Source organism: Malania oleifera, chromosome 7 (genome assembly GCF_029873635.1).
Source record: "Malania oleifera isolate guangnan ecotype guangnan chromosome 7, ASM2987363v1, whole genome shotgun sequence".
Taxonomy (NCBI): Eukaryota; Viridiplantae; Streptophyta; class Magnoliopsida; order Santalales; family Ximeniaceae; genus Malania; species Malania oleifera.
In genome coordinates this window covers 240,517-312,605 of record NC_080423.1, presented here as the reverse complement: position 1 = coordinate 312,605, position 72,089 = coordinate 240,517, and the positions used below count along the sequence as shown (strand labels likewise).

Genomic DNA, 72,089 nt, shown 5'->3' with positions numbered 1-72,089 from the left:
AATACTTAATTAATTGATTGTTTAATAATAAATAATTTTAACTTAATTTTTTTCTTTTATTTATTTATTTAATTAATTAATTTAATAATGTTTAATTAACTAATTAATCAATAATTACTCTTAATTTTAAAATTTTTAATTAATTAATTTATTTTTTTTAATATATTTTTTTTCGGGTTATTACATACACAGTTTCAGACCCCTATGTATATTACAGAGAGAGATATACAGCAGAGCATGGTACCGTTGCTATTTCAGACACGTGCAACCACATGACTTAGATGGTATGTGGATTCCGTCTAACCGTGTGAGGAGAGATTGCAGTCTCCCCAGCATGCTGGGTTGAGGTTGCCGGTTAGACGATGATAGAGGTCCAGAGTGATTACAATGGGCTAGATTTACACAGATTGGCGGATGTTAGAGATTCAAATTGACTTGCCTGGTAGGCCAACAAGAGTAAGTCCAGCCTATGGGCCACACAACCCTATCATGAGGGGATATATCATGATATATAGATCTCAGGGTATAGCAGAAGTTCATATGTACAGATATATCACACAAAAGTAGTTTATACTATTATATTAGCAGTACCTTCAGATAGCAAACTCAGATATACAACTATGCTTTAAATTATATTCCATATATTTCGTACAGTTTATCAGCTTACTCAGATTACAGTATTAGTATTATTTTAGTATTTCAAATGTGTAACTCAGCCAGCACACACTAGTAATAACATATTTCCTCTTACTGATTCGACTCATCCCAGTGACTTATTATTTTTCAGGAGATCCAGTTAGGCTCGCGGATAGAGATTAGCTTGTACTAGCATACATGAGTGGTAGGTATTTTTGAGATACCAGTGTTTTGGGATAGTTTTCAGATTATAGTGATGTCACTGGGTATTTTTGTATTGTAAATCTATATATATTTCAGAACAGAGTAGCTTTCTGGTATTGTACATAGTACCTCCCAATTTTTATATACCGCTGCTTAGATATGTATGGTGCCTAGAGTTTCTTCAGTGCTCCTTTGAGCTTGAGAAATTATCAGTAGTATTATAGAAAGAGGATACTTGTGTATATGAATGCTTGAACCAAGTGCTATTGCGGTTCAAGTGCTATTGCAAGATTATAGCCAAATTATGTTGTCCCTAATTTGTGGAGGGATAATGAATATGATAGAAGGAGACTTCAATCTCTATATTGAAAGAATTCATAGATCATCGTTTTAGCTATGCTATATCATACAAAAATGTATGGTTTTGAAAATAGAAGGTCATTTCTCAAGTCTTGACAATTGGGAGATCTCGTATCAAACCTTGTCGAAGTAGGTGGAAATGATGTGCACGTACAATCCTAGTATCGTTGTTAAGTGGGGGTGGAGTACTATTTCGGAATAGAAAAATTTAGCGATGTTAGTATCTATATTTTAGTCATTCGTAGCATCAATAGAGGGTTTCCATTAGTACCTACTCGTTATATGTATAGATGGGACACACTTGTACAAAAAGTATAAATGTAAACTTGTTATTGCTATGGCTCCAAACGCAAATAGGAAGATATTTTGTAACGACCCCGACCCGCCACGTGGGCTCGGAGACCTGCTAGGGTGACATCTGTGTAACTAATACCTTGTTCATCATATATTAAACACATATATGCAGCGAAAAAAAAAAATGCAAAATTCTCAAATTACATTACCAGAGTTCTAACTATCTTTATACAAAAATATATCAATTCTCACATAATTAAATTTCATAAAACTTAAAAAAAATAAAATCTCTATCTACACACTACCTACATGAATTAACACCTTTTGCCCGCTAGACCCGATCTCTAGGATTACCTAAAAAGATAGTTTGTAAAGTAGGGGTGAGACACAACTCAGTAAGGGAAAGACAAAGTTAATGCTAGTGTGTCGCCAACATGCATCTAGCGTACAGAAAATAACCAGTTCACTAAGCAGATAAACACATTTATGAAAATATTTTTATTCTACACTCACACACACAATTAGCCGAGGATAGAGAGATTACCCGCCCATTCAAGTAGCTTCCCTATGCTCTAATACCATTACTGCTACTAGGGCACTCGCCTTTCTCAACAAGCCCTCGAAATTATCTTATTAATTATTCGTATTCACATAAATTAACAAATATGCATATAAGACACTTCATGTGACAAACACGCCATTTACTTCCCCCATGGCACGGGTTGTGTGGTCCAAAGGCTGGACTAATGTCCTGGGGGATCCATCCAGATAATAGTTTTCTGTACTCTCTGCTAACATACTCCGCGGGTATATGCAGCTCCAACTGCTGGTTTGATTGCCCTCGTCCAAGGGGGTGCATTCACCTCACGTAGCCAAATAGGACAAGGCCACCCTACACCTCTCAGCACAGGTGTGGGCGCATATGGCCACATAACAAATTTCTAACAACGGTACTGTGCTCGCAATACACTGGTCCCCAGGGTTCCTAAAGGATATCATGCAATTTAGATAATAGAAAATACCATTTAAAACATCATTTCACATATATTTAATATTTCTTATTATTCCAAAAACACGGCCCCTGGCCACAAAATACAACCTGGCTCAAAGCCGTTTAAACAAAACCCCAGCCCTTGGCCATCAAATCAAAGTCCTACATTTTTCACAAGCAGTTCCAGTATTTTTCACAGCCATTCTAGTATTTCTCTAACAATTCAACATTTCAGAATCCCCAAATCCACAGATACAATAATCCATACAAATTAAATCATCTACCACACAATTTTCCACATTTTAACATATCCATACAAACAACCAAACTTTCCACCGTTCGTTTCTATTCAAAAACCATACCATATATCGTAAGTTTGTAAAATCAATTTTGAACGGTTGGTTTTCAAAATAACCTTTAAATTACCAAATAAATAATTAAATATATTACTGACTTAACTTAATCCCCTTACTTGATTCCTAAAAAAGCGTGCTAACACGCCGGCCTACGCTCCACGACGTTCCAAAATCCTGAAACCCTAAAATTCAAATTTCACTATATTACTCATCACAATCCCTAGAGTAACTTTCCCTAAAATTTCCCTAGGCTCTGAATACCCTAAATAGCCTAATAAAACCTAAATTATTAAACTTACACTCGATTTAGGGTTGGTACCCCAAAGCTCTAATTCGAAAACCCACTCCGGCTAGATTGTAAAGAATCTCCTAGAAATTTCCGTTCGTTGATTGGACTTATAGTTTAAGAAAAATTGAGGTAAGTTTGAGAATTGGCCTTACCCCAGGAGATATGCCTATGCCGTTCCCACAATAGAACAGCTTTAGTAGAAGTGTCGGTGGCAGTGAACGGAGTCCAACAGTATTTTCGAATTTTTGATCGGCCAAATATCGGAGACGAAATTGAGGAGAGTGGGAGAGAGAGGACGGAGGAGACGAAGGGGGGGCCTCTGTGTTTTCTTTCGCCTGAAGGATCCTAAGATCCTTCAGGATATATAATATATATATATATATATATAATTATAATATTATAATATTATATTATTTAATTAATAATTAATAATTAATTAATTATTTTAAAATTTTAATTTAGTTTTTTTAATAATAATTTTTTTTAAGATATCTTTTTTGGATCACTACATATTTCACCTCACATTTGGCATTCTTCAAGACGAGAGCTTCAACACATGGAATTGGTTTCTCTATTGCCTTAGTTTTGTTACCAACAGAGATGACCTTTGCCTGATACTAGATAGACATGTAGGTATAATAGTTGCCATGCAATGAATCTTGATTGGCAACCATCATGTGTCCACCACCGATTTTTCTTTTTTCATGTTGTTAGAAACTTTAACAATAAAGTTGAAAATGTCAATTTAAAGCATATGGCGAAGCGACAAGGGGGGGGTGAATATTAGATAATAAAATTTGACTAGTGGATGGAGAAGATAATTGTCGAAATGTGGACAGCTGGCAAAGTAATTTTTTGACCAAATCCTTCCTCATATGTGGACTCAGTGCCACGAAGGTTGATAAAGGTATGGGACCATGACCACTAACCTTGTGGATTGTTTCAACTCCATGCTTAAAGAAGCACGTAGTTTGCCAATAATGGGTATTGTGCAGTTGAAATTTTATCGCATCACATATTATTTCAATCTCCGATGGGAGGCAACTCATAAAGCAACTACAATAGGGAATGCATTTACTCCACAGATTATTTTATGCATGGAAAGTGGAAAGATCATCGGGTGATGTCCAACCAATCGAGAGGTACCTTAAATATAATAACTACTATACCCCACTAAATAGGTGTGGGTATTTCTGTTTGATTTCCTCCTCAAGCTCCCAAGAAGCTTCTTTTATCGCGTGATTCCTCCACAGGACTTTTACTAGTGGTATTTTGCTACTGCGCAATTCATGTTCCTTTTTGTCTAAGATTTGTACTGGAGTTCCTTCATATGCTAGAGCATTACTGAATTCTAATTCTACATAATTGATGACATAGGAAGGATCTAGGATGTATTTCCTTAACATAGAAAAATGAAATACGTCATGTATTCTGAATAGAGCAGGTGGTAAAGTTAGCCGATAGGCAACTAACCCAACCCTTTCAAGTATCTCAAACGGACCAATAAACCTAGGGCTCAACCTACCCTTCTTCCCAAACCTCATGACTCCCTTCAGTGGTGCTATTTTCAAAAACACATGGTCGCCCACTTTAAATTTCAATTCCTGGCGGCGAGTATTTTGCGTAGATTTTCTACTAGCTCTGAGCTGCACTGATCCTATCCTAAATAAGTCAGACTTTATCGTACACTTGCTGCACTATCTCTGGCCCCTAAAATCGCCTCTCACCTAACTCATCCTAGTATAAAGGAGAACGACACCTCCTACCATAAAGTGCCTCGTAAGGTGCCATGCCGATGCTGGCCTGATAGTTGCTATTGTAGGAAAATTCAACTAGCGGGAAATACTGAGTCCAGCTACCCCCAAAATCCAATACACATGCTCGCAGCATATCCTTAAGTACCTGAATTGTCCTCTCTATCTAACCATCTTTCTGAGGATGAAAAGCGGTACTAAATGCTAAATGAGACCCCAAAGCCTCCTATAAGTTCTTCCAAAACCGTGATGTAATGCATGGGTCAAGGTCCAAGATTATAGATACCAGCACTCCATGGGGTCGAACAATCTCCTGAATCTCCGCCAAATGGTTCATAGGATAGTTAACTTTAATAGGTAGAAAGAAGCTGTTTTTTTCAGTTGATCAACAACTACCCAGATGACATTCTGACCATGCGGCACCGGCGGTAGCCTAGTGACGAAATTTATGGATATGTGGTCCCACTTCTACTCAGGGATGTAAAGTGGCTTAAACCTCTATCGTCAGATCAGCCGCCTCAACCTGAACTATCGAGGAGTCTGCAAGCTCTTACAAGGCATGATCGATTACTGATAAAATTCACACACTATCTGAGATATATGGTTACACTCTATACTGAATTAGTTACGGTACCGTGCTCTGTAATCTGATCTGTCCCATAAGGGTCTGATACTATATAATACTATTATATATCCTACTGATTTACCATGATTTTGTTCAACTATAATAACCATGATTTTGCAAAACTGTGTTAACCATAACGCTATAATAAACTAATTTTTATGAATTGTATTATCTGTATTTTATCCTCCCCTTGCCAAAAATCCATTTTTTTAAATTTCTTTTACTACAAATTCCTCAAATTTTAGCAAAACACCCTTACAATACTTCCTAAGCTCCAAATAACAATATTTTCTAAAGAAATTCCAAAATAATTCACTTACCTTGATTTTGGGATGTTTCCCAAACTACTCAAATCAAAGATCTGCTCCACTTATATTGTAGAGAATCTTCCCAGGAGTCTCGTGGTAGCTTCTGATCGTCGAACTGAGCTAAATTTGGTCCGAAATCGAAGAGAGAAGGTGGAATGGCCGAAGGTTGTAGAGAGAAAAGGAGAACATGCAAAAATTTCACACTGGAATGAAAAGAATTCACTATTTATACACACGAATTCGTCAACGAGACACGTCAATTCGTCGATGAGTCCTAATACACAGTTTGTCGACAAATTTTAGTCATGCGAAGAACCCCTCTCGGTAACTCCTCGTCAATGAGACACGTACCCTCATCGACGAGCTAAGAAGAACATTCATCGAGGAGACTAGTCTATTCGTCAACGAATGTTTGCTGCCACCCTTTTCGAATTTATTCTTTCTTCCCTTTCTATCTTCTTTATTATAGTAAATTATTTAAAATTTTTCCGGGTTGTTACACTTTAAGTGCTATGGATTTCTTTTTTTTGCTTATGTAATAACCCCAAAAAGAGATATAGAAGATTAGTGGAGTGATTCCAAAAAAAAATAAAAATAAAAATAATTTTTTATTTTTATTAATAAAATATATTATTGTTAATATTAATTAAATATATTATTATTATTATTATTACATATAAACTTTCTTCCTTCAGGATCATTCTTGAAGGAAAGAAAGATGAAATTTTTTTTTTATTTTGTTAGGAAGCTGTGTAGGAGCCCCAGCTTCTCTCTCTCTCTCTCTCTCTCTCTCTCTCTCTCTCTCTCTCTCTCTCTCTCTCTCTTCATTCTCTCTCCCTTTCTCATCAGTTACGTGACAGATTTTTGCCCGATCGAAAATCGAAAGATATTGCTGGACTCTATTCTCCGCTGCCGTCATTTCTACCAAAGCGGATCGGTGGTAGGAGCGGCGTAAGCATCTCTCCTGGGGTAAGCCAATTTCCTTTTTTTCTTTAATTTCTTGCAAAATATAAGCCCAATTGACGAATAGACACTACCACGAGAATCTAGGGATGATTCTCTACAAGTCTAGCGGGACGAAATTCTCGCGGGATTGTCGGGGGCAAAACCCCAAATTTGGGGTACAGAGCTTATTAAGGGGCTTATTTTTAATTAATTAGGATTAATTTAGAAATGTTAAAATGTTGAGCACCTGGAGTTGAAGTAAGATTTTTGGAATTTAGGGCCCGGGTGAGCGCCACGGGTGTAATTTTGGGACCCGCAGGTAAAATTTAGAAAATTAAGTGGGGTTGTTAAATGTTAGTTTAAATATTAATTTGAGATATATGGAGCCTAGGGAAGGTTAGATGGGTATTATTTTGAAGAAATAGATTAATTAATCTAGAAAAAATGCAAATTGCAGGAGTCAAATTTCAGGCGCCAAGGGCGTGTGATCTGGGTGTTAACGAGACTCTCAGTAAGTCAGGTAAGGGGAATAAATTATAGCAGTATTTTTAAAATTACTGTTTAAATTAATATGTGAAAATGTGTCTATGGTATTTTGTCTGAAATTATTACGATATAATATCAGATAAATTGTGTGGCATTTGAGTAATTTTAAAGTGTGATATTTTGGAGTGTAAAATATAACGATGTGTAATTTTTGAGAAAATATTGAAATGAGAGTTATTGATGTGATTAGTGAGAAATAATGAAATATGGTATTTATATGTGAGGGGAAATGTTTTGCCTGAAAAATGAGATTTTCTGAATTACAGATATTGGAAAATAATGAAATGTGGTATTTATTTGTGAGTGGAAATTATGGGCATGACAAATGAGTTTGTAGAAATTGTTGACATGACTATTTTGGAAAAATTTGAAAATATGTGAAATATGATATATGATATTACGAGATGATGAAATGTGCACAGAAAATGATGAGAATATTTATATTGAACTGAATTGTGATATATTGGAATATGATTGATGAAATGCCAATACCGCATAATGAATGCGGGTACGTAGTGGTAAACCATGTTGGATGGTTATGATATTGAGCACGGTACTGTTGCTAGTGGTGTTAGTGCAACCACACGGACTCTTGGAGCGTGTGGCGTGACAGTCAACTGTGCCATTTTGTAGGGTTGTGGACCCCCTGAGTCCGGATCAAGGTTATAGGCTGGCCAGTCGTACTACAGATGCGATATGTGATATGATATTTGATCTAACCGGATCGGTCAACCGTGGTTAGATCCAGCCTTTGGGCCGCACAACCTTAACCATGGGGGGAAGCATGGCGTGGATAGAAAGATCCTCAGGATGGCCATGAGTTACAGACACGATGTTGGTATTTGATACCAAGGATACTCATGAGTCGGAAAGTAAAATGAAAATGGAAAGTGAAAGAATCATAAAATTGACTAAAATGAGAAATGAAAGAAAGAACAGAAATTTAGAAATAAAGAATGATAAAATTGAGAAATGGAACCGTATGAGTTGATAATATACATATTTAATGCGAAGTGAAACTCTCCACCTGAGGGCTTGCTGAGTAAGGTTAGAGCCCTGATAGGTATCAGATGTGGTCATACGTGGTTGCATAACATGTTAGGGCAGAGGAAAGCTTCCTGTATGGGCGGGTAATCTTCCTTATTCTCAGGAACTTCATAGTAAATATGTGTTGAAAATTATTGAATTTGAGAAATGATTTTAAAGTTTATAAAAGTTTGTGTTGTATATCTATATGATTATGAGAATGTGTATATCAGTGTATTTTCTCAAATGAAACGTTGATTTGAAAAGTAAAGTGTATTATAATTGAACTCATATGGCCACACACTGTAAATAATTTATTCCTTCTTACTGAGATGTCTCACCCAGTTTATCTAAATTTTTCAGGGAACAGAGACCGACTGGGTGATAGAACTCCGTGATAGTAGGGAGCTGGAACCCTAATATACAGGGTGAGTTTGGACTAGGGAGGTGTGATTCCCTAGGGTTGTATTATTTTTGAGTATGAGATAGTATTGTGTAAATATGTATGTTAATACTCTGGATATTGTATTCTGGATGTTATAAATATATTGTCTTCCACTGTTAGGTTGAATAAATAAAATAACTTTTTACCTGGTACCCAATGCGGATTGGGTTGTCTGAATGATAGTAGGATTGTTGACGTAGCCGATTTGTGAATGTTATGGATGACGTGTGATTATTTATTTATTATTAAGGAAAAAAATTATACGAAAATCGGGGCGTCACAGTTTGGTATTAGAGCCTAGGTTGCTAGGTTCTTTAGACTTTAGTAGACAGCAGAATACAATACCAGAGTATAGGAGTGGATTTTGAGGAAAATAAGTGATAGGTAAATTGAAATGGGGGTTAGTGATTGTTGGAGGATGAGGTGAGAATTTAGTATTCTATCTTGCGGCCTAGAGGCAGGAGTACCGAGGTTGTTTCTGTATTTTTCTTGGGGTGACGATTTCAGGAAAACCATGGATACTACCGCTGAGTCTTGTTTCTGAGTGGTAGGACTGAATCTTAAATAGGGATTAAGGTGTGGATAGAAGAATAATTTATGAGTTATTATAGTGTATGGGTTGTGTGATAGTGATTGTATGCTGAGATTAGTTTTTTCTTTTGCCAGATGGATCCAGGGAACAGTAACACGAATGCGGGAGGTGATGGAACAGGACCTTCCAGTATGGGTGGTGCAGAACCTGACGCGGTATTGCGTAGCATCACTCAGCAGGTGATGGTTGAGATGACTAGGAGCTCGGGGTGCGGAGTTGCACGATCGAGCAGTTCACGCGTATGCAACCCCCATCTTTTGTTGGAGGAGCGGACCCATTGGTAGCAGAGAACTGGGTTCTGGACATAGAGGACATACTGGACATAGAGTGTTATTTACCACATTTAAATTGACCGGGGAGGCAAAGCGTTGGTGGCGGTCAGTGAGAGTACTGGAGGAGCAGAGGCCGAATCCTATAGTTATGACACGGAGTCGCTTTAGGGAGATTTTTTTTCGAGCGGTATTTGCCCTCTACGGTTAGGACTGCGAAGGCGTCAGAGTTTCTTTATCTAACATAGGGGTCTATGAACGGTGCAGCAGTATGTAGCGAGGTTGAGTCGTCCCAGTTCGCCTCGTATATGGTGCCAGATGAGAAGAGAAAGGCGAGGAAGTTTGAGGATGGCCTGAGACATAACTTGTATGAGCAGGTGGTAGGTTTTCAAGCTCAGACCTTCTCGGAGATAGGGGACAGAGCTGCGGTGATTGAGAGTAGCATACAAAGAGGCGCAGCAACCCAGAGCCAGAGGAAGAGGCCCGCACCTTTTGATTCTTAGGTAGGGCCCAATTAAGGGCCATGGAGGAGATGTGATAGCAAAAGGGGACGATGACAGAGAGGAGGAGATCAAACAGTACAGGGCAGATAGATGCCCCCTCCTTGTCCCAGATGTTTGAGGAGGCACCCAGGAGAGTGCCGAGCGAGAGAGGTTGTCTGCTATCAGTGCCACTAGCCTGGGTATATCGCGAGAAACTGTCAGGCACAACCAGTGGTAGCGACTGCTCCTTGACCATACAGAGGAGGCTATCGGGCACCTCAAGGAGGACAACAGAGGAATACTGTGTCAGCATGAGTTTATGCTCTGACGCCGGGAGATGCTGAGGCGGCGGGAGACGTGGTGACAAGTACGGCTTCAATACTGTCATTTAAAGCTACTGTTTTGTTTGATTATGGGGCGACGAATTCGTTTATCGCCCGAGATTATGTTAAATTGTGTGGGTTTGAGCCTCAGTAGTTAGAAATTAGTTTGTCTGTTGCTAGGCCGATTGGGGCTGTAGGGGTATGTAGAAAGGTACTCAAGAACTGTCCAGTTGATATTCAGGGGACGTTTTTGTTGGCTAATCTGGTGGTTTTAGACATGCATAGGTTTGAGGTAATCTTGGTTATGTATTGACTAGCTGCCTACTATGCTAACACTGATTGCCATCAGAGAGTGGTAGTATTCAGACTTCCAGAGGGACAGGAGTACAGATTCTTGGGATTACATGTGCGCACCCCACCTCAGTTACTATCCGCTATTTAGGCACATGGATTGCTATCAAAAGGTTGTCAGGGATATTTAGCCTATGTGAAGGCAGTATCAGAAGGGGAGTTGAGGGTGGAGGATATCCCAGTCGTGAGGTATTTTCCTGATGTATTCCTAGAGGATTTTCTAGGACTACCTCCTGATCGCGAGGTAGAGTTCGTTATTGATCTGGTTCCAGGGAGAGCGCCGATTTCGAAGGTGCCATATAGAATGGCACCGGTAAAGCTGAAAGAATTAAAAGAGCAGTTGCAGGAACTGTTAGATAAAGGGTTCATTCGGCCTAGTGTGTCACCTTGAGGAGCAATGGTTTTATTTTTAAGGAAGAAGGATGGGTCGATGAGGTTGTGCATCAACTACTAGGAAATAAAAAAAGTGACTATCAAGAGTAAATACTCGCTTACGCGTATCGATGATTTGTTTGACCAGTTACAGGGGACACATATCTTTTCAAAGATAGACTTACGCTCTAGGTACGATCAGGTGAAAGTCAGGGCGGAATATGTTTTGAAGACGGCATTTAGAACACGGTATGACCATTATAAATTTCTAGTTATGTCACGACCTGCTCATTTTTCACTTTTTTTTTTTTTTTTTTTATATTATCAACATCATAAGATTAATACTACATAGCCCACAATCCAGCTTAGCAGGTCACCATCCACCTGAACCCATGGGTAGCTACCCATGGATATAACAAAACATACAGTAGAAGCCTACGCAGTAGAAAGTATAAAACTATATACATCTCGTCATAATGTACAATACATCATACCAGAGTACTACAAACAGTATCTCTCAGTATGTATACATCCCAAAAATAAATCTAGGGACAATTCCCACAAAAATCCTAGCTGTCCCTACCAAAACTTACCCTTCCAAAGAGGGCAAACACTGCTCTAAATCAGCGGGGCTTTTCCCGCTCTCCTATCAAGGGCTCCTGAAAAATGTATAAGATTAAGGGGTGAGACACCTCTCAGTAAGGAAAATAAACTAATACTAGTGTGTGGCAACATGAGTAATTCGTGTTCAACATATATCATATATAACACATTTAGTACTATTTCATCAAATCTGGGAAAACATATGTATATATATATATATATATATATATATATATATATAAATCAACATGGCAGAACATACGACATTTTCATAACATATCTCATCTCATATCATAATAATAATAACATAAAACCATTCCTGGTAGGTTAGCTGGATGTTGTCATGTATTACCCCCACATGACTGGGTTATGTGGCCCGAAGGCGGGACCTGACAATGGTTGGCCGACCACTGCCAAGTCAATAGTCTAGTCTGTAGGTCCGATGGGTCTACCCAGATTGGTCCGTACACCAGGGGCGATAACAGCACACTTCTTGAAAATAGCCACATCGACCATCCAATCTCACACCATTTTGTACAGCGGCGTTAACACAGATATCATGATCACGAAGACCATGGACACATAGCAACGGTACCGTGCAAGTGCTAGCCTAGACCAAGCCAACCAGGTTCTGATATCATATGCATATACTAAAACCGTGATATATAAATATCTCATATCATTTATTTTCACATCAATCATATCATTTCACATATATACGTGTATCATGAAAATCATTGGCCCGTACACCGGTATTACACATTTTAGCATAGCATGGCCCGTACGCCGGAAAATCACATAGCTTGGCCCGTATGCCGGCAAATCACATAGCCCCGCCCATACACTAGCAAATCACATAGCTCAGCCCGTACACCGAAAAATCACATAGCCCAGCCCGTACACTGGCAAATCACATAGCTTGGCCCGTACGCCAACAAATCACATAGCACGGCTCGTACGCCAGCAAATCGCATAGCACGGCCCGTACGCCATTTTTCCATCATAAAAATTCATATCATCCACATTTCCAGAAAACAACATTTCACAACATTTTTACTCATGCCACACAGTAGATTTTCCACATATTCAACATACGATCATTTTTCACAGTATTTTGCAAATATAAAACACACATATATAAACATATACATTTTCCATAAATCAAATGATAACTATATATATATATATATATATATAAAAGCAATTTCCAAAACAGTACTAGCTTAGTTCAGTATTTCGAAGCATACAATATTTTCCTTAACTGCCAAAAATCCAAATATTGGGTAGAAAGTTTTCACCCAAAAGCATTCAAGTTTAACACCTGAGGGGTTCCCTGACTAATACTCCGAAACTGAAAACCCTCAGTATTAAATTTCAGTATTTTCATGCGTAGAACACTTTTCTCAATTGTCAAGACTCCAAAAATTGAGTAAAAAGGCTTACCTTGGATTTGGGATGGAATCCAACTTCGTTTCCCTGACGATCCGCCCCGGCAGACTTGTAGAGAACTCTGCCAGGATCGTCACGGTAACTTCGAATTGTCGATCTGACGACTGGTGGGGCTGGAAACATAGAGTGAAGGGAGAGAGAACCGTAGAGAAAGAGAGAGAGAGGAGAGAGAGAGGCTTCGTACAAAATGATATTTCTCCCAAAATTTTCATTCTTATAAAGCAGGATTTCGTCGGTGAGCCTGACCTTTGTCGATGAGTCCTTCAAAAATTTCGTCGACGAGACCCTGTATTCGTCGATGAAATTCAGGCTGCCTCAGAAACTCTCTTGGTATTTTCTCGTCGACGAGGCCATGTGTTCGTCAACGGATTCTCTTAAGCCTTCGTCGACGAATACAGGGGATTCGTCGACGAAGTCTACAGCCTCCTTCTGTTTCCGGTTTCCATTTCCCTTTACTTATTATTTAAATTTCATTTTAAATTCAGGTCATTACAAGTTATGTCATCTGGTTTGATGAATGCTCCTGCAGTGTTTATGGATTTGATGAACAGGGTTTTCCACCAGTATTTGGATCAGTTTGTGGTGGTATTTATTGATGATTTACTAGTGTATTCGAAGAGCCCAAAGGAGCATGAGGAGCATCTGAGTATAGTGGTTCAGGTAGTGTGAGAGAAGGGTTATACTCAAAGCTCAAGAAGTGTGATTCTGGAAGGAACAAGTTACCTTCCTTGGACATGTCATATCCAGGGGTGGTATTTCTGTTGATCCAAGTAAGATTGAGGCGGTAGTAGACTGGGAACGACCAAAGAATGTGCATGAGATTAGGAGTTTCCTAGGATTGGCTGGGTACTACCGCAGGTTTGTTTAGGGCTTCTCTAGATTGTCAGGCGCACTTACCCGATTGACCAGGAAGGGAGTGAAGTTTGAGTGGTTTGATGAATGTGAACAGAGCTTCCAGGAGTTGAAGCAGCGACTCATCACTGCGCCTATGTTGATGATTCCTTTAGGAGAAGAGGGGTTCATAATTTACAGTGAGGCGCCTCATAAAGGACTCGGATATGTGTTGATGCAGCGATGGAGAGTGATAGCCTATGCCTCACGACAGTTGAAAGAATATGAGAAGAACTACCCTACCCATAATCTAGAGTTGGCGGCGGTTGTTTACACACTAAATATTTGGAAGCACTATCTTTATGGGGGCAGGTGTGAGATATTTTCTGACCATTAGAGTTTAAAGTATTTCTTCATGCAGAAGGAATTGAATATGAGGCAGAGGAGATGGTTGGAGCTAATAAAGGATTATGACTGCACTATCAGCTACCACCCAGGAAAGGCTAATGTGGTCGCTGATGCTTTGAACCAGAAATCAGTGGATTCATCTGTATCTGTAGTGGAGATTCAGCATCCGATCTAGATGGATCTAGAGAGGCTCGGTGTGGAGCTAGTAGAGGGCAATCACCAGGCGTTCATTGCTGACTTAGTTTTGCAGCCGACTTTATAGGAGAGGATTAAAGCAGCTCAGAGGAATGATGCAGAACTATTAGAGCTTATAGGAAAGGTACACGATGGTCGAGAACTAGAGTTCAGCATCTCAGATGATGGAGCCTTAAGGTTCCGTACCAGGTTATGCGTTCTTGCCAACTCTGAGATCAAGAAAGTTATTTTGGAGGAAGCACATCGGTCTCTGTATATTGTACATTCAGGTAGCACTAAAATGTATAGGGATCTTCGAGAGTCCTTCTGGTGGAGCAACATGAAGAGGGAGATAGCCCAGTATATGGATCAGTATTTGACGTGCCATCAAGTGAAGGCTGAGCACTAGAGACCGACGGGATCATTGCAGCCACTTCATATTCTGAGTGGAAGTGGGAGCATATAGCGATGGATTTCGTCACAGGATTACTGCCAGCATTGTGTGGACAGGACACTATTTGGGTAGTGATGGATCGACTGACAAAGCCTGCCCACTTTTTTCCAATCAGAGTTAGCTACTCCATGGACAGATTGGTTGAGTTATACATCCAGGAGATAGTTAGACTCCATGGCGTCCCAGTGTCCATAGTTTCAGATAGAGACCCACGGTTCACATCTTGTTTTTGGAAGAGTCTGCAAGGGGCCATGGGTTCTCAGTTGTCGTTCAGCACAACTTTTCATCCTCAGACAGATGGACAGACGGAGAGGACGATACAGATTCTGGAGGATATGCTGCAAGCATGTGTGCTGGACTTTGGAGGTCATTGGATGTAGTATCTACCATTGGTCGAGTTTGCGTATAACAACAGCTACTAGGCCAACATTGGGATGGCACCGTATGAGGCATTGTATGGCAGGAGGTGCCGATCCCCATTGTACTGGGATGAGGTTGGAGAGAGACCGGTATTGGGGACAGAGCTGATACAGCAGACTCAGGATAAAGTTAGACTCATCAGAGACAAGATCAGGAAATACTTTTCTATGCTGAGGAAATAATTTATTCCTTCTTACTGAGAAATGATTCATGGGGCCAGACCCCTCCCATGAATTTGAGAAATGATTTTAAAGCTTATAAAAGCTTGTGTTGTATATCTATATGATTATGAGAATGTGTATATCAATGTATTTTCTCATATGAAACGATGATTTGAAAAGTAAAGTGTATTATAATTGAACTCATACGGCCACACACTGTAAATAATTTATTCCTTCTTACTGAGATGTGTCTCACCCAATTTGTTTAAATTTTTCAGAGAACAGAGACCGATCGGGTGATAGAGTTCCGTGATAGTAGGGAGCTGGAACCCTGATATACAGGGTGAGTTTGGACTAGGGAGGTGTGATTCCCTAGGGTTGTATTATTTTTGAGTATGAGATAGTATTGTGTAAATATGTATGTTAATACTCTAGATATTGTATTCTAGATGTTATAAATATATTGTATTCCGCTGTTAGGTTGAATAAATAAAATAACTTTTTACCCGGTACCCAATGCGGGTCGGGTTGTATGAATGATAGTAGGATTGTTGACGTGGCCGATTTGTGAATGTTATGGATGACATGTGATTATTTATTTATTATTGAGAAAAAAAATTGTACAAAAATCGGGGCGTCACAGCTTACTTCAGTGGTCCTTTCATTTATTGTCATCTCATATGTGAGTAGTGATCCTATGAGTTCATTTAGGGAAGTATTCTTTAAATTTCTGCCTTCAGTTATGGCAGTGGCCTTAGGGTCCCAAATAGAAGGAAGCCCTCTAAGAATTTTCCTGATCATTTCATATCTATTGTAGTTTTTCCCAAGTGCACTTAAAGAGTTAATTATTTGGGTAAACCTAGTATACATACTGGTAATGGACTCCTCTGGGTTCATCCTAAATGCTTCATAATTTCTAGTGAGCATGTCGATTCTACTTGTAGAGACTCGAAGGAATTATAATAATTAAATAATAAGGTAAAGGAGAGAGAAATATAAATTGTAATTTGGAATTCAAACAAGGGTCTCGTCGACGAACACACTTGATGGGATCATCGACGGGGACACATGTCTCATCGATGAGAAGTTACTGAGAGACTATTTTCAACTCTGAATTTCGTCGATGAATTTCCTTTGTGGCCTTGCCGACGAAGTGACGTGACTCGTCGATAAGTGCACGTGTATAAATAGTCTAAACTCGATTTTTTAGTGAAAATTACACGAAGAACCTCTCTCTCTCTCTCTCTCTCATGTTCGTCCCCTCTCCCTTCTCTCTAAGATTTTGTACTGGTCTCTTGCCGGTTCGACGATCCGTGGTCACCACAACACTCTTAGGAAGTTTCTCTTCAAGTCTGTAGGTGGGACTGACTTTTACTCCATCCCAAATTCAGGGTAAGACTTTTTATTTAGTATTTGGCTTTCCTACAGTTGTAGAAAATATTGTACTCGAAGAAATACTGAAGTTTTGTTAAGGGAGATGTTGTTTTTAGGGTGTTGAACGGGGAACCCTGCGGGTGTAGGACTAGTCATTTAGGGACTTTTTAGAAGTCATGTAAGGGGATAAACTAAGTTAGGATTTCATGAAAATGTATTTATTATTTTACAGCATTTAATTTCAGAAAAATTCGTATATTATAGAATTATGTTGGAAATAATGTTGTTGATTAGAAATATGGATTTCATGTGTAATATCAGAAATAAGATTATTATCTCTTTTGTGTGGCATGAGTAATATTTACCATGGAAATTATGATTAGGAAGGGCAGACCCATCATACTTACTGACTTATGTTGATCTAGTGTGGTCGGCCAGCCATTGTTAGGTCCCGCCTTGGGGCTGCACAACCCTGTCATATGGGGATAAGACATGACACCAGCCAGCTATCCATCCAGGGTGTTTTTCCGTATACAGTTATATGAGATGAATTATATGTATAGAAATTCAGTATGTTATATTATGTTATGATAAAATATGTTTTTCCAAATATAATACAGATAGTTCTATCAAGTATGATTTTTGTACTTTTTATATGTATAACATGAAGATACTCATGTTGTCACACACTAGGATTAGTTTATTTCCCTTACTGAGAGGTGTTTCACCCCAGCTATATAAGCATTTCAGGAGCCCCAGAAAGAAGATTGGATAGAGCTCTATAGCGTTAGGATTCAACTGATCTACCCTATTTGAAGGGTAAGTATTTTGCTAGGGTCAAACGGATTTTTGGGTGGTGACCCTAGGACTCTTTTTGGTTATTTTGGGTTGTGTGCATTCATATGACGGTTGTAGTAGCTTTGGTATTGTGTTGACTGGTAATTTGATATGTATATGATTTTACGTTTCCCTCTGTTTAGGTATCTGTGTTGTATTTCAGGTATATCCCTGGTACCCATGGGTCCAAGTTGATTATGATTTTCCATAATTATTATTATGGAAAAAAATTGGTAAAATAAGCAGGTCGTTACACTACTATTCCTGACATCAACGTTTTCCTCATAGGTTACTTCAATTTTATCCCAAATTTCTTTTTCAGATTTACATCCCATTATCTTGTTGAATCCATTGGCATCTAATGCATAGTATAGTGCATTCATTGTATTAGAGTTGATTTGCAGCAATTTCATATCAATGTCATTCAAATCAATTTCTTCTTTTGGGATTTCCTTATTATCTACATTCTTAGTGGGAATAAAGTCATCATGGGTAATTACTTTCCAGACCATCCAATCCATAGTCTGCAAGAAGATTCTTATGCGCTGTTTCCAGGAGGTGTAATTTACACCGTAGAAAATAGGAGGCCTAGATGAAGATTGAGCTTCACCAAAATTGGATACACATAAGTTTGCCATAAAGATCTTTATGTAACCACTTGTTAGGATTTACTACAACCTAGCGCTCTAATACTAATTGAAACTAAAGATGTATTCCCAATAGGGGGTGAATTGGGTATTTAAAACTTATTTAGAGGAACCTAAGTTTCTTTTAAACCTTTTTAAAATAACCAATCACAACCTCACTGCAATTTCAATCACGATATACTAATAAGTGAATGTACTACCAATCAACAACCCTATGTATATAAGAACAATTGAAAATACAATCTAGATATTTATTTTCAGCACTTTAAATATTCAGTTCTAGATTTTAGCAATCAACCAAGGATTTAATCGATATACAAACACTGATTTTGAATTTAATTGATGAATATTGCAAATTCAAACAGTCTCAACAATTTAACAAGCAATTTCTCTTCTTGTATTCAAACAATTAATCAATCAATATGAAATAATCTCAGTCGATTAAATGAATTTAGAACTTGCTATTTCAGCAATGTTTGATTTGCAATGAAGATTAAACCATTCACAATATTCACAAGTGACCTTGAATTAATTCAGTTTTCTCAAGTTAATCTCCACATTCAACACTTCCCAACTTAAATCTAAATCAAGCACAATAGTTAATAATCAATAACTAAATGCAGAAAAAGAAAGAGTTTAAGGGAAAGAAGAGCGAACACCAGATTTTTTACAAGGTTCGCCTAGCAGCATACGTCCTTGCCTCAAGCAACCCGCTTTGAGGATTTTCTTTACCACTTCATTCAATAGGTGAAGCAACTCCCTCTCCATTTGGAGGTGGAGACCCCTCTCCAACGACAACACCCTCTCACTAGGCAACGATTCAACAACTTGAACCGTCAATTGTGCAACTAACAACACAAGTTTGTTTGTACAATAAAAATACTCTCAGCAGAGTAGAATTTGCACAAGTTAAAGTACAATACAATTCAATAAATCAATAAAGAGATGAAGCTCATGAAGATATTAAAGATATTCTGATTTTAGAATGAAGATTTAAAAATCAAACTAGAATTTTCGTGTAGGGTTTTCAACACAAACTCACAGCAGCCATTCAAAAAAATTTTCAAGAGTAGAACAGGATTTTGAATGTATATGTGAGTATATGTCTTACCCTAATCGCATGATAAACATCTTTATATAGGGTAGGAAACCTTCTGGCCATTTTCCCCAAGTTTGGAAAAAAAAATCAGCGCTTTAGGAAGTTTAAACATAAACTTCAGTCACCTAAACCCGAGAGGTCAGTCGCCTGAACTTATTCAAAATAATGCATCAGAATAGGCAATAGCATGTCAGTCGCTTGACCATGATAGCTCAATCACTTGAACCTATTATGTTTTCTTATTAACACTAGCAGTAGCATATCAGTTGCCTGATGGACAATCATTAGTCGTCTGAACACTATACTACTTATTGTTTTTCAAATTTTGATTCCAAAACTTGTTTTTATTGACTTTGAAAAGTATATTAGACCTTTTAAAAGATATTTTCCATGTTTTAAAACAGGTCTCTAAGTCCTGAATAAATCCTCAGAGCTTCAAATACAATATTGAAGTTTGAAGTACTTACATGAGACTCTCAAAGAATAAGTACTAATAAGTTCCTAAGTCTTCATGTCGTATAGCTTCAATGATTTGTCCAAGCTTTAACCAATTCTTTAATATGCTTCATATCCATCATGACTCGTAGCTTTAAGTTTAAAATTCATTCAAGCTCTTTCAAGTAAAATCACTTTACTTTGCACAAAGCTTAATTCCTGAAATTGAACTCGAAGCTTATTTAATAACCTTAATTTGTTATCATCAAAACGAGATTAAGCTTCATTAGGCTAACATATCCTATGAATATAAACTGAGAAAGAAGTCTGTAATAATAGAAAATATTAGACGCTGATAATTTGTACTCCTCCCATCCCCTAACTCCACTTTTTAATCAAAATTTTTCTTTTACTACATTCGATTATTTTATTAAAAAAAAGGAATTACAATCATCATCTTTCACCCATTTAAATTTTGTATTTTATCTCCGACGCCTTATTCCCCTAATGATCACCTCTTCTAACTCATTTTCAATTGAAATTCTCCTAGCATTTTCATTGTCTGACACCATAATGTGCTCCTCCTTTTTATCTAGACTGGTTAACTTGCTCAAAAGACTTGATTTTCTAAGCCTAACATCACCAGACTCTCTCTTATTCCAAACTTCCCATTTTTCCTTCAACCGTTTTCAAATTTCTCATGAATCTAAACCTATCCCAACCCCTCTCCGCATCCTCCTCCTCAGAACTCCCTAACAAAAGGCTTTAAAGTCACATAGTTAAGCCACATGTTCTTAAACTTAAAAGAGTTAGGACCCCACAACACTTTGCTAAACTCCTATAAAATAAGGAAGTGATTAGAAGTTGTCCTGTGAAGAGTTGTATGATATAGATTGAGAAAATCATCCTCACTACTGAACAAAAAATTATCCAATCCATTAGCTACCGCCTCTAATCCCCCGAACTGGACAAGTGAATAAAGCATTTCCCAAAGGAAAATCTCTAAACTCACAATCCCTAATTAAAAAATCGAACTTGAGCATACTTGCGGGAGTTATACTACCCCCTTTCTTCTCTCTAGGAAACCTAACCACATAGAAACCACCTCCCAAGAACCATCAAAGGGAGTGAAAACCAAAAATAGTGCTAAAATCTTCCCAAAATGAGTTCCTTAAGGTAGGCCTAAAAGGTACGTAAACTAAAGAAACCCACCACTGACCCCTCCCTCTAAATTCTAATAAAACCAATATATATAAAATAAAATAAAATAAAAACGCGTCAAGGGATCCACTTTTGAAATAGGCACGAATCCCATAAGACAAGAATGCTCCCTAACACATGTCTTGAAGGCAACAATTCCCAATCCTTACAATGGCCAACCCAAATAGTCTTCACCAATCCCCTTTCTATCATTTCCAATTTAATTTCCTGGATAAGTGCAATATTAGGGGAGCTCTTTTTAAATACCTCCTAAATCAAAATTCTCGTCCTCAAACTCCCTAAAATCCTTTAAGATTCCAATTGACTATCTTCATAACCTAATGCATTTACCACCCTTCCGGACTCCTTTCCTATCCCCATAATTAATTGACAACCCCAAGTTTTTTAATTTATTTTGGACTTTCTTCTTTCTTCTCCTGTACCTCCTAAAAATCAATCCTAACCTGCTTTACCAATTGGGTCAATAAACTCCAAACCTATATCTTGAGGAGTTGTTGCAAGTCAAGGTAGTCTTTCCCACCTCCCTTGGAGCTAAGGTAAAGATCTCTCTGTTAGAAAAATCATCCTTGTGGCAAAAAGTTACCAAAGAAGACATATACTTAATAGGGATAGGAATGATTCCTTACTTCGCTCAGATGTACAAGGGTCCCCTGAAAGAAGATATGTTTTCTAAATAAGATTCCCTCCAAATCATAACAAGGAATGATCAACTTAATTAGAAACAAGGTAGGGACTAAGCTTGTGGCTAGGGTTCAAACGCATGTTTCCCACAACTTTTAAATCATTCACATAGTCACAATTGCACTTAGAAAAGTTCATACCTGCTTGTACAAGATTTGAGTTCGAGTGAAGACTAACACTCTCCATTTTCAATGAACTCGATTTCAAATACTCATCCTTGGTAGTGTAACCCTTTTCTAGCTCTTCATCGATATTTTTAAACAAATGGAACAATCTTTTATCCTTAAATTCAACTCTCACATGATCAAATAGAGGCTCATTCTCGCACTCGCACATGTTGCCCATGTCCTTATCTAATTTGAACATTGAACTCTCTTCTATATCCCCTTCAACATTCAAGTTTGTCGACTCAACATAATTTACCCCTGTTATATCAACTTGCTTGCAAAAGTCTGCATCCTCTTTCTTAGCACAATTTATCAAAGGTTCCTATAAAAGTAAACACTCTTCTAAACCTAACCCAATCACCTCTTCTCGATTCTCAAGTAAACATTCATCCCTTTCTAAATCAGGCCTAGTATGTCATAGTTTTGACGCTAGGCACTCAAAATTTGGGACTTTTTCCTTAATGACCTAAACAACTTCCATCTTTCTCTACTCAATGCAATAGTGATCGAAAAATATACTAGCAATGCTTAAAGCAAGGCACTCCATCTATTTTTCTGATTGGCCTTTGAAATGTAGACAACGGATAGAAACTTGCTAGTGCCTTTCACCAAGAATATGTATCTATACCTACCATTTTTACAAAGCTTCAAACCCACACTAGCCTCAACCTTGCCGAATCTTGTTCCTTGTTGGTTCTTTGTAGTCCCTACATTAGCCTCGTAAATCACTTCCAATGTTGTTATGGTCCAGAATTGTTCTTCCTTCACTAGCATAATGAAAGAGACAAATTTTCTAGCATATTCCATAAAACAATAAGGCACAGAGTTCAGCTGAACCACTAATAAAACATTCCTCCCAATCTATGGGAAATGGACTTTCCTATCCTTGATTCAAGCACTTGTAGAGGCTTTTGTCAATCCATAAAAAATTGAGAGGGATGGATAAGGGAGGAACAGGGTGAACAGTAGAATGATGGAAGGAAATTATCCTAGGCTTTAGCTCACAACTTGTTAGGTGATCAAGAATATTAGAAGCCATCGCAAAGGGTTGGGAAGGAGTAAATGATCGTTAGGGAAAGGACATGAACATCAGGAGGAGTCGGAAAGGGAGTTTCTGTCAAAACAAGTGGTTAAGGATCAAAGTTTAATGTCGGATAATAAAGGGATACTATCGTGACAAGGGCATTTTCTGTTGATGGTATTTGTATCAAACTCAGTAAGGTTGTCCAAGAAAGCTGGTTAACGAAGGTATCTAGAGTCAAAGCTGGGCTTTGCAAACAAGATGGACGATTGATGGTAAGGGGAGGCTTAGAAGGGGGCTAAGAGGAGACACGAGGGAGAAGGCCACCATGCTCAAGTGCTCGAAGGGTAGATACACTCATATCGAGAGGAACGCATTGACTTTTTGTCATCAACTAATTTTTCACAAATTTCAAATTTATGCGTATGTAAATATCTTTTATTTTCAAAAAATAATGATTGAAAATATATATCTAACAAAGACAAAAACTCAAGCCCTTAAAAATATGAGACGGTTTGAATTTTAAATCTCTACCTAAAATACCCTAAAATAACTATCCTAAAATGTCGTATAATTGCTTTTTAAAATAAATTTAAATACTGTTCAATTCCTAATTATTTTCTAAAAAATAAAAAATAAAATTTAAAAAAAAAACATGCACATAGTGCATGTCCATGGCTAGTAAATATCACATTAACTTAGAAAATAAAATACACATGGGTAGTTATAGGGGCATTTTAAAATCGAAGAAAAGGAGATCAGGGGCTGCTAGAGGGGCCCACACACTTGGTTGGCTAGTGCTCTAACGAGAGAGAGAGAGAGAGAGAGAGAGAGAGAGAGAGAGAGAGAGAGAGAGAGAGAGAGAGAGAGAGAGAGAGAGCATTTATGTGAAAATAGGCCAAAAAAATCCCCTTCCCATAGTGCCCTCATTCTATGTAACTATATGCATACAGCATACCTTGTTTACTAAAATATTATCATTATTTTTTGTTGGTTCCATTTTTGTTTTCTAAGGTTGTTAGTAATTGGGGTGTAGAGTTGTTTTTGTTTTGATAATGTTCCACGGTTGTTCTACGTGTAGCCAAGAAGAGTATTAGAAGATACGATAGCTTGGTGCCTGAATAGCGTACCAAATTACATGTCCCCCACAGCTATGCTATGGTAGTTAGATGAAGACAAAAGATGCATTGCTTACATGCTTGTAGTAACCTTGGCAGCCAAAATTTGTAGTTAGATGAAGACAAAAGATAATAAGGTAATGTTTGAATGCATGAGTTTCAGAGTGGATTTGTTTGAATTAGGATGAAACAACAATTTTGTGGTGGGTTTTATCCAAACTCACACATCCAAATCCAAAAATCCAATTCCATGCTCCAAAATGCAGGATAAGATTACTTTTGGGAACATGAATCTAAATTTAATGCGCGTAGTTGAGATTCAACAAGAATTTGAAATACATGCATTTACAAATTCTTATTTTGAGTTCATCATTCATGCTGAGATGGCTCTAAGACTCATCCCAACGGAGGTAAGTCTTTGGAACATGTTGCCATACGTAACTTTGGCACCAAAGAATAAGAAACTGTTATCCTTTTCATAAAACTAAAATCTTAAACATAAATTTCATATAACTATGCATAAAATATTATTGTCTTAATGCAACCATACCATGAAAATAGTGAATTTATTTAAGTTTGGAGCTTTAGCACAAACACACAATAAAATTGATTTTTTGACACAAACATAGAAGAAAATTTTCAGTTTTTGCACAAAATCGAAGATGTTCTAAAACAGTTTACAACTAACATGCTACAAATTTCAAGTAACAATGAAAATATGCAAGAATACATCAGTGAATGACATACCATGTCCCTCTTGGAGATTCAATTATCAAGCAAGCCTCAATGATAAAAAAGAACCAAAGAAAGAATTATTAAGCTTGAATATTCTTCTCTAAACTAAGACCTTCCAATTGAGTATTCCACAAAGAAAGGAATGAAAAAGCTTTTTTTTTTTTTCAATATTTGAACATACCTTTTAATATTCAACGTGTTCTTCCTAAGCAATCCCCAACCCTAGGACTCTAGTTTCCTATGTCTCTAAATGGACATATGCCCCCCTTTTTGGTTCTCCCCTTGTTTCCTTTTTGTAAAGCAAGATAAACAAAGGTGTTGCCCTAAACTTCTACTTCCAAAAGTGTTCTTTAGAGGCAAGGAAAACCCTGGTCCTATAAAAGTGTTTGGAAGCAAACGCCATTCTATCATGAGGAAAAATTCTTAATTTAATTATTGATAACTCCCTATTTAACACAATTAGAGCAATAATACCCTCAAAAAGTGAAATTAAGAGTCCCAAGTTTAAATTACATAAGCAATGACCTAAAGCAGGGTGAAAAGACCTTACATAATTGCTTCATGACCAATTAATATATTTCATCCTTCAATTAATTGATAAATTTTTCACATTGGACAAAATTGGGTGTTTAAAATGTAGATAAAATGTTTACGTACGATGCAAGCAACCAAGTGTCGATAAACAGGGTATGCCTACTATTACATAGATAAGATGTATAAGTTACAATGCAAGCACCCCAAGTACAATATATTGATGCGTAAGACAAAGAATGAAAAATACAGTTACAAACATTTTCCCCACACATGACTTGTATAACCTTGTTCACAGGTACAATTTCATAACATGGATGCATTGACCCAATCCCATTCCAAACACAAAGCACCCACATGTTTATGATTTGTCAAGGTCCAGATAAATAACTTTGTCAAATTGACACATCTCGAAAAGGATCCATGCTAGTATATTCTTTAATCAAATTTTTGGATGAAGGCAGACCAGCAACCACGCCTCCTTCAATACCACACTCATTTGTTCCTCTTCTAATCATAAAGTAACCATCCTGCCATTCAAAATGAAGAGTGACTGAGAATTTTAGAAACACTTTTTTTTTTTTTTTATGCAATTATTCAATGACTAAGAAATTTTGATCAGAACATACGTCGCCCCAGCTTTTGTTCCATTGATTTGCGACTAACTGCAAAATATTGAAAATACATAATAAGATATCTTAGATTTGGGTTTAAAATCCAGAATGTGGCATTGCAACCAAAAAAAAAAAAAAATACCCAATAATCCTCCCCATGTTCAGTAGTACCCCAACCAATAAGCTTAACTGCATGACCTCCCATGATGCTTCCTGTAATGTGTTTGTAAACTCCTGACTTGTAATGAGCAAAATCCTGCAAGTGGCAAATAAAGTACAAAAATTAATTAAATGACATAAAAATTTAACAAAACTAAACTATAGTAGAGACAATAAAAAAGAAACATAGACAGAAACAAGTTGTAAACAAAGACAATGGGAGTAGATGGGGAAAACAGGTGAAGCTGATGCAAGATAAGCAACTCAATAATGCCCCAGTATAGCTTTGTGATGGCATGAAAGCCCCTTGAAATGTTTTGGAGAGGGAAAATTTGTTAGTAATGGCACAAAAATCTCCTAATCATCAGATGGCTTTATGAAGTTGGAGCATGGAAAAGAATTATGGGTTGATATAGAAAAAAAAAACTGCTAACATAAAACTTGTCAGATGTCTATAATAGGAATGGCTGACCCCACCTAGTAGGACTTAGCTTGGCTTTGGTTTTGTCTTTTTGATGCATTCTCTAAAGCAAGCCTATTTATATTGTCCCATGGATGCTAAAAGACATACAAATCAAGAAAGAAAGCATATGATAACTAAAAATGAAAATTTACTCTTCAACCATTCTAGCACCAACTTCAACACATGCAATTAAAGGATTGCACCGATCCTCAATGAATTCACCAGTCCTACTATTGGTCAATTGATCCACTCAGGTGCAAGATAAAATATGCAAGCAACAAATGCTGACATGTTGATCGGAACTATAGCCCAAATGATGCATATTTCAATCATTTCAAGCACGCTTGCTTTGCATGCAAACAAAACTAATTCAGATCATGGTGGCAGATGACGAAATCCAATTATGCTACATAGAAAAGGAAGTTAATCCAACTCTTATGCTTCTCGGTGAGATGGAAAAGATCATGCTCTTGAATAGCTTCCAACTGTAAAGATAATTCAAAATGTCACCAAAGAAAGTCCCTTTATCCCCTTTCCTAGATGATAAGTTGAAGTCATCTTGTTTGTCTTGTGGATCACTCATTGTTTGGAAGGCATTTGTGTCACTCTCTCACCATCTATTGTTTTGCTTGCTATATCCTTATTAGTGTCTATGCTTTACTATATGCTTTTTCTTTTCCTCTATCCAGCTAATAAATTTATGGTCACCCACCAAGTGAGGAAAAAGAACCCAATCAATAATATACTGAAGTACTGCAGCAACAACCCAACGTTAAAATAAAAGTATAGTTTCTTTGGTTGTATTAAGAGTTGCAAGACGAACTGAGGAACTGTGACAACTATAACCTTTTAACAATATGGGGTCACATACATGGTGTTAGAGAAAATGAAAAACCATTCCTTAGGCCACGCCTAATAAGCTTAAGCTTCTAGGTGAATCAGTTTTTTGATATTGCCTATTTATTTGAGAAGTCTAGGGATTGATTCTCATCACCCTCATTTTTTTTAATCAAAACAAAGGGAACTATTTAGTTGTGAAAAACAGTTTTCATTTGTTATCTCTAGATTTTCATATAATTATAAAAAAAATGCCATTTTTTTTAATTATCCAAGATTTATATAGGAAATTTGAAAAAATAATTTTAAAAAAATATTTTCCAACTTCCCTATAAAAATTTGGACAACTGAAATGCAAGGTGACTTTTTTGTAATTTTTTAAAAAACTAGAAGGCAGTGTTTGGAAGTATGAATATTAGACCTTAGATTTGGATTTGAGTGGATTTGGATAAATTTCAATATAATTTTATACATCATCATATCCAACTCCAATACAACTCCAAATCTAATGTCTCTTCAAACATTATGGAAATGGAAAATAAAACTGTTTTCTTCATGCCAACAGGGCCAAAATTTCTGCAGAAGGTACCGTGGGTGTGAGCTTTCTCCACTCAAGCCCAATGGGCTTTCTCCATGTGGGGCATGTAATAATAAAAAAAGTGAAAACTATTCCATGCTTGATAAGTTACAGCTTTTGAGTGAATTAATTTTTTGGCACTTGGCTCTTTTTTCTACATTCAGCTTGGTTTCCAGCCAAAGGGAACAAGTTATAAAAATAAAAAAACGTGCACCAAATTAATACGGAATGTGAAACAACAGCTTCCTTTTACCTCATATACTGTAAAGGTGACCTCAACTGGTCCATTCTTGTAAACCTCTGCCATAATATTGTAGGGATCAGAATCAATTCGATACGCACTAACACTGAAGTGCTTTGATTCCTGCCAGAGCTCGTTCTTGTCAATGCACTTTCTCTCACACCTGGGTGTGGGATATACAGGCTCACATCCCGGGTGGGAACAACCAATATCATCAAAATATGGGTAACACTGCCAGATGAACAGTTCAGTGTTCAGAACACAACCCCATGCAAGCAGCTAGAGGGGAAAGGTAGATATTTTCAACAAAATTTATTACAGTGCAGGGTGTACAGTAGAGTTGAATCAATGACAGAGAACTCCAGATCTTGCAGAAACAATCTGGAGTTCAGAAATAAACTAATAAGCCATACTACTAAGAAAAACAAACTACCTTTTCAGTGACAACACCCTGGTCAACAAGGTACTGCCATGCATAAATTGGATACCCCCCATCACAACCACCTCCACACATAAAACCGCAGCATGCTAAAACATCATTAACAGATAGGGTAACATTCTGAAACAAAAAACAAACAAGTGAATAGTTGCATGCACACACTGATGAAAAAGATAAACCAAGTTTCTTGATCATATGTATTTAAAAGTTACAATTGCAAGATGGATGCAAAAACGATCGGAGAGTGATTCAACAGCACCAAACGCCCAACAAGAACCACAATGGCCCTGATTCATCACAAGAAGGAATCATTGAGAATTTATAACAACAATTTATGAGAAGTAACAAGTTTGACTAGGGAATAAAATCCAATACCTGATCTGTGATTTGAGAACAGAACCAGCATAATACACAACGAGAAAGTATCAGCACCTTTTTATTTTTTATTAAAGAAAATATATAGGGTGACCAAATGCAAAAAAAAAAAAAGCACATAACTGACCGAGAATATTTCCAATGGTGCCACATTGAGGCCAAGCAATTCTTGCGTCAAACTGACTTGGCAGTTTCAAAGACTTTGGATGAGTGATAACAGGAATATTTTCCAAATCATTCTGAGGTGTTGGTTTGACTCCAAGGAGATGCTTAAATTGGTCAACCTGCACAGTGAAACAATCATGGCAACAAGAAAGCATAAATCATTAAATTAGAATTGGCACTTCTTTTCTTGTTCTGGAAAGAGGGGAGAGGGGAAGGGGAAGGGAGCATCCAGCTGGCAGCCAAGGCTTTGAAATAACCAATGCTCTGCCAGCAGAAAACTTACACTGTAATTGGAGAGTCGAGGGTTCATTGCAGCTTTCCATCCAGCATTTACATTTGCATTGATCACTTTGACAATAGACTCCTGCATGGTCGTGGTACAACAACTAACTTGGAATGCAGCAAAAGAGAGATCAGACATTTTGTCCTGTCATGGGTGAGAGAAAAGTACCTGAAGAATCTCAGACTTCAACTTGATCTGAGGGCTCAGTTCAACTGCAAGAACCTTCTGATATAGAGCCCTAAATGAGTTATAATAGTAGCGGTTGATTTTTATAATTCAAGAAAAAAATATTTTCACATACATATCAATCTAAGAAAGTGATAAATTTAAATAGCAAATGAATTTCATTTGCATCATCGTAAAGGAAGACAAAGGAGACACGACCACTGCAAACTCATCTACTATCTTTATAGTGGGTGCAAGAACCAGTGACATGAGCCGGTGGAAACCTAAATTCAATTAATCTAAAGCAACAGGCTCGAACTCTACAAATGAAGGGAAAAAGACCTATCACAATACATGGGACTCAAAAAATAGTTCAACAAGGGTCAGAAACAGTTTTTCTTAACCACAAAAAAATTATATGGACCGACAATCAGATATAAATCAAAGTAAAAATTGTAATAAGAGAAGGACCCAGTTGTGAGGGGTAGAAGAAGGTATTGCAGCTACCCAGTTGTCTCCTTGGTGCTTGGCTTTTAATATTTAGGACGCAATGCTCAAGATCATCTGACTCCATGTGCCATGATTAAAATATATACCCTATGATAAAATAACCCTCCAAAGTACTAGCCTATTGTTTCCCAATCAGCTAAGTCCTGCTAAGAGTAATAATAATTCATTGTCCCCCCAGCAAATTGCATTTTGGAACATCCAAAATGACAACAAAATAAATAAGAAAGTTATGATGATATCAAAATCACTTGTATAAACAACTAATATGTAAGAAAGGATTGTAGATGAATGAACCAAGTAAATAAGATGGCGAATCTGAAAGAAGCCTACCCCCACCATATGAAATTTGATACTAACTTGCGTTCTACATTCTTGTTCCTGCTCCATTCACCATAATGATTCCATTCCGAGTGGTCTTGGACTTGTACCTGCATGTACACATTTAGTGGAATGTGCATGCTCAATCTAGCACAATCCTAATTTCCAAGACCCAAACTGGAGATCTGCTCATTATGATTAATAAAGAACTGGCCGAGTACACAGTAGCCAAAGATCAGTCATTGGTTACCTTATCTTAGTCATTACGATGTACATGAGATTAAGCTATATTACAAATAGAGTGAGATACTCATCATTGTGTTAGCTTCTCTAATTTACTGAACTCCATTAATATGGTAGTAGAGCATGGTCCCAAGACCTACAACCCTGGAGAGCCACCATCACCACCAGACCAAATGTAAACCCCTCAGCTGTGCCTATCTAATCACCTTAGAATTGTTGTTCACATTGTTGTGGAGCCGAACTGAAACCAGAATGAAATTTCTGTATTTCTTGAATAATTTTGTACAAACCAATTTACAATATTTATAATACAATTGGAAGATCTAAATAAGGAAATAATCTCCTAAACAAATCTCTCTCAATAATACACAATATATACTTCCCTAAATTACTCCAAGATATTCAAAGATACTTTGGATTTCTACACTCCCCCTCAAGATGGATCATAGATATTGATCATATCCAACTTGCCAATAAAATCATCAAAAGCTCTGGCGGGCTAGCCCTTTAGTAAAGATGTCTGCAGTTAGTTCCTTGGTAGGTACATAAGTCAGACAGATGGTTCCTTCTTCAACCTTCTCTTTGATAAAATGTCGGTTCACGTCTACATGTTTAGTCCTATCATGTTGAATTGGATTGAGAGAGATACCGATGGCTGCTTTGTTGTCAATAGAGTTTGATAGGGAATCTCACTGAGATTTTTAATTCTTCCAAGAGTTTCCGTAACCACAGTCCTTCACATATCCCTTGTGCAACTGCCCTGAATTCAGCTCCAGCACTGCTTCGAGCCACTATATTCTATTTTTTGCTCCTCCAAGTTACCAAATTCCCCTATACAAAGGTGCAATATCCGGTGGTAGACCTTCTATCTTCCGCTGATCCTGCCCAATCCGCATCTGTGAAAATTTCTACTTCCTTGCTTTCACATTTCTTGAAGAAGAATCCTTTGCTTGGAGAACACTTGAGGTACCTGAGGATCTTATACACAGCATCTAGGTGAGTCTTTTTCGGTGAATGCATATGTTGACTTACCACACTTACCGCAAAAGCAATGTCGGGTATGGTATGCGATAGAAAAATTAGTTTACAACCAATCTCTGATACCTCTCCTTTTCAACTGGTATTCCGCAGTCTTCGACTCTCTTTATTGCTTCAATCGGGGTTTCACTAGGTTTGCATCCAAGCATGCCAGTTTCGTTTAGGAGATCAAGGATATACTTTTGCTGAGAGACACTGATACCTTTTTTTGATCTAGCAATTTCCATTTCCAAGAAGTACCGCATTTGTCTTAGGTCTTTAACTTCAAACTCAGCAGCTAGGACTTTCTTTAATCTTTCCATCTCCACTGTATCATCTCCTGTTAGGATTATATCATCAACATATACTATCAAAATTTTTTTCTTACCACTTTCAGACTGTTGGAAGAACATAATGTGATTTGATTGCCCTTATCGATATCCCTGATTTTTAATCACTTTTGCAAATCTGTCGAACCATGCTCTAGGAGATTGCTCGAGTCCATACAAGGACTTCTTGAGTTTACATACTCTGTTTTCTTCACCTTTCTTACTAAAACCTAGTGCTATCATCATGTATAATTCTTCTTCTAAGCCGCCATTTAGAAATACATTCTTAATGTCGAGTTTCTGTAGTGGTTAATCTAAATTAGTTGCCAAGGACAGGAGGACCTGAATTGTATTCAATTTTGCCACTAGTACAAGTGTCTCTGTGTAGTCAATGCCATAGGTCTGTGTAAACCCTTTTGCAATGAGTCTGGCTTTATATCGTTCAACTGTCCCATCGGCTCTATATTTCACTGTGAAGACCCATTTACAACCAACTGGTTTCTTCCCTCTCAGCAAATTCATAACGTCCAAAGTTCCATTCTTTTCCAGAGCCCACATTTCCTCCATGATAGCTTCCCTCCATTTAGGTATCTCCAAGGCTTCCTAGATATTCTTTGGAATTTTTATCCTGACAAGGTTAGAAATAAAAGCACGATATTCTGTAGACAAGCTTTTATAAGACATGTATTTTGACCAAAGATATTGAGTACATGAACTGGTTTGTTTTCTGATTGCAATCGGTAAATTGATGTCATCGGGTAGAGGCTTATCATAAGGGAGCTCATGACCATCTATTACTTGATCGGGATTGGGCGTGCACTCATGGTTGCTCAGAGCTATCACTGATTCCAACTCTCTTGGTGCCTCAGGTATGAAATTCTCCCTGTTCTTTGGGTTTGGCTTTCTTAAGTAAACAAGTATTTCTGTGTTGTTTTGTTTTTTTGCATCTCCCCCTGAGGTTAAGTGATCTTTTGTATATGCCAGGTCAGGAAATGATGCAAAGGTAGACTCAATGTATGGCACGGATTCATCAACAGAAAAATCAAAGAACCGATCTTCACTCCACTTCTCCCCCTGAAGAGAGGGCTTTGGGAAGTAAGGAGTGGTTTCAAAGAACGTGACATCAAGGTTGACAAACAATTTTTTTGTGACAGGATCATAACATTTGTAGCCTTTCTGAGTATGAGAGTAACCAATAAAAACGCACTTAATGGCACGAGGTTCCAATTTATCTCGATTGTGAGCATGAACATGAACAAATGCAGTACATCCAAAGATTTTCATAGAGAGATTGGAGTGGAGCCGAAAGTTGGGAAACCATTCCTGGAGTTTCTGGAGAGGAGTGGCAAAAGAAAGAACTCGACTAGGCATTCAATTAATGAGATGTGTAGCTGTTAAAATGGCATCACCCCAAAAATATTTTTTCATATTTGTAGTGAGCATCAATGCTCGAGCTACTTCAAGAATAAGCTTATTTTACGTTCAGCAACCCCATTTTGTTGAGGAGTATCCACATAGGAACTTTGATGAACAATTCCATTTTCTTGAACATAATGTCCCAAGATGTCATTGAAATATTCCGTACCATTATTAGTACGTAAAATTTGAATGTGAGTTTGGAATTGTGTTTGAATCATGGAGTGGAAACTGGCGAAAATAAAACGAACTTCAGTTTTATCTTTCAACAAGTAAACCCAACAAATACAAGTACAATCATCAATAAAAGTAATAAACCATCTCGTGTGAGTGCGATTAAAAGAGCGTGAGGGCCCCTATAAATCTCTGTGAATCATAGTAAAGGGTCTGGATGGTTTGCATGTGAAATTTTGGAAAGAAATTATGCTGGTGTTTTGCAAGTTCACAAATCTCATACTGAAATTCAGAAGACGTTTTATTTGAAAAAATGGAAGGAAATAAACGTCTTAGATAATAAAAATTTGGATGACCCATCATAGAATGCCATAACAAAATTTAACTATCACTAGAAACAGATGCAGAATCACAAATAGTAATTTTACATTGTTCACTCACATTAGCCTCCTCAAAGTAGTAGAGTCCCTCATACTCCTTAGCACTGCCAATTGTCTTCCCCGATGATAGGTCCTGAAAAACACAATGAGAGGGAAGAAATTTAGCAAAACAATTGGAGTTTTTTGTTAATTGGCTAATGGATAGTAAGTTGCAGGATAAATAAGGAACATGAAGAACGGACTCTAGTGTGATGGAGTCAAAGAGTCGGATATTCTCTTTGCCTGCAACAGACAAGAGTGATCCATTTGCAATTTTAACTTTCAAATTTCCAGCATAGGGTGAATATGATGAGAAAAGATGATAGGCATCAGTCATGTGGTCAGAAGCACCAGAATCAATAATCTAAGGAGTTTTGGATTTAGAGATAATATTCAAGGCTTGCAAAAAATTACCTCTTTGGGCTAAAGAACCCAAAGAAATATTTGTGGAAGACGAAGCTCTGTAATAACTAAACGAGGTCTGGTCCGCCAACTGCCTGAACATTTTCTCATCAATCCCAATCTCTCTATCGAAACCAAAAACGTCAAGGTCTTCCTCCAGTCTTGCCTCTTCTTTTTCAATTGCCTCTAGCATTTGTCTCTCTGACGTTGGAACCCTTCAGAGCCATGGCTTCTCACAGGCTCTTATCTTCTCTTCTCCGAACATCCATAAGCAGATCTCCTTCCAAATCCCCAAGCGTAAGACGTGGAACTCCATCGCCCTACTCTTCGTCTCGTCCTCATTCTTGTTCCTCGAAGGGCTCGGCATAAAGCTCCAAATACACCTCTTCAACATCTTCCTAAGCTTTTGGCGCTCGAGTCTCCGGTACTCCTCGAAGCTCAGACCCTTCAAATCCTCGTCAGACTCCGAATAGTCTCCATGCCTACCCCTGAAATCGCGATTGAGATATGCACGCTTCGTAGGAGTCCAAATGACAATGGCGGTGGCAATTTGGAATCTTGGTGATGGGCTCTATAGCCATTGATGGGACTACAGCTACGGCTGCGATTGGAATAGTTGTCTGATCCCGAGGAGTAACGGCGGTTGTCTCGGCCGTTATGGTGGCGTATGGTAGAAGGCGACGAGGGCCTTGGTGATGAAAAGGAATCCATGGAGTTCTCGAACCTTGTGGAACTCTGTTGGAGGACCTCGTGAGATTCAAAAGGTCATCGAACCTCTACTTTGGCTGGCAATTTCCGCCATTGATGGCTAGGTTTAATCTCTTAGCTCTGATACCATGAAAACAGAATGAAATTTCTGTATTTCTTGAATAATTTTGTACAGACCAATTTACAATATTTATATTACAATCGGAAGATCTAAATATGGAAATAATCTCCTAAACAAATCTCTCTCAATAATACACATTATATACCTCCCTAAATTACTCCAAGATATTCGAAGATACTTGAGATTTCTACACGAACCAACTCCAGCAGTTTCGAGAAAGTTGCTAGACATCTCTAAGCAATTATGACTACAAGATCCTTTCATTTTTTTTAAGAAAGCCAACATGATAGTTACCCATTGACAGCGCTGATCTATAGGTCCTGAAAGATCATCACAGGCAATGCCTCCTTACGTACTCATGCACTGATTGCAGGCTGACAGCGCTGATGTCATGAGGAGACAATTGAGGCTTTGTAGAAGCCAATTTTTTGGTTGATTTAATTTTTCATGGCTTTTGAATCTTCCTGTAGACCATCATATCAAGTCAGTTGCTACCATTTTTAGCTGAAGTTTCCATCCTTTTACCTTCGAATTTTGCAATTACCAAGTCACTGTGTTACTGATTTTTCTTTTTTTTTTTTAGCAAAAGACCATAAAAAGACCACAGCCTGCATAATCAAGCCAGCAAATAGCGCCAACTTCGTTGAATATCCGTGAAGCTTACTCCTTTGTAGACCTGTAACAACCACACCAAAGCCACGCCATGCAATGAATCTTCTCCTAAACTAGCAAATTTCATTTCTTCCGTGAAAAAATACGTGCATTATGTTCCAACCATAACCCCCAAGCACTGCAAAACAACTGCATGTTCATAATGCTGCCCTGTCCTTTCTCCTTCCAAATTCCACGAATGAAACAGCCAAAAAGTCCTCCAGAGACTTTGGGCAAACCCAACTCTCTTCCAATAAACCAAATAATTATTCCACACTCTCCAAGCAAAACCACAATGCAGAAAGAGGGGAGATGCTATTTCTGAACTATTTTGACAAAGCACACAAACATATGGAGAAAGTGCCTTCAATGGTCTCCTAATCTGCAACAAGTTATTGGTATTGATTCTATTAAGCAGAACCAACTAGAGAAAAGCCTTGATTTTTGGTAGGACTTTGACATTCCAAACAGTATTACAAAGAGGAAGAAAGAACGGGCCAAAAACTCGCAAAAAGATTTACATGAATACACCCTCAAAGGATCCAAGGAACAAGACAAGAATCCACTCCCAAAAAACTATGAAAATAATTCAACAAAATCAACAAAGAGGAAAGCTTGTCCATCTCTCTATCATTAAGAGATCTCCAAAAAAGAAACTCCCAACAAGACAATGGACCACTTGAATCAACAACAAAATAAGAAATACACTATTCTACCCTAAGCTCAAATAGAGGAGATGAGGAAAATAGGTGGGCAAAACAGTATTCCCCAACCAAAGTTCTTTAAAACAAATACAAGAACCCCTGCCCACCACCTATTTAGCACAGGGAATGGAGGGGTTAAATCCAATAGATAGATCTCCACAGGCTCTCTAAAGAACATCTAAATCACAAATTGGTATCTATCCTTTCTCATTCAGCTCAAACTTGCTTTTAATGACTATGCCAAAGGGATGAATCCTCTAGGGAAACCACCAAAGCCATTAAGCCAAGAGAGCAAAGTTTTTAGACACAAATTTCAAGACCTAAACCACCCCAGTTTTGGCCTACATACAACATCCCAACACACTAGATAGTCCCTATAGCCCCAGACCGCAGATCATAGAAATCTCTTATAATTTTTTCAATCTTACTAGCAATCTCCACAAGAATCATTAAAATAGACAAATAATACAATGAGATACTGAATAAACAAGCCCAAATAAGAGTATTTCTACCCCCAAGAGAGAAAAGAGCTCCCTTCCAATCATCTAGATGCTAAGCCACCCTTTCTGCTACTGAAATCCAAAAGTTCCCAAACCTAGGATTTCCCCTAATAGGACCCTTCGATGAGACAAAGGCCTATCCAACAAACCACAACCCACAACAGAAGTCCACTCCCTAGCTCATCACCCATTAATAGCAACTAAACCACTCTTTCTCAGATTAATCTTAATCCCATAAACCCTCTCAAAAATATGGAGAAAACCCAAAATATTTATAGAAAGACTGAGGCCGTCTAAAAAGAAAATAGTGTCATCAGAAAATTGAAGGTTCGAAACCACTAGCCCCTCCTTCCCCACTTCTAGATCTTTCACCAAACCATCCTACTCAAAACATCAACCACTAAAACAAAGAAAAAAGAGGAGAGTGGTCGCCTTGTCTAATACCCCTTGAGGCACTAATGACTAAACCAAGATATAGGTTCGCCATTTTAGACATGCAACCACTCATCCACCAACGCCCTCTCTCACCAAACTCTCACCCCCCAAAAATTTTATCAAAGAAACTCCAACTAAATCTGTTATAGACTTTCTCAAATCTAGTTAAAAAGTGAACCCCTTCTCCTTTCTCCTTTGATTATCCTCCACCACCTCATTAACTACCAAAGTGGCTTCCACTATCTTTCTACCACCCATAAATGCACCTTAAGCCTTGAAAATGTTCCTATCAAGCAATTTGACTCTGATAAGATCTATGACCCCCCCCCCCCAAAAAAAATCCACTTCCAACTCCCTAATCAAATTCTTCCTCATTTTCCCAATAGTTATCCTATGAAAAAATCTAGAGTTACAATCACCATCTCTGATCAATTTAAACTTCGTCTTTTGCCTCCAACTTCTCCTTTCCTTGAAAATCACCTACTCCAATTCATTCTTCAAAGATACTCTTCTCATCTCTATTCCCCCAATAAAATATTATTTTCTTCTTGCTTTTCTAAACTTTGTCCAAAAACCTCCCAATTCTAGTCTTTCAACTTCTTTTTTAACCTCTTCAATTTTTTCATGAATCTAAAGCCTTTTCATCCCCTCTCCACATTCTCATTCCAGGAATTCCTAACTAAGGTTTGAAAGGAATCGTGATACAACCAAGTATTTTCAAACCTAAAAGGAGTACGTCCCCAGGCAACCTTCCTCGATTCCAACAAGATAGAGAAGTGGTCAAGAGTGGGCATAGGTAAAATAGATTTAAAGAGATATAGGAACTCATCCTCCCACTCTGTATAGAAGAGGAATCTATCAAGCCTACTCGCCACCACTCTAGCACCTCCCATTGACCACATAAAATTAGCAATATCAAGAGGAAGGTATCTCAAATCACACTCCATAATAAAGAAGTCAAAACTCAGCATAGTAGCAGTAACAATCACCTCCTTTCTTCTCGAGAAGCCTCACCGCATTAAAATCACCTCCCACAATCCAATTAAGAGCACAAAAGCCAAACACATAACAAAGCTCATCCCAAAAATAGCTCCTAAGGGTTGGTCTAGAAGGGTCATACACCAATGAAAACAGCCAATGACCCTCACTTTCACTTCAACTAAAACAGAAAGATAGAAAAAACCTACTAGACTATACATTTTAACAATAGAACAAGAATCCCACATCACCAAAATACCACCTGTTGACCCTCAAGAAGGTAGGAAGGCCCAATCCTTATTATGTCCTTCCCAAATCCCTTTAATAACACCCCTCGTCAACATTCTCAAGTTTAGTATCCTAAATCAAAACCATATCAAGAGAATATCTAAGAAGGACTTCTTTTTTTAACCCCCTCTTTCTAAAATTTCCTCGTCCTCTGACATTCCAAATAACAATTTTCATAATTTCACTCATTTTCCTTCCTTCCCAACTCCCTACCCTCCCCCATAGTTAATAGAAGAAACCAGATTTTTAAGTTGTTTTTGCACCTTTTTTTCCCGCTCATAAGTTTTAGGGCTCGCAGTCAATTTCACCTTGACCCCTATTGGACTTACTAATTTCAAACCCATATCCTCAAGGAGTTTATTTGCATCTAGAATGCTTGTCTCACTACCCCCTAGGCCAATACTAGAAGTGCTACCCTTAAAAATAATGAATTGAACAGAAAAGGGAAGAATACCTTTTCCAAATTTGGACGAATTTGAACCAACCATAGAAATAGCTGCCTCTTCATCTATATCCCCCCTCCCCCCTATTTTTTTTTTTTCACCAAAGGAATATCAACAAAGTCCACCATATTAGAGTTAGGCACAAGGACAGGGGACAAAGACCCCTTATCTATCAATTCTTTCAACTAGTTTAAATTGTGTTTAATATCATTAATATCCGCTTGTGCAGTTTTAGAGAACAATTGAATAGAGTCTTCCCCATACAACTGCATACTTTGTGTAAGGTCGACATCTTGCACCAAGGCTTCCACTTCCTCTCCTTCAGAACTTTCCTTTGTAAGTTGTGCAAAGGTTTCCTCTTCATCCAAGGCTAACTTGACTATTAGCTGATCCACCAACAACTCCTCAGATTTACAAAGGTTGTTCAAGTCATATTCTATACCTAATACCTCCTCCCCCCCCTCCCCCCCCCAACTAGTCAAATTATTTTCTGCTCTTAGCCCATCATCTTATTTGATTGTTTGCCTTTCCCTCCCCTTAAGTAAGATGTTAGAACTACATCCCCTCTACTCTTAGGAATCTCCGACTTCCTTTCTGATGTTCGACCAACTGAATTAAAAGATAGCTGTGAGTTGATATCGAGCGATACATTCCATAGATTCTTCTCCATCACCTTCAAATCTTCCAAATATTGTGCCATTGAAAACTCTCCATTCAATTTGCCTTGAGAGCTTTGCTTGACCTCCCTTTCTAGCTTTCCTATTGACTCCAATCGACCAAGCTTACCCATCTGGCCACTAAAAAGGATTCTTTCATCATTAAGTCTCATTTTCCTAGAGCTGAAACGTCTTGAATCCTCCGCCTGAATCAGATTTGATACCACATTAATTTTACCCTTTTCAACCCATCTACTAATAGACCTCATCATCCCATTATTTATATGCCCATGTTTGCTGTCCCCAATACCATCATTAAGGAAAGAGTTACTCCTGAATTGCCCAAAACTTCTCCTTCCTTTTATTGGGTGCTCTTTGAAAACTTCTAAGAATGACTGGCTTTCCAAGAACCTCTGAAAAAACATTTAGATTCTCAAACTTTTTCTCACGATGGACTATGTTCGTGGAGCCACAATCTGCACAACTCATATTGTGTCCTTCAAGGTCAGTAGACAACTTCACCAAGGCTTCTATCTACTTGTGCCATCCCTTATTCTGATTCCCTTATGGGTTATGGAGTGCTATCCTTCGACCTCCAAAAAACAACTTCACAATGTAGATAAACCTGCCCCTATCATTATGCCTCAGCTTTATACAAGTCCTACCTCTCTCTCCATAGAAAAGCGCATCCTGCACTTGCCCAATCGCTAACCCTAATGGAACCAAACATATCACCCCGGAGGGTCTCAAGATCCATAAGAACTCCTCCTTTTCAAGAAGATATAAGAGAAAAATCACCCTTTGAATTCAGAGAACCTTTAAAACTGACTATCCAACCAATTAGAATTGAAAATTTTCTTCTGAATCTTCATAGAAGCATGTTCGTTGGTCTCTTTCTCCCATAACCACGTACGATAAACAACCAGAAATAAATGTGTACCGATAACGGAGAGAGCATGATCAGACAAGAAGTAAACAAAACACAGCAACCAGCAATCAAGTACCCATCTACAACCAATTGGATACCATCGAGATATAACCAATCAACAGGCTCAAAACAGAAACAGTTCTTCCCTGTATTGATAACCCAGCCCATTTCCAAGTCAAACTTATTTTGATAGTTACAACAAAGGTATAGTCTCCCTTCTAAAAAGTCTCGAATATTTGGTTAAATTTGAAAGGTAGGATTGACTCAATAGGCTCCACAGGACTAGAAAGGAGATGCCTTTTTGCTCCGAAGATGAGAAATTCTCCCAAGAGCCTTCTAGTCAATAGGAATAAGAGCCTACTAAAGTGATCCATATGGTAGAAGGCTCGTGAAGCCCTGCCGATGATTAGCGTGAGAGTCGACACTAGTGGGATTGCAAAAGCATCTCTGACGCTGAATAAGAGAGTCCAATTAATCATTATTGAGAGGTACAACCCTGTTGGGATGGCATAAGCAATTCCAATTGCAAAAGAGGAGAGCCTATCGCTAATAGGGAGACAAGAAGAAATTCAAAGCAGAATACTGTTTCAAAGTAGTCTCAATCAAACTAGAGTCACTGAATATGGGAGTCAAAGCAATCTCTATCAAACAAGATGACTTTGAAGTTTGTGCAATCTTAATCGCTGGAGATGTCAATTGTGCTCTCTTTGTCGCTAATGGATTCAAAAGAACCCCAAAGATCAAGGATGAGTTTTGATGACTTGCTAGAGGATACATGAAAGTCTATACAAAGGAATATCAACAAAGGAATAGAGTTCAAAACAATGGGTATGTTATGGCTTTGAAACAGTTTGTAAACTAGGGCAATCTTCGGGCTTCGAAACGATTTTTGTTCTAGGACATCAGAGAGAGAGAGGGTTTTAAGCCTAAAGATTTGGGAGGAAGATGTTTGTGGATGCTTGCTATGCTCGTAGTCGTGCAGTAGGCCGATGTTGGGGAATTTTCCTCACAAATGTTGGGCCCTCAACTCTCCCCCATTACATCAAACAACTTAGTCCAAATCCTCTAAGCAAAGTTGCAATGTAAAAGGAGATGAGAAGTTGTCTCACGGTCCTTGAAATAGAGCACACAAACATTAGGAGGAAGAGCCTTCAAAGGTCTTTTGATTTGCAACAAGTTGTTAGTATTTATTTTATTAAGCACAACCAACCAAGTGAAAGCCTTGATTTTTTAGGGACCCTTGACCTTCTATGTTATAGGAAAGAACAAAATGAAGAATTAGAATGGAACAAGAATTCAAAACAAAAATTTGCAAGAATACACTCCTAAATGATCCAAAGACCAATAGCAAATATCCCTCCGTAACAAAAGATTACTTCAATTCAATAAAGATTCTAGGAAACCAAAGGACCACTCAAAATCCCAAACAAAAAAAGATAGGCTGTATTTTGCTCATCACACAAACGAAAAGGTAAGGAAAAGAAGTGGATAAAACTTCATTACCTAGCCTAGCATCTTTCCAAAAGTGGATACATAACCCCCTTCCCACCACAAGATTATTGTGAAGGATAAACGAAAGATAAATATGAGAAATGGACCTCAATATACTCCCCAAAAAACATCACATATTACTATTTATATCCTGCCCATTCTCATCCAACCCAAACTTTCATCTTATTACTTGATACCAAAGGGAAGATTCTTCTAGGGAAAAGCGCCATAACCACTAAGCTAATAGGGTGGTGTTTTTAGACACCAACTTACCTAGACCCAACCCACCCACTATTTCCAGCTTACAAACCTCATCCCATCTGACTAAGTGATCACTATGACCCCCCCCCCCCCCCCAAACACCATGCTACAAAAAGTCTCCCATGATTTTCTCAAGCTTACTAGCAATCCCTGTCAAAATCTTAAAAAATAGATAGAAAATAAAGGGAATGCTTGAAGCCTGAATCAGAGTAATACTTCCCCCTGCGAAGAAGGGAGGCACCTTCCACCCATCTAACCACTTCACCACCCTCTCCACCACTAGATTCCAATTTATTATAGTTTTTGACATGGTTTTAAAACTCGGACCATCAACCAACTTGGGAAAGTTACTAGGACGGTTGAATTGGTCAGATTAGAGGATCAAATCAATAGTTGAACAAGTTTTATACACACGCGCACACACACAATTATTTAAGGGAAGCTAGAGCCATTTTTAGACAACGTTTTTTATCTTCATTGTCCCCAAAATGTCTCAACTTTTCATATTGTCATTTACTTGCAAACATGGAAAAAAATACTTTAAAAAAATAACAATTTTATTCTTAAAGTCTAAAATATTATTTAACTCTCCCATTACCTCCATTAGCACACCTATTATCTACATAACTTTAATTCTTTCCAAAAAAGAGAGTGTTGCTAAGAACATATGCACTATGTACCCACGAAAAGTGTATATGTGAATATATACATGATTTTTTTATAAATTATACTTGTAAAAAAAAACCAACAACAAAACAAAATAAATTTTGTACTTTTTGTACTACTTTTTTATTAAAATATTTTTAAATCTTATTATTTCATTTTATTAAATACTTATAGATGGTATGAAAATATTTTATTTAATTAATAATTATATATACAATATATAATAGTTAAAACGAACAGTCAAGATACAGATTTCTATTACTTTCTAGAAATTACTGTGTTGTGGTTAGCTGATTCCCCATCCAACTTGAGGTCGCGTGTTCTGTTGGAACAGAAGAATAGAAAAAACAGAGAAGAAAAAATACTGAAAAATGCCTCTTTAATTTACTGACTTGATGAAGAAATTACATCTATAAAAAGCTACAGTGCTGCAGCACTTTTTGCTGGATTTTTTCTATTCTTCTGTTCCAACAAACTTTGGTATCAGAGCTATGTTGTCCAGCACCTCTTCCTCTGCTGGAACTATGTTCAATTATTCTCAAAACCAAGTACCCATCTTCGAAGGAGAAAATTATGGGTACTGGGCTGATCAAATGAAAAATTTTCTTCATTGCACACGACTTATTGGAGATTGAAGAAGGGTATGATGATTCAACTTCAGCAAATGATGATTCATCCTCTACAAACACAAGCACAGCAACCTCATCTCAGAGATCTGCCCAGAACAAAGAAAAAATCAAAAATAATGCTCTTGCTTCGAGTTATCTTCATCAAGGGATCAGCAAGACCATCTATCCCCGCATATTTGGCATTCAAAAGGCTAAAGATGCATGGGAAACACTGCAGAAGGAATTTCAAGGAAACAATAAAGTAGTCTCGATCCGACTACAATCTCTTTGGAAGAACTTTGATAGTTTGGCAATGAAAGATTCTGAAAGCATCAAAGATTTTTTCTCTAAGGTTGCTGAAATAGTCAACCAAATCAGAGCTTATGGTGATCGGATAGAAGAAAAAAATATCGTGGAAAAAATTTTCAGAAGTTTACCACCAAAAATCGCCTTGAGACAGTCGACCATATCTGCAGTTCAAAAGTGCAACGGTAGACCGAACACACGAACCTCTCGGGTTGGCGAGATTTTTACTAAGGTTAAACCGGGTTATTTTTTCATTTAACATAATTAAAAATTTTCAAAAATACCCCTTGCATCCCCAACGGTTATATTTTTGCCTAACTCTATATATACCCCCTCATTACTCATAATTAGTAAGTTGATTAGCCCAAAAACTCTCTCAAATTTTATCCTTAATTTTTCACTCTCTTTTGTTATTCCTTTGATATATCTTACAAAAAAGCATTGTTTTAAACATTATTTGGGCATTGGTTTTACAAATCAAATATCTTTCACTCTCATATATGATTCATTTTCTGTATCACATTTTGAGAGTATTATTCAAGTTTCTCCCACATTATTCTTTGATAAACATTTTTGTGGAGAAATATTTTCTTCGCTTGTGAATCTTACACTTCCATTGCAAGATTCAAGGACTCCTTTGTGTTCATCTTCAAAAACATTTTTGAGCCATAAACCCTAGATTCTCCAACACCTTATTTAGAAAAATATTTTTGGATAAATCTCTTATTTGGGCATAAAATCTTTGAGCACTCATCATATACATTTTTATTCAGAGATTATTTTCGTGAAAATCACATTCTGACTTTGACCATAAATCCTCATCATACGTGAATGTATTGAGCATACTGTTGTACATCATCTGCTTAGTTTAGAAGCACATTTCCTTATACACAAAAATTATTTGAATATTGTTGTATTCCCGACTGGTTGTCAAAAGAGGGAGACTAGCCCTATGAATAATCCTATTAAGGAATTGTAAACGGGGTCACTCCACCCGCAAGTGAGCAACTAGTGAAATCCTCTTACTTGTGAGCTTGAGGCGGGGACGTAGGCAGTATTAGCTGAATCGTGTGTCTGTTTTTAATTTCCTACATTTTATATTCCTACGCATGTATGTTATATTCAATATTTTGTAAATGCTGCGCATGATTTAATTACTGCATATTATATTCATTTGCACAATTGGTATTTGCTTAGGAAGACCCTAGGTTGTGTATTACTGCTGTTGATTTAATTGAACCTAGGAAAAAAAATTTAAAATTCCATTTCACACCCCCCCCCCCTCTTGGGAATACACCATTTCCAACAAGGAGTCTCCAATGATTGAAAGAAAAAGGTTTTGAAACAAAGAAACAAAAAGCACTATGTTATGGACCAAGCAAAAATGCGACTAGAATAAAATGAAGAATAAGGTTTTGGATTTCAGAAGGAAGAAACAAATAGCACTCTGTTTGGGTTTGGACTTTACGTTTACCATGGTTAAACAAAAAAGCGTCGAGGAGAAGCAAAGTATAAGGTCTTGCTGGTAAAGATTTAGATTAGGGGAAGAAGTAAAATCAGCCATTTTAGTGAGAGCGTATTTATTTCCACCTTATTGGTGATGGTTTATGTTGTGTTGGGTGTGAAGAAAAAAAAAAACAAAAAAATTCAAAAAAAAATCCCAAAATATATTTTTCTTGGTGATCATGATTGGTGTACAACTCTAGTTTCAACTACGAAGACTTGTTATAATCTTGCTATTTTACATAATGGAAGATTGGAATCAGACTTTAGTCCCATGATTTGTTTTCCCTTCATACCAAAAGGTTTTCCACATGAATATTGGTGCTCTCTTGCATAGCCTTGTATTGTTAATTCCATTGTTGCCTTGAAATAATTGATTAGTGATCATTTTAGCCTAAAACAAGGGGAAAAATTATCCTAAGCTAGCATTTTGGCTCCTAGCTCAAAGTGTGTAACCATAGAGAATAGAGGTGAAACAAAGCGAGCAATTATCATATTTGGAAAAGGAAAAGTAGAAGATCTTATTGCAAAATTTATTATGCTCCTGTTCTTGGGGAGTCAGTCAAACATAAAGATAATATACGATATGTGGTAATATCTACCAATAGGTAGATAACATAATCATGTGGCTAACGAAACTCATGAACACTCACTTTGGATAAAATTTATTGAGCTTTATGTTAGAAAAACAAGGGGAGATAAATTTTATATAATTAAGAAGCTTATGATTTGAAATATATCAATAAAACTCCCACCGATCACTTGAATGAAATGAAAAAACACGAATTTTGTGCAGGCTTTGTGGCTTCTCACTTTCAGGCAGTTAAGAAATTTCCAATGCCAAATACAAACCTGCTAGGAGTTGTTTCTGTCACAAACTCCTTAAAAATTATGGGGTGTAATACATGTCCAATTGTTCACCATAATCAAGGTACCAGCCAACCCAAGTGCTTTGACTTTAGGGGAACTTTGACTTTCTAGACATGTCCTCCAAAAGTTTTTATAAACTCAACAAGGAATTTAAGAGAGTAGAGAATATATTAGGAAAAAAATTCCACCCATGATATCCTTGGATTTTGTGCAGTCATGGTACTCTCTCGTGATGGCGTTCAAATGGGCATAAGTAAAATACCACCCACATCACTTGTGAAAATTTCATGTGATGATTTCCCTGTGATAAAGTTTTTCAAATGGGACAGATAGCACTTGGGAACCAGAATTTTTGTGGATGTTTGAGATGTATGTTCATGCTTGCACTTATGCTTGTGCATTTGTATATGAGACTGTATTTGGGTTTTGACCTCCAAATTCAAAATTCACATGCTCCAAATTCATGATTCCGAACAAATTACAAATATTTTTCTATTTTTAAGTCTATACTAACCAAAGAATCAGAGAATTTGGCACGCGCAATGCACATTTAAGGTAAAACCAGTGTTTTAAAAGGCGAAGGCATAAGGCGTTTTACCCTCCCTGAGGTGAGGCGTAAGCATTTTGGGACCGTATTTTTTTAAATAATTAATAAATAAAATCAATTTAAATATAGTAAACAAAATTTAAAAATTAGAATAATGGAGAAAAAAATAAAAATAATTTTTAAATATAATATAGGCCAATTTTACATAATAAACACAAATAATACACGTTAAAAAATAAGCATGGGCCACATTACTAAAAGAAGAGAAAAACCAAAATAAAGCATCCTCCACTAATTTCTAAGAATATAAAACTAAATGACCAAATTCAGAGGCAGATCAAATTGGAAGGGATCCACGACCCGTCAAAGAGAGACGAGAAGCTTGGAGGTATCGTCAGAGAGAGAGAGGGAGCTAGAGGAAAGCACAGGCTTCGAGAGAGATAGCAAAGGCTTCGAGAGAGAGCAGAGGCCTCATCGAGCTTCGTCTAGGCTTCGAAAGAGAGAGCAGAGACTTCGAGAGAGAGCAAAGGCTTTGTCGAGGCTTCGAGAGAGAGTAGAGGCTTCGTCGAGGCTTCGAGAGAAAGCAGAGGCTTCATCGAGCTTCGTTAAGGCATCGAAGAGAGAGCAAAGGCTTCGTCAAGCTTCGTCGATAGAGCATAGGAGAAGAAGCTTCGTGGGAAAGAGAGGGAGGATAGGGTTTGTTCTGGGTTCTGGACCGAAAGGCATACGCCTTGAAGCTGAGGCGTAAAAAAGCAAGGGTTTTTGTCTCAAGCGTACGCCTTTTTGCTTGATGTGTACGCTTTTATGGAGTTACGCCTATTCAAATATGCCTTGGTGCATTTTTGGCCTAAAACGCCTCAAGGTGCACGTCAAAACGCCTTTCAAATCACTGGGTAAAACTAAATGATGTCTCACTGGACCCTTGTTTTCTATAGACTCCTAGTTTTCTTTTAGCTAAAATGTCAAGATCTTGACACATAATCAACTCAATACACTTTTTAGGAATAAATAAATAAATAAAAATTATAACATGGATTGTGTCAACATCAGGACTGTTTCTGAGACAAAATCAGGTCAGAAAGCATTTCTCTAACCCCCTTGCCCTCCATGTCTCAAACATGATTCCAATCAAATAATTAATTATCATTAAAATATTATTATTGTTATTATTTATCATTATTCTCTTCTCTACTATTAGAATGGTCTGGTTTTTAAGATCCCAAAATACCCCCATATCTACACAATAATATTTAAAAAAATGCCCTTATAATTGTCCATAAATATTCTAAAAATACTCCTAAACTACCCATAAATATTCCAAAAATACCCCTTAATAGTCTTTTTTTTAAGTTCATATATTGATATATAAATATATTATCTTTTGAAAATTTATTTATTTATTAATGTATTCTGTTACATTGTCTTTATAGTTGTGCGTGCCCACAGCTAGTTATTAATATTATGGATCTTATAGTTGCCTGCAGGCCCTACACTGAAATCTACCTAGAAAGTTTACACTTCAGCGTTTTTTACTGGTAATTCATTTTTGGTAGGCATTAACAATAGAAGTAAGAGATGCTATTAGGCTAATAGCACTCCAGAAAATGCGATTAACACTCCATTTTTATTATTTATCTTTTTTCTTTTTCACTTCCAATATGAAAATTAGGGAATACAAACAAAAGGCAAAATTAAAATTGTCATTTGACGCGCTAGAAAATGACCGTCAAATGGCAGTTATATTTTTGGAAGTGCTAAGACCAACTCACTTGTTATAAACATCAGCAGATATCTTTGATTGCCCTTTTGTACGGCATTTGGTAATATTCGGCAAAGAACATAAAATGAACGAAGTCGAAAGAAAAAAAAAAAAATTTAAACAAGGTGTCGTTAGGAATAGAAGCATATGGCCAAGTTCATCACAGCCCAGAGACGTCAGAATCAAAACAAAGAGATCGAAGAGAAGCAATCTGCTACTTAGAACTAGAAACCGGGAAAGAAACTGCGCAGAGAAATCGAGTACCTGATGCTTGGTCGAAGATACGACCCCCATTACTAGCAGAATCGCCAAATACAGCCGAGTGGTGGCCATCTCGCCTGCAGATTAATGAAAATGGACTAGGAAAGGGAAGATGCACGGATTGATGAGCAGCCAGCGCCAGCCAACAACCCAAAAATTTAGAACGCTTGAGATTTGAGGAGAGAGTGCCTAGTTCAGAAAAGATAAAGTAACTTCATGCCTCTGCCTTTAGTCAACGATCACATTATCACCACATGGCTTTCCTTCGATTATTGAGCCGCAATTTATAAAATAAAAAAAAAAAAAAAATTTGCAACACCAGCCGCGGGTGGCTGGCTTTAAAGTATTAACTCAGATGATAAAATTGAATTATATATCAATTATTTTTGTATCTCATTATTAAATTTGAACCAATAATGCGCATGCACTGTGGTTTGAATGAAATAGCAAAGATAGAAATAATATTATTACTATTAAAATTAGCCTACATTCATCAATCAAATAATTTCAACCTATTTATACTTGTGCATCATTTGAGGTCCAGACCCACTTTTTAGGTCCTAAACCACCGGTGTCACTTACCATTCTTTAACATAGCTTTAATATAATAAATAAACAAACTTTAATACCATTTATGAAACAAATGATTTTCAAATTGGCTTTGAAAGAGTAGCCTTTTTAGGATATTTATTAAAAGTTAATATACAATGAAATCAAACTGATCATTAATGAGACATTTGTTCTCGTTACTCGGGCCCTACTAGACATACGAGCAGACATGAACTATGCACAAGAAGTATTAATTCCTACTCAATATCATGAAAGGACAATAATACAACTATATGGAGCAAATAATGTAAGATTATAAATACAATACAAAATGTTAGACGTACATATTTACAATCAAAAAATTTATTTAAAAACTACTTTCATGCTCGTCAAAAATATGCAACAAAAAATTATACTAGGAACATCATTTTTCATATTAATTTATCCATTTCAAGTAAATGAAAAAGGTATTCATACGCAAACAGGAGGTAAAGAGATATTATTTGAGTTCATAGACAAAATGAAAGAAAAGGAAGTCAATGCGCTTAAGGATTTAACAGTAAAAAGAATTAATATAATAAGAAAAAAAAAACATGTTAAACAATTATCAAAATAAATTAATAATAAAAAGATTGAGGAAAGAATTCAATTACCTAAAATTAAGTCCAAAATTGAACAATTTTAAAAAAAAAATTAGAAAAAAAAGTATGTTCAAATTAACCTAATGCCTTCTAGCCTAGAAAAAAGCATTTGGTAAAATTACCTTGTATAAAAGATTTTATAGAAGATAAAATACCTACGAAAGCTCGTCCGATACAAATGAATCAAGAATTACTTGAATATTATAAAAAGGAGATCAAAGATTTACTAGATAAAAAATTAATAAGAAAGAGTAAATCACCATGGAGGTGTTCAGTTTTCTATGTTCAAAATCAAGCTGAAATAGAAAGAGGAAATCCAAGACTTGTAATAAATTACAAACGTTTGAACAAAACTCTTTAATAGATTAGGTATCCAATACCTAATAAAAATAATTTATTAAATAGGCTATGTACAGCTTCAATATTCTCAAAATTTGATATGAAATCTGGATTTTGGCAAATTTAGATTGCTGAAGAAGACAAATACAAGACTGAAATATTTAAATGATTGGGTGAGACACATCTCAGTAAGACGGAATAAATTATCTACAATGTGTGACAGTATGAGTTTCATTATATCATAACATATAAACATATTAGTGATAATATCTTATGAGAAAATATTTCATTTTCACTTTTACAATCATAGAGATATACAATACAAGCTTCCATAAGCCTTTAATTTCATTCCCAAATCCATTCGTACACAACCCATGTTTATCGGCGAAGTTCCTGAGAATAGGGAAGCTTACCCGCTCATACAAGTAGTTTCCCTTTGCCCTGATATCGTTTGCATCCTAACCCCATTAACTCAGGTTCAGCTACAATTGATATTTATTAGAGTACTCACCTTACTCGTTAAGCCCTTAGGCGGTGTGTTTTACTTCGCTTTAATTATTTATATTATTAATTCACACTATTTCATTTCTCATTTTCTTTCACGTTTCCATTCTCATTTCATTTCCATTCTCATTTCCGTTTCATTTCCATTCCCATAACTAGCTCATGAGTATCCCCGGTAACTGATACATTCGTGTCTATAACTCATGGCTGCCTTGAGGATTTTTCTCCACATCATGCTTCTCCCCATGAATAGGGTTGTGCGACATGAAGGTTGGATTTAACCGCAGTTTGCCGACCCGATTAGATCAAAATATCATCTCATATATCCCATCTCTGTAGTGTGAGTGGCCGGCCTATAGCCTTGATCTGGACTCATGGGGTACAACAACTCTACTATACAGCTCAGTCAACTGATACGCCACAGGTTCCACGAGTCCGTGTGGTTGCACTAACACCATTAGCAATGGTACCGTGCTCAATATCACTACCCATCATTAGGGTTTCCATATCCATCCATCAAAGTTATCACTACCACATACCAACAATCATTATGCGGTATTGACATTTCATCTATCACATTTTGATGATCTCATTGCAGCTTTCGCACTTCACAATGTTCACATTTCCTAGTATTTAATGATCCCATTGCAGCTTCGCACTTTGCAATGTTCACATTTCAATTTCCACATTTCAATATTTATATTGCAAAATTTACATTGCAATATTCCCATTTTTAATATTTACATTTCAAAATTAATTTCATAATAATGTATACATATCTCATTTCATGTTATTCAATATTTCTCAATAAAACATTTTCATATTTCGCGTTTCATCATTTCTCACAAGATGTGAATATTTCAATACATTTCACTTTCATCATTTTTCCCCATTTCAAATCTCATATCTCAATTCACATTTCATAATCTCATATTCTCAAGGTAAATCATTTAATCCAGTTTTAAACATATCTCAATATAAATCATATGCCACATAAATTTCATCTGATATTTATATCATAAATAAATTTTAGGTAAAAATATCATAATTCCATTTCTCATATTTTTCAACTCATAATTTTCAAAAAAAGACTGTTATAATTTATTCCGCTTACCTAACTTACTGAGATTTCGCTAAAACACCCAATTTCTATGTTTCTCAGCGTTCACAGCCCAAAAACCTGCAATTCACATTTTCCCCAAATTATTCAACACAACTCCCATAATAACTTTCATTTAACACCTCCTACATTTCATATACTCCAAATTAACTTAAAAACCCTAAAATACACCACTTACCCTGATTTTTGGATGGTGCCTCGGTACCCTAACTTGAAAATCTACTCTGTGTAGGTTGTAGAGAATCTTTCTAGGAACCTCGTGGTAGTTCCTGAACATCAATCTGGGCTTAAACAGAGTCGGAATCGAAGAAAGAAAGAGAGGGGCTCGTGGGTTGCATGAGAGAGAGAGAGAGAGAGAATTTGTGTGGTTTAATGAAAAAACGCTCGCAGGACTTTCATATATTTAGCCTTGTAGAGAAAACCGTCGCTAGTTTTCTATTTAATCAACCTGATTTTTACTATTCACCTGTTACCGTTCCGCTGTAATTTCTCACAACTGTTAATGGTTTTCTATCCACACTAGAAAACCGTCGTCAATTTTCTATTAACCGACTTCCTTCCTAAAATCGTCGTAGGTTTTGTGTTCCCTCTAGAAAATCGTCGCTGGTTTTCTCATTTTCCAGCCAAAAATCACTTTTTTCCCATTTCTTTTATTATTCTATTTGCTCGGGTCTCTACATTCTCCCCTCTTTATAAAATTTCGTCCTCGAAATTTACCATTTATCACATTTTCATTCTTAAAGAACAACACCACTATTTTATTTATTACCCTTAGAAATATGTGATCCTCAATGCCAAACTCTAACTCTCGTCGACGAGTTTCTGCATAACTCTTATGCCGATTTTGTGCTGTTCTGATACTATCTCTGATGAGTCTGAATTTATCCTGAGTCTGCTGTATCAATTCTGACCCCAATATCCGTCTCTCCCTAATCTCATCCCAGTACAATGGGGATCGACATCTCCTACCATACAATGATTCAAATGGTGTCATCCCAATGTTGGTCTGATAACTGTTATTTTACGTACACTCGACCAGTGGTATAAATTGTAACCGCCTCCAAAGTCTAGCACACATGCACGTATCATATCCTCAAATACTTGTATCATCCTCTCCACCTGTCCGTCTATCTTAGAATGAAATGTTGTGCTGAATGATAACTAAGAACCCACAGCTTCTTGCAAACTCCTCTAGAAATGAGATGTGAACCATGGATCTTAGTCTGAAACTATGGACACCGGCATGCCATGCATTCTAACTATCTTCTCTACATACAACTATGTCAATCTGTCTAAGGAGTAGTTAACTTTGATATGAAGAAAATGGGCAGTCTTTGTAAGTCAATCTACAACTATGCAAATGGCGTCCTGTCCAAAAAGTGCTGGCGGTAACCCAGCGACAAAATCCATCGCTATATGCTTTCACTTCCACTCAGGAATATACAACGGCTGCAATGACCCCGCCAGTCTCTGATGCTTAGCTTTCACCTATTGGCATGTCAAATACTGTGCTACAAATTCAACAATTTCTCTTTTCATTCTGCTCCACCAAAGACATTCTCGAAGATCCCTGTACATTTTAGTGCTACTAGGATGTACCGTATACAAGGATCCATGCGCTTCCTCCAAAATCACTTTCTTAATCTCAGGATTGGCAGGTACACATAACCTAGTACGGAACCTCAAGGCTCCATCATCTAGGATATTGAAATCCTCCTCTAGACATCCGGTACTTTTTCTATAAGCTTAACCAACTCTACATCATTCCTCTGGGTCGTTTTAGTCCTTTCCAGTAGAGTTGTTTGCAACACTAGATTGGCAATAAATGTCTGATGATCACCCTCTACTAGTTCTATCCCCAGGTTCTCCAGATTCATCTGAATCGGATGTTGAATCACCACTGCTGTAATGCCCTGGCCCCCTACGTGGGCCCAGAGTGTTACTAATCCATTCATTTACCTAATAATCCACATACTAATATCATCTACACAGTAGAAAAAATAATATAATCTCCACAAATATAATACCAGAGTTTACTATCCCTATCTACCAACCAGAATAATTAATCATCCACCTGTATTTAATATATATAAATATCCCCAAAAACATCCAATACTCACAACCATTCCTATCTTAGAAAACTTAAAATATGGAACAAAAACATAAATTTATACATCTAAAAATTAACATAAAAATATACCCTTTTCTCTTTTTATTCCCAAAAATGTTACAAAACCTCGAGCTCTCTAAGCTCGATTTCGAAGAGGCCCTAAAAAAAGATAAAGTCATATTCGAGTGAGACACATCTCAGTAAGGCAAGAAACAATATATTAAAACAGTATGTGGCCAACATGAGTTTATAATCAAAATAATATTTAACATTTTCAGATCTTTAACATAATTTTTGAAATCATTTTCTGAACGTAATCAATCACATGCAAAATATTTAACCCACGAGATTACCCAAGGATAGGGGTGATTACCCGCCCATACAAGTAGCACCCCTCTGCTCTGATACATTTGGCAACTCGAAGGTCACAATTGAAGCATACCAAGACACTCACCTTTCTCAGTAAACCCTCAAGTATTAGATTGATCTCGTACTCACACAATTCAACAATAGCTTACCGATAAAGGCCCTAAGGATAGAGAAATCTACCCGCCCATACAAGTAGGTTCCCTCTGCCTTGGTACGTTATGCAGTCACTGCCACATCTGAAGTTACTAGTGCACTCGCCTTTCTCAGCAAGTCCTCAGGCGAAGAGTACGCCTCGTCTAATCATAACGTGTTCTACGTACATAGGTACTTATGATATTATAATACATTATTCTTTTTGTCATTAATCAATCATACTTTTCTATTCATGTTCATAGCTTAAACATTGCATTGCATTTCACTTTACGTGATCTTCTACATTACATCGTTCACATTTGTCATTTTCATTCCATTGTCATTACATAACATTTTCATTTCATTTCCTTCATACTACAGCTGGACTTTAGCCATCATCAATTAGTCTACAGCTCTTTTTAGCTATCATTACTACAGCTCCTTTTAGCTGTCATCAGTTAGTTTACGTAGAAACATGCTAGATCTGCTAACATGGTTGTCTTTCAACTGTCTTACATTTACATGGTTGCATTTAGCATACACAAGCAACATAGTCCATAGCATATTTTATCCTCAATACTTTACTTAGTCTACATCTTATATATTTAACATATATTTGCACAGAATCTCATGCCACACAATTTAATAGCAAAATTCATATATATTTCTCATAAAATATGTAACGACCTGCTTAATAAACTAGGATTTTTTTTCTATGATATTCTACATGCTCTGATACGATACTGGGGTAAACCTAATCATTAACTTAAGCAGTGAGAAGCAGAAATCAAATAAACATAGTCATATGTAAATATATATACAATACCAATACCAGACTACTAACATGTTTCCCCAAAATATACACAAATATCTATTTCCCAAAATACCCTAAACTATACTGGGATATACAAAAATCCTCTACAATACTCACTTCACGGACAGGCCACTACAGAAGCCCCTCTATCTGCAATCTTGGACTGCTCACCTACCTGGATCACCTGAAAAATGATTCAACACTAGGATGAGCCAACGCTCAGTAAGACAAAATATGTTATTACTAGTGTGTGACAAATGAGTTACAGTATTATGAATATCTGTTTTCATATAATCATGTATAAGTGGATACATAAATACAGTACAAGTGACAAAATCCACCATCCCTTTTCATGTTGCTTAACATAACAGTATCGTAGGTTACTATTCAAAATACTTCTAGTGTACATAAGTAGGTTCCCTATTTCTGTAAATCTGTATATACGTAATAGTAACTGAAATCTTTTCCTGTGGATAACTGTGTGTCAAGATTTAACCCCTCATGACAGGGTTGTGTGGCCCGTAGGCGGGATTTATCCTAGCTGGCCAACTAGGAATAAATCACTATACTCCATCGGTTTGATCTGCCCACCTCAACCCATATCTGATGGGGAGCCTATCCACGTCAAGGGCCTAGGTGATTGACTTACTACCACGTATTATCTAAATAAGTTGTTGCACTCATAACATAACATAATATCTGTAGCAACGGTACCGTGCTCTGTAACTGCATAGTCCAACAGGGTCTGATACTATATGATATATCTCTATATACAACTATATGATTTACCATGATTTTGAAATAATCGTAATAACCATGATATTGCATAAACTGTACTGTAATTCATATATCATAATATTGAGAACTGTATAATCATAACACTGAAAACTGCATAATCATAGTATTGAAATTCGTATAATCATGATACTAAGATTCGTATAATCATAGTACTAGAATTCGTATAATCATGGTACTAAAATCGTAAAATCATGGTACTAAAATACGTAAAACATATCTCCGTACTAGATTTATATTCTCAAGCCATACCATACTTTAATACATAATTTTCATAATTTAATAAATTGTATAATATTTTAAAAATACCTAGCATAGCATATTTCCCTTACCTATTTACTGAAAAGCCCCTATGGTACACTAGCCTAACACCCGCAGGGCCTCCTACATAACACCCTAAAAATAACATTTTCCATAACAGAATATCAGTATCTCTTTGTCTACATCATTTCCTATAACTGTTAGAAGGCCAAAAATGGGCTGAAAGGCCTTACCCTGAATTTGAGATGAAATCCAACTTCGTTTCGCCAACGATCCGCTCCGGCAGACTTGCAGAGAACTTCGCCAAGAGTGTCCTGGTGGTTTCGGATCGTCGACCCAGCGTTTGGCGGGCCGGAAATGAAGAGAGAAGTGAGAGGATCCATAGGAGAGAGAGAAAGAGAGGCACTGAAATGTGATAAAAATATGAATTTTCACTACTTATGAGGCCAGATTCGTCGACGAGCCCTTCATTAAATTCGTCGATGAAACCTGTATTCGTCGATGAAATTCAGAGCAGCCCATCCTTTGCTCGGTAGTTTCTCATCGACGAAATCTCGCCTTCGTCTACGAGGTCCTGAAGAACTTCGTTGACGAAACCCTGTATTCGTCGACAAATTTCCTTATGTGCTTGTCGACGAACCCCTGTATTCGTCGATGAAATCTACTGCCTCCTTCTGTTCCTGTTTCCATTTTTCCTTCCTCTTTATTATTAAAATAATATTATTCTTCGGGTCACTACAAAATAAGCCAACCCGCATTTAACATTTAATTACTGAAAATACAATTTCCATTTCTCACATAATTATCTAGAAAATTCCTTCCACTTTCTTTAGTTCATTTTCACAAATACATGACTAAATAAGTGGTCTTAGGCTCAGAAATCATAGTTTTACATGGTTGGTATATTAATAATTTACACCAAAACATACATATAATATAACATAAATTATTACCTTTAATTTCATAAAATCTGATTTAATACATAATTTTCTCTTACCTGGTTTCTTGAACGACGCTAACAGGGACTCCGAAAAATACATGCGGCGCTCACCCGGACCCTGAATCAAAAATCCTAATTCCATTAAATTAATCCTAAATAAAATATTATTTTAATATTTCCTAAGCCCTTTAATACTAAATAAATAATTATACCCTTAAATATAATCAATTTGCCAAATTTCTCAAATCTCACTCTCGCTTTGGAGCATGGTCTAGAAAATCCCAATTGGAAATTTACTCATGTCAAAATAACAACGATCACGACTAGGACCCCGTGGTGGTGCTTGATCGTCGATTTAACTGAAGATCTAACTAGAAATTTAGAAATTAGAAAAAACTTGTCTTACCCGAGGAATTGTGCTTACGCCACTCACAGGACAAATCTGCTCCAGTAGAAATATCGGTAGCGGAGTTAAGAATCCAACGACACCTTCCGTTTCTCGATCGACCAAATATCCGTCGAGAAATGAGGGAAAAGAGAGATAGAAAGGAGGAGACTGACGGAGAAATTCAGTGGGGGGGGGGGACTCTCTAGTTCTTGAATGAAGAAAGAAAGAAAAAAAAAACTCTTCAAAGACTCTTCTTCTTACTTTAACCTTAAATTATATATATAACATATAATATATTATACTAATAACTATATACTGACATACCTATATATATATATATATGTATGTATGTATATTATCCCAATAGGATTTTATTGCCATTAATAATACTATTCACTTTATTTTAATTGATTTTTTAATACATTAATTTAATAATGTTTAACTAATTAATTGATTAATAATTTTAATTAATTAATTTATTATTATTTTTTTCCGGGTTATTACATTCTTCCCTCCTTTAAATAATTTCATCCTTGAAATTTCTTTACTAATCAATCATCCATAACCAAATTAAATCATTGTTATCTTAAACATAAACCTATACCTGCATCCTTAGCAATATCTGCCTCGGTCGAGATCAACAAGTACACTTGTCCTGGTCCACCTCTACCTAGAGGTACTTGCTGATTTTCCCCGATATCATAACCTCTGAAATCAATGAACCAACCTCATATCATATATTTTCATATCCTCCAATTTAAATAATAATACCTAAGTTAACCACAAACCGTTAAACCACAACACCTAAATTATTCTCCTTCAAATATTTTTCTCCCTAAATCAACCAACCTAACCTTTGAGTTCAAATCCCAAGTTCTAATTTCGCTATTCGAAAACATCACCATCGATGGATTTACCATGATTTTCTGAAACTAGCAACTTCTTTAAAAAAACACGGAAGACCATCAAGGGATTTCTGCCCCCAAACTTATGAAACACAACTCAGAATTTCTAACGCTATCTTAATCTACCCATCCTTATCCCTGTCGCAACTCAATCCTATACTCCGGTATAAATCATCCTTAACCTAATACTCTAATATTTCCATATGCAGGCGATGTGAATCTAATCACACTTCCGGTTGGACATTGCTCTAATACCATCTGTAACGCCCTGGCCCCCTACGTGGGTCCGGAGTGCTACTAATCCACTCATTTACTTGATAATTCACATACTAATATCATGTATGCAGCGGAAAACATAAATATGATCTCTACAAATATAATACCAGAGTTTACTATCCCTATCTACCAACCATAATAAATTAATCATCCACCTGTATTCAACATATATAAATATCCCCAAAAACATCAAGTATTCACAACCATTCCTATCTCAGAAAACTTAAAACATGGAACAAAACATAAATTTATACATCTAAAAACAACATAAAAATATACTCTTTTCTCTTTCTATTCCCAAAAATACTACAAAACCTCGAGCTCTCTAAGCTTGATTTTGAAGAGGTCCTAAAAAAAGATAAATTCATATTCGGGTGAGACACATCTCAGTAAGGGAAGAAACAATATATTAAAACAATGTGTGGCCAACACGAGTTTATAATTAACATAATATTTAATATTTGAAGATCTTTAACATAATTTCTAAAATCATTTTCTGGACCTAATCAATCACATGCAAAATATTTAACCCACGAGATTACCCAAAGATTACTCGCCCATATAAGTAGCACCCCTCTGCTCTGATACATTTGGCAACCCGAAGGTCACAATTGAAGCATACCAGGGCACTTACCTTTCTCGGTAAGTCCTCAAGTATTAGATTGATCTCGTACTCACATAATTCAACAATAACTTACTGGTAAATACCCTAAGGATAGGTAAATCTACCCGCCCATACAAGTAGGTTCACTCTTCCCTAGTACGATATGCAGTTACTGCCACATCTAAAGTTACTAGTGCACTCGCCTTTCTCATTAAGCCCTCAGGTGAGGAGTACGCCTCGCTCAATCATAACATGTTCTGCATACAAATAAATTATTCTCTTTGTCATTAATCAATCATACTTTTTTGTTCATGTTCGTAACTTAAACATTGCATTGCATTTCGCTTTATGTGGTCTTCTACATTACATCGTTCACATTTGTCATTTTCATTCCATTGTCATTGCATAACATTTTCATTTCATTTCCTTCGTACTGCAACTGGTCTTTAGCCATCATCAGTTAGTTTACAGTTCCTTTTAGCTGTCATTACTATAGCTCTTTTTAGCTGTCATTAGTTAGTCTACGTAAAAACGTGCTAGATCTACTAACATGCCTGTCTTTCAGCTGTCTTATATTTACATGGTTGCATTTAGCATACATAAGCAACATAGTCCATAATATATTTTATTCTCAATACTTTACTTACTTAGTTTGCATCTCATACATTTAACATATATTTGCACAGAATCTCATGCCACACAATTTAATAGTAAAATTCATATATATTTCTCATAAAATAAGTCAACCCACATTTAACATTTATTTACTAAAAATACAATTTCCATTTCTCACATAATTATCTAGAAAATTCTATCCACTTTCTTCATTTCATTTCCACAAATACATAACTAAATAAGTGGTCCTAGGCTCATAAATCATAATTTTACCTGGTTGGCATTTTAATAATTCACACCAAAACATACATATAATATAACATAAATTATTACCTTTAATTTCATAAAATCTGATTTAATATATAATTTCCCCTTACCTAGTTTCTTAAACGATGCCAACAGGGATCCCGAAAAATACCTGCGGCACTCACCCAGACCCTGAATCAAAAATCCCAATTCCATTAAATTAACCCTAAATAAAATATTATTTTAATATTTCCTAGGCCTTTAAATACCAAATAAATAATTATACCCTTAAATATAACCAATTTTCTAAATTTCCCAAATCCCACTCTCGCTTTAGAGTAGGGCCTAGAAAATCCCAATTGGAAATTTACTCATATTAAAATGACGATGATCACGACTAGGTCCCCGTGGTGGTGCCTAATCGTCAATTTAACTGAAGATCTAATGAGAAATTTAGAAATAGAAAAAACTTGCCTTACCCCAAGAATGGTGTCTACGCCGCTCTCACGACAAATCCGCTCCAGTAGAAATTTCGGTGGTGGAGTTAGGAATCTAACAACACCTTCCGTTTCTCAATTGACCAAATATCCGTTGAGAAATAAGGGAAGAGAGAGACGGAGACGAGGAGACCGACGGAGAAATTCAGGGGTGGGGGGGAACTCTCTGGTTCCTGAATGAAGAAAGAAAGAAAGAAAAAACTCTTGAAAGACTCTTCTTCTTACTTTGACCTTAAATTATACATATAACATATAATATATTATACTAATAACTATATACTTATATACCTATATATATATATTATCCTAATAGGATTTTATTACCATTAATAATACTATTCACTTTTTTTAAATTAAATTTTTTAATACATTAATTTAATAATGTTTAACTAATTAATTGATTAATAATTTTAATTAATTAATTTTTTTAATTTTTTTTGAGTTATTACAACTACAGATACTAATGCGCCTACTGATTTCCGGCTTAAGGCATCAGCCACCACATTAGCCTTTCTCAGGTGGTAACTGATGGTGCAGTCGTAATATTTTATCAAATCCAACCATCTTCTCTGCCTCATGTTTAGTTCTTTTTGCGTGAAAAAGTATTTCATGCTTTTGTGATTAGTAAAATTCTCACACCTACCTCATAAAGATAATGTCTCCAAATCTTTAGTGCGTATACCACCGCTACCAGATCAAAATCATGGGTAGGGTAATTCTTCTCATATTCTTTCAATTGTCGTAAGACATATGCTATTACTCTCCCCTACTGCATCAAAATATAGTCGAGCCCTTTATGCGATGCATCACTGTAAATCACGAAACCCTCTTCACTTGAAGGAATCATTAACATCAGTGCAGTAATGAGCCACTGCTTCAACTCTTGGAAGTTCTGCTCACATTCATCAGACCACTCAAATTTCACCCCTTTCCTGGTCAATCAAGTTAACGAACTTGACAATTTATAAAAACCATCAACAAACTTGCGGTAGTACCTAGCCAATCTCAGGAAACTTCTGATTTCATATACTTTCTTCGATCGTACCCAATCTACTACCGCCTCAATCTTACTTGGGTCTACTGAGATACCACCTCTGGAGATCACATGTCCAAGGAAGGTAACCTGCTCTAGGCAGAACTTGCACTTCTTGAGTTTCGCATACAATTCCCTTTCCCTTAGCACTTGAAGCACTATCCTCAAATGTTCCTCATGCTTCTCTGGGCTCTTTGAATACATCAGTATATCGTCAATGAATACCACAACAAACTGATCCAAATACTGGTGAAATGCCCAGTTCATCAAATCCATAAACATTGCAGGAGCATTTCTCAGTCCAAACAGCATATCCAAGAATTCGTAGTGGCCATACCGAGTCCTGAATGTTGTCTTTGAAACATCCTCTGGTCTAACCTTTACCTGATGATACCCAAATCGTAAATCTATATTTGAGAAAATCTATGTCCCCTGTAACTGATCAAATAAATCATCGATGCAAGGAAGCGGGTATTTATTCTTGATAGTCACTTTGTTTATTTCTCGGTAATCGATGCACATTCTCATCGACCCATCTTTCTTTTTTACAAATAATACTACTGCTCCCCAAGGCGACACACTGGGTCAAATGAATCCCTTGTCTAACAGTTTCTGCAACTGGTCCTTCAATTCTTTTGACTCTACCGGTACCATTCTGTACAACACTTTCGAAATCAGTGTTGTCCCCAGTACTAAACCAACAGAAAACTCTACCTCACGATCAAGTGGTAGTCCCAAAAAATCCTCGGGAAAAATATCAAGAAAAATCCTCACTATCAGGATATCCTCTAATTTCAACTCCTCTTCTAATACCTCCTTTACACAAGCCAAATGTCCCTAACAATCCTCCAATTATAATCGCCTTGCCTGAACGGCAGATAACAACTATGGTGGGGAGCGCACACAAAACCCCATAAACCTGTACTCCTGTTCTCCTGGAGGTCTGAACACTACCTCTCTCTGATGACAATTTATACTGGCATATTGAATAACTAGCCAGTCCATCCCCAATATAATCTCAAACCCATGCATATCCAAGACCGCCAGATTAGCTAAATAAAACCTCCCCTAAATGCGGACCAGACAGTTTCTAAGTACTTCTCACATATCCCTACAGCCCTAATCAGCACAACCACTGTCAATTAACATCCAACCGCTAAGTTTCTAACCCACATGACTTAACAAATTTTTGGCAAATAAAATAAATAAATAAGAATGAGTTGCCACTGAATTAAACAAAACAATAACTTTAATGGACAGTATTAAAAACAAAACCTGTCACAACATCTTGTGGCACCTCCGCATCTCCCGGTATCAACGCATCAACTCATGTCGGGGCGGAATTCCTCTGTTGTCCACCTTAGGGTGCCTAGCGACCTTCTCGATATGGTCTAAGAACACGCACAACAGCTGGTTGTGCCTGACAATTCGTGACCATGTGCCTAGGCCGATAACATCGATAACAAACCACTTCTTTAACCTGACACCTTCCCAGATGTCTCTAGTAGCATATAGGACATAAAGGGAGCATCGGTCTCCACTGTACTACTTGATCTCCCATCACCTATCTCCATCCTCCTCTATTATCCTGCCTCTACCAAGGCCCTTGGCTGGACCTTACCTAAACATCTGGAGGCGCGGGCCTCTTTCCCTGGCTCTATGCCACAATGCCTCCCTGTAAATCACTCTTAATCACCGAAGGTCAATCAACTATCTCTAAGAAATTTTAGGCTCGAAAATTTACAACCTGCTCATATAATCCTCGACTAAGGCCTTCCTCAAACTTCCTCACCTTCTTTTCCTCATTTGGCACCAGGTATGGAGTAAAACAAGATAGCTCGATAAATATGACGGCATACTGTTGCACCGTCAAGTGTCTCTATGTCAAGTTCAAAAACTCTACTACTTTTACACTCATATTAAGTAGAAGGAAAGTATCGCTCCAAAAATATCTCCCTATAACAGTTTAACGTCATCACTTTAGGTTCAGACCTCTATTCCTCTAACATTCTCACTTATCTCCACCAGTGTTTAGCCTCTCCTGTCAATTTAAACGTAGCAAACAGAATCCTCTGCTAGTTAGTACATGGGAGGACTACCAACATTTCCTTAATCTTTTGAATCCAGTCCTCAGCCCTAAATAAGTCATCCTCTCCAGAAAAAGATGAGGGTTTCATACGCTTGAACTGCTCAATCATAAAGCCCGCTCCCCAGAATTCCATGTCATCTCCGCCATCACTTGCTGGATAATGCTACGTAGTACAACATCAGGGTTTCCTCCACCTATACTGGAAGCTCTTACATCGTCTCCTCCAGCCTGTGCACTACTACTCCCTGGATCCATCCTGCAAAGGATATAAAACCATTTTAGAACTCTACTATCATAACTTATTAACACACCCAACATACTAAAACTCATAAGATATTCTGCTACAAACATTTCTCTTAACATACTCAATCCCACTTTAAAATTCAATCCTACCACTCAGAAACATGATCTGGTGATAGTATCTATGGCTTTCCTGAAATCGTCACCCTAAGAAATACACAAAAACAACCATGGAACTCTTGCCTCTAGGTCGCAAGACAGAATCCTAAATTCTAATCTCTTCCTCTAACAATCACGAGCTTAGTTCTCAACCTATCCATCTACAATTTTCATCAAAATTCATTCCTATACTTTGGTATTGTATTCCACTGTTTACTAAAGTCTGCAAAACCTAGCAACCTATGCTCTGATACCAAACCGTGATGCCTCGATTTTTCATACCATTTTTTTCCATATAAATAACACATATATCACAAATCGGCCACGTCAATCATTGATACCATAATACATAACCCGACTAGTATAGGGTATCGGGTACACAGTCATCATTGAAATTAGGAATAACTTCCCAAGAGGGGGGGTGAATTGGATTCTTTTTTATTTTAATGTTTTTAAAACTTTTACTTATGATACTAAGGAAAAACACAATTGATAAATGACAATCACACTTGAAAATACAGAAATTTAAATTAACAAACCAATCAATGAAACAAAAGTAATTCAATCACTCAACCAAGAATATTAGTGCTTTTTGGTAATTTCTTTGTAAATGTTTACCACCTTCTTTGAGTAAGATCTTAGTATAAACTTCTCTTGATTAATATTTCCGCAAATTAACCAACGTACTCCCTTTTTGGGTTTCTGCAAACGGTTAATCAAAACGTACTTTCTAAGTTTCAAGAGTCTTTGTTTCTTTCTTACTTTAAAAACTGCAACCTGCACTTTTAGATCATACAATAGCAGCAAGTACAGAATATAGAAAATAAAGAAGAGAGAAAGACACATGGTTTTTTACAAGGTTCGGCTCCAACAGAGCCTACGTCCTCGCCCTTGGAAAAACACCAAAGGGTTCCATTATAGCAGTTCCGTTTCCGGGTGGAACAACGCCTGTTTACAACCACTCCTTGGTTAAGGCTAGAACCCGCCTTCTCCAAACAATATATGGTTAATGATCCAATAGCCTGGAATCATCCAAATTCTACAAGAGAGATATCAAAATGCTGGTGTACAAGAGAAGCTCACACAAAGAGCATATTAGTACAAATTGAAAATTATGTACTTCAAAAGATAAATATCAAGTAAGAAATAAACTTTTGAAGCTTTAACAGAGATTTCACCAAATTCCTTTTCTCCAGATGAGAAATTAGTAATCTTTTTTTAGGAATTGATGAGCAAGAGTTTCAGAATAACAATACTTTTAGCTTGCAAGAGTTTGATCAAAGAGAGATTTTGAGAGCAAGAGAGCTTGAGAGATTTTCAATGCTTGGTATAATTTTTGATTTACAAGAACCATGTATTTATAGGCTTCAAAGCAAGTTTCCTTGTTGCAAGATTTTCCTTAAAGGATTTCCCAAGTTGTTAGAAAATTTGGGGTTCAAACGGCTATATTTTAAAAAATAAGATTTTTTAAAAATTTGCCCGTTGAATAGTGTTCAGATGTCTGAGGTTTCGAGGTTAGACGTCTGAAGTTCCTGAAACCCTTTAAAAATTCAACTGGACACAGGGTCAGACATCTGAAGATAGGGTTCAGACGTTTGAGGTGCCAAGTTCAGATGTCTGAAGTCACGAGTTCAGACGTCTGAACTACTTCTGCCTGGTTCTATTTTGGTTCATAAAATCTTCAGACGTCTGCACTTAATCTTCAGACGTCTGAAGTAATTCTTCAAATGTCTGAACATGAAGTTCAGTCATCTGAAGTTGTCACTTCAGTCATCTGAACTGAAAAGTTCAATCATTGGATCTTCCAAGAACCTGTTTAAAAAATATTTCTCTTTGAAAACTGATTTGCTCTCTTGCTCTCTTATGATTTTTACAAAGCTTATTTCAGAAATATTCAATAGGTATTTTAAGTCCTTATAATCTCTTAAAAGAGCTTCAAAACCTATTTCAAATGATATTTTAGCTTTTGAAATACTTACAATATATTTCCTAAAACTTTGTATGTCAAGCTTGATATCCTCTTCAATCTGACTTTTGAAATTCTTTGCTTGAGCTGCAAATATCTGAGTTTCTCTTTGGATCATTTAATAGTTGTCCCATACTTGATTCATACTTGATCTTTTCTTGAACCATATTTGAACTTTACTTGAACCATACTTGAACCATATTTCCTGAAACATAAAAATTCAACCTTTCCAAGTTAAAAAGTCCTTTGTTTGTCATCACCAAAACCGATTGAAAGACCTTGGTAGGCCAACAATCATCATATTCACAACCTAACAGCGGAAGTCATTTATATATACATACCACAGCGAATACACACACCAGAGTACTAACCATACGTATATACATGTCTATACATTCCACAAAAGGAAATACAAAATACCCTAGTGAAATCATGCATCCCTAGCTCAATCACTCACCCTGGCCACGTAGGGTACTAGCTCCCCTCTATCACAAAGATCTATCACCAGGTCTATCTCAGTTTCCTGAAATATTTAAATGATTTTGTGAGACATATCTCAGTAAGACGGAATAAATTATCTACAATGTGTGGCGGTATTAGTTTCATTATATCATAACATATAAACATATCAGTGATAATATCTTCTGATAAAATATACCATTTCCACTTTTACAATCATATATATATACAACACAAGCTTCCATAAGCTTTTAATTTCATTCCCAAATCCATTCGTACACAACCTATGTTTATCAGTGAAGTTACTGAGAATAGGGAAACTTACCTGCCCATACAAGTAGTTTCCCTCTGCCCTGATATCGTTTACATCCTAGCCTGATTAACTCAGGTTTGACTATGATTGATACTTATCAGAGTACTCACCTTACTCAATAAACCCTCAGGCAGTATGTTTTACTTTGCTTTAATTATTTATATTATTAACTCACTTTAGTTCATTTCTCATTTTCTTTCTTGTTTCCATTCTCATTTCATTTCCATTTTCATTTCTCTTTCATTTCCATTCTTATAACTAGCTCATAAGTATCACCGGTAACCGATACATCCGTGTCTATAACTCATGGCTACCTTAAGGATTATTCTCCACGTTATGCTTCCCCCCATGAATAGCGTTATGCGGCTCGAAGGCTGGATCTAACTGCGGTTGGCCGACCTGGGTTAGATCAAAATATCATCTCATATATCCCGTGTCTATACTACGACATGTCGACCTATAGCCCTGATCCAGATGTAGGGGGCACAACAACTCTACTATACAGCTCACTCGACGGTCACGCCACACGCTCCATGAGTCCGTTTGGTTGCACTAACACCACTCGCAACGGTACCGTGCTCAATATCACTGCCCATCATTAGGGCTTCCATATCCAGCCATCAGGGTTATCACTACCACATACCAGTAATCATTATGCGGTATTGGCATTTCATTTATCACATTTTGATGATCCCATTGCAGCTTTCACACTTTGCAATGTTCACATTTCCCAGTATTTAATGATCCCATTGTAGCTTTCGCGCTTTGTAATGTTCACATTTCAATTTCCACATTTCAATATTTATATTGCAAAATTTACATTGCAATATTCCCATTTTTAATATTCACATTTCAAAATTCATTTCATAATAATGTATATATATCTCATTTCACATTATTCAATATTTATCAATAAAATATTTCCATATTTCGCGTTTCATCATTTCTCAGAAATGTGAATATTTCAGTACATTTCACTTTTATCCTTTTTCCCCATTTCAAATCTCATATCTCAATTCACATTTCATAATCTCATATTCTCAGGGTAAATCATTTAACCCAGTTTTAAACATATCTCAATATAAATCATATGCCACATAAATTTGATCTAATATTTATATCATAAATAAATTTCAGGTAAAAATATCATAATTCCATTTCTCATATTTTTCAACTCATAATTTTTAGAAAAAAATTGTTATAATTTATTCCTCTTACCTAACTTACTGAGATTTTGCTAAAACACCCAATTTCTATGTCTCTTGGCGTTCACAGCCCAAAAACCTGCAATTCACATTTTCCCCAAATTATTCAACACAACTCCCATAATAACTTTCATTTAACACCTCCTACATTTCATATACTCCAAATTAACTTAAAAACCCTAAAACACACCACTTACCCTGGTTTTGTGATGGTGCCCCAGAACCCCAACTTGAAAATCTGCTCCGTATAGGTTGCAGAGAATCTTCCCAGGAACCCTGTGGTAGTTCCTAATCGTCAATCCTGGCTTAAAGAGAGCCAGAATCGAAGAAAGAAAGAGAGGGGCTCGTGGGTTGCATGAGAGAGAGAGAGAGAGAGGGAGAGAGAGAGAGAGAGAGAGAGAGAGAGAGAGAGAGAGAGAGTGAATTTGTGTGGTTTAATGGAAAAATGCTTCTGGGACTTTCATATATTCAACACTGTAAAGAAAACCGTTGTCGGTTTTCTATTTAACCGGTCTGATTTTACCGTTTACCTATTATTGTTCCGAAGTAATTTCTCATAACCATCGATGGTTTTCCATCCACACTAGAAAACCGTCGCCAGTTTTCTATTAACCGACTTTCTTCCCATAACCGTCGTCGATTTTCTGTTCCCAATAGAAAATTGTCGCCGGTTTTCTCCTTTTCCAAAAAAAAATCACTTTTTTCCCATTTCTTTTATTTTTCTATTTTCCCGGGTCTCTACAATATTTGAATCTAACATTCCTAGTAAGGAATCATTGAATTCATGATGTCGTACATCTCAAAGTAAGACACAGACTGGTTTATTAAGACCTGCTCTTCTTAAAGGAAAAAAGTCTGACTTGGACCATTCCAATATGAATTCTATCATAGTTTGACCTAAAGGTTGCCAAATCTTCTAGACTTAATAGTCTCTTTTGTTGGCTTGCTTTATTTGTTACTAATGAAATAGACTTATTAACAAAGATGACAATGTATTCTTCATTAATTTCTAATGAACCTTTTTGTTTGATTATTTGAGAATCAAATCTGGACATTTTCCATATTTCTTTTGGATATTGTTTAGGCAAGTCTTTGTCATTCCAAGTGCTAATCTTTTTTCAATCTTTCTTAATGAAATTTGTAATTCTTTATTTTTTGATCTCTCTTTTGATGTTGACTCATTTAAATCTGTTTTCCCTTTTTCCTAAAATATTTCTTGTTTGTTTGATACTTTGAACCAATCTATCCATTATTTTTCTTTATCGTCTAATTTTACAATATTTGATTTTATAATCGGGACCACCTATCGGGACCACCAAATTCACAAAATCACGGGCTAACCAACGGGTTTCACAAGCTGACTAACGCTTGCGAAATCAAAACATGCAATTTTTAGAAAACAAAGGGGATAATGAATAGTACTGGTTCTGATACCAGAACTTGCAGGATCTTTGATTGCAGGAAAGATGAAAAACAATAGTTTAATGGACAAACAGTTTAATATTAGTCAAATATAGAACAATCAAACATATAAAACATTTAGATAAATTTCGGAGGCGAAGGATCAACTTTAAAAGCTGCAATTGTCATGACCTGCTCATTTTTCGAATTTTTTTTTTAAATAATAATATCAACATCATACATCCCAACTCAGCAGGTCACCATCCACCCAAACCCGTGGGTACGAGGGATTTAACAAAACATACAGCAGAAGCCCTAGCAGCAGAAAAAATACAATAATGTACATCTCAATACCATATATTACAACATACCAAAGTTGCTATAGTCCATAGTATTCCATATATACACCCCAAAATAAATCTAGGAACATTTCCCACCAAATCTAACTGTCCCTACAAAACTTACCCTTCAAAAGGGCAGATACATAGCACTAGCTCAGCGGGGCTTTTCCCACTCTCCGATCTGGGGCTCCTGAAAAGTTTATAAGATTTAGGGGTGAGACACCTCTCAGTAAGGGAAATAAACTAATACCAGTGTGTGACAACATATGTATTCTGTGTTCTACAAATATCATATACAACATATTCAGTACTATTTATCAAATCTGGGAAAACATATGTATATCAAAACATGGTAGAACATACCGTATTTCATAAGCATATTTCATCTCATATCGTAATAATAACATAAAAACAATCTTGGTAGGTTAGCTGGCTGTTGTCATATATTACCCGCACATGATTGGGTTGTGTGGCCCGAAGGCGGGACCTGACAATGGTTGGCCGACCACTGCCAAGTCAAACAGTAGTCTGTAGGTCCGATGGGTCTGCCAGACCTGGTCCGTACACCAGGGGCGATCAGCACACTTCTTATAAGCCACATTGACCATCCAATCTCACACCACTTTGAACAGCGGCGTTAACACAGATGACATGATCACGAAAACCATGGACACATAGCAACGATACCTTGCAAGTGTTAGCCTAGACCAAGCTAACCAGACTATGATATCATAAAATATATTCTAAAACGGTGATACATGGATATCTCATATCATTAATTTTCACATCAATCATATCATTTTTCATATATACGTGTATTATGAAAATCATCGGCTCGTACGCCGGTATTACACATTTTATCATAGCTCGGATCGTACGCCGGCAAAACATAGCATAGCCCATACGTTGAAAAATCACAGTCACATAGCACGACCCGTACGCCGACAAACATAGCACAGTCCGTTCGCTAGCAAATCACATCACATAGCACGGCCCGTACGCTAGAAAAACATATAAAATCTCAACCCGTATGCCGGTATTACGTCATAAAAATCCATATCATCCACATTCCCAGAAAATAATATTTCACAACATTTTTACTCATGCCACACAAATGGATTTTCACATATTCAACATAAGATCATTTTCACAATATTTTGCAAATATAAATCATATATATAAATATATTCATTTTTCCTGAAACAAAATGTTATATATACATATACATGCATTTTCTCAAAACAAAACTAGATTAGTTTATTCCCCTACCTGATTCCTAGAAAGCCCCTAAAAAAACTACCTCGCACCCCTAGGATTCCTAACTCAACACCCTGAAAATGAAAACTCCCAGTATTAAAGTTAAGTATTTTCGTACATACAACATTTTCTATAAGTACCACTAACCCAAATTTGG

At 36.8% G+C, this 72,089-nt stretch overlaps 1 protein-coding gene across 3 annotated transcripts; it reads right to left on the bottom strand.

Moving 5' to 3' along the window:
• Positions 1–25,676: 25,676 nt before the first annotated feature.
• On the bottom strand, positions 25,677–49,771 carry LOC131160377 (cathepsin B-like protease 3). Of its 3 annotated transcripts, XM_058116005.1 has the most exons (11): positions 49,368–49,737; positions 34,301–34,372; positions 29,856–29,909; positions 29,688–29,768; positions 29,367–29,523; positions 29,077–29,156; positions 28,859–28,984; positions 28,438–28,656; positions 26,291–26,404; positions 26,164–26,199; positions 25,677–26,064 (listed from the first exon to the last, which is right to left on the bottom strand). In XM_058116005.1, the coding sequence occupies exons 1-11, from the start codon at positions 49,434–49,436 to the stop codon at positions 25,930–25,932; spliced, it is 1,143 nt and encodes a 380-aa protein (XP_057971988.1). In that variant the 5' UTR covers positions 49,437–49,737; the 3' UTR covers positions 25,677–25,929. The 3 variants fall into 3 exon arrangements, with proteins under 3 accessions (XP_057971988.1, XP_057971989.1, XP_057971990.1); XM_058116006.1 differs by lacking the exon at positions 34,301–34,372 and having other exon boundaries at positions 29,856–29,912; positions 49,368–49,771; XM_058116007.1 differs by lacking the exon at positions 34,301–34,372 and having other exon boundaries at positions 49,368–49,771.
• Between the last annotated feature and the right edge of the window lie 22,318 nt (positions 49,772–72,089).

Excerpts from the sequence above, each read along its gene's own strand:
- LOC131160377 (XM_058116005.1), bottom strand. The coding sequence starts at position 49,436 with ATGGCCACCACTCGGCTGTATTTGGCGATTCTGCTAGTAATGGGGGTC. Across the intron at positions 29,769-29,855 it reads TGAAGTCTGAGATTCTTCAG|GAGTCTATTGTCAAAGTGAT; the intron begins GTACTTTTCTCT and ends ACGACCATGCAG. Across the intron at positions 28,657-28,858 it reads AGGGTGTTGTCACTGAAAAG|TGTTACCCATATTTTGATGA; the intron begins GTAGTTTGTTTT and ends TTCATCTGGCAG.